The sequence below is a fragment of the Meleagris gallopavo genome, chromosome 1 (genome assembly GCF_905368555.1).
Source record: "Meleagris gallopavo chromosome 1, MGAL_WU_HG_1.1, whole genome shotgun sequence".
NCBI lineage: Eukaryota > Metazoa > Chordata > Aves > Galliformes > Phasianidae > Meleagris > Meleagris gallopavo.
In genome coordinates, this window is record NC_139404.1 from 101967882 (window position 1) to 102039970 (window position 72089).

Below are 72089 nucleotides of genomic sequence, written 5' to 3' on the forward strand. Positions count from 1 at the left end.
TGCCGGCTCTGTCAGTACTCGCAGGTATGTTTCATCAGGGTCTATGCACCTGTATATGTCTAGTCTGTGTAAGTATTCCTTGACCTGATCCTCTTCCACCAAGTGTACAACTTTCTTGCTTCAGACTTTCTTCTTGGCCTCTGAGACCTGGCACTTCTGAAGACCACTTTTGACAGTAAAAACTGAAGAGAAGGCGGCATTCAATACCTCATCTTTTCCCATGCCCTGTGTCACCAGATGCCCCATGTCATTTAACAACAGGCCTGTATTTTTTCCTCATCTTCCTTATGTTGTGCAAATATTCACAGAATCCCTTCTTATTGCCTTTGACATCCCTCACCAGATTCAATTCCACTTGAGCTTTACCTTTTCTAATCCCACTTCTTCATAGACAGACAGTGCCTCTGTATTCTCCCTAGGTTACCTGTGTTGATTCCACCTTCTGTTCACTCCCTTCTTATGTTTGATTTTTTTCCAGCAGCTCTTTGTTCATCCACACAGAAGGTCCTGGCATTTTTGTCCGACTTCCTTCTGTTGGGATGTAATAAATATGCACATTTCATTGTTCTACATATATGCTCAGTAAAATTTTAAGAAATAGCAAGTCAGTTATTTCAGCCTCATTTAAAGGGAGCAGCATGAAAAAAAAATGAATTTTTATTCTGCAAAAAGTAATGCAATTTGCATTTTCCTTCTAATATATATATTTTTTCTGTTTGAATATTTTGTAACTATTTAACTCAAAAACTCTTTGCAGTATCACATATTTCATTGGAATTGTACTTTGGATAAATTATAGTCCACCTGTTAGCAGTCTGTAATCCAAGGCCTTGTTTGATACAGCACAGCAGTATGATCTTGGCACATTTTTACTGCAAAAATTGTTGCTTGAGGTGTGATAACAAGTGAACTTAAAGTTGTGCAAGATAAGCAAAGTGAAAATCTAGATAGAAGGTAATTGCTGAGATCATGATAGTTAGCAGATTACAGATTCAAGAGCAAAAATGTTGGCAGGAGAAACTTCAAATGAAAAGAAAAAAAAAGCCAAGGATGGTAGAAAGAAACAGTTCTCTAGCTCTGTTGATCAGCCTTGCACTGCCAAGTCAGCAGTGTCATTCACTGAGGAACTAAGCATATTAGTACTCAACACTGTAGCTGAATAGCACATCCATCCACTCTGCATACTATGCAATCAGAAATGATGTAATAGTTTAAATTAAAAGAAAAACAAAACAAAAACAAAACAAAAACAAAACAAAAAAAAAAAAAAAAAAAGGAGAAGAAGAAGAAGCTTGAATGCAGCTGTTCCAAAGTTCCAAAGTTCCAGAGGTCTTCAAAATCTTCACATTTGTGACTTCCTAGAGACAGCTCCCTTGGCATGAGTTTTCTCTTTGATGCCATAGGTGGATTATAGGAGGTGAAACTTCTCAAACTTTCTGGGATTATTTAGTCTAGAGAAGAGAGGCTCAGTGGAGACCTTATCATTCTCTACAACCACCTGAAAGGAGGTTGTGGTGAGGTCGAGGTCAGCCTCTTCTCCCAGGTAATAGTCACAGGACAAGAAGGAATGGCCTCAAGTTGCACTGGAGAAGTTGGGTATTAGGAAGAATTTATTCTCAAAAAAAGTGGTGTGACAATGGAACAGACTGACCAGGGGGATGGTGGAGTCACCATCCTTGGAGCTGTTTAAGTAAAGGGTGGATGATATGTGATTTAGTGGGCAATATTGGTGATAGGTGGACGGTTGGACTCAATGATCTTAGATGTTTTTTCCAAAGTAAATGATTCCATAGTTCTATGATTCTGTGATTCAAAGAAAAGAAATGCATTCCATGGGGGAAAATAGCAGAATCATGTTCTCATCATGCAGTCTAGTGCAACGAGGAGATGCAGACAAATGCCAGACTGAATCATTTTCTATTTGAGGAGTCAGTTCAGTATGGGCAATTAGCTTTTTTTTTCTTTTTCTTTTTCTTTTTTTTCTTTTTCTTTTTCTTTTTCTTTTTCTTTTTCTTTTTTCTTTTTTTCTTTTTCTTTTTCTTTTTCTTTTTCTTTTTCTTTTTCTTTCTTTTTCTTTTCCTCTTTCTTTTTTTCTCTTTCTTTTTCTTTTTTTTTTTTTTCTTTTTCTTTCTTTTTCTTTTTCTCTTCTTTCTTTTTCTTTTTCTTTTAAATAAAATCTAGGAAATAGAAAGCAATAACATTGAAATTTTGACATATAAAACATGGAAATTACATATAAATTCATGGAAAATATCGGAGTATCTCTAAATTCAGTTTCATTTCTTTAGGTTAGGAATATAGATTGTTTTTTCAGTAAATTAGTAGTGCATGAATACACCTTACAAACAATTTAAAGTAATCTGAGAACAGGTGTGGTGTTATTTCACTAATGATATGAATAATAACAACAGGCAAATATTGGAGTTCTTGTAGCCACTGAAGCCTTCATTTAAGTAAAAAGAACAAATTCCATAGCATTAAAAAATATAAAAGCATATGTTTATATATATTTGCAAATTCAGATTATGTTATAAACATTTCTGTACTCCTATGATACTTGGTATTGGGCTAGCTTAACTGAGTGTAGGACCACAGAATATGTTTTTTATTTATTGTGTATCAGTTAGTAATGCCTAGTGATTTGGCCTACCGAATGAACCTTAGACTATTTTGAGTAGCGTTTTAGTTTTGCTAACCCCATATTTTTTTCATTTTATTTTATAGGTCTATGCAGCACGATGAGGAAAATACAAAGTACAAAACAATGTAAGAAACTAAAATTCTTCTAGAAATGAATCCATTTTTCTTCTCATATGACCTTATGACCACAATTTTCAGGAAGTGATGAGAAAGTTATTGAGCCATAATAATATTACAGCTGAGAGGAATTTAGTGTTACTCAATTAATTTTATTTGTTTTAACAAAGAACCATACTTGTTAACTCATTTTCAAAACAGCTTTGAATCCAGTTGCAAGAGTTTTAGTAACTACAACACTGCTCTATACAGCTGTTGTAAGAGGCTGAAGATATACCAGTCAGTTTATCTCCCTGATGCCAAGCCAGATTTTCATCTTCACAGACATGAGGCAGAAGCACATCAGTATCTGTCCCCATCACTTTTGGACAAGGTCTCCTATATTGCCAGTTTTTCCTTCTGTGGGAATCTATATCTTGTGGTTTCCTTCATGCAAAATGCCAGCCTGGCAAAATCCCAGTGCATACTGAACCCTAACCAACCCCACCAGCAGCATGTGGGTGGGCAACCACCGCACGGCTATGAGATGCCACCAGGTGGGATTTCTCCTTCACAAGGTCTTATGGTATAAATGTACAAAGCCACCTTGTACAAAGCACAGAAAAGTTGTTTTGTAAAGCTGAAACAAGTAGGCACAGCCAGTGAAAAAAAACACCTTATTGCTGAACCTGGCTTAATGTATTTTATGAGTCATTACCTCAGAATTACTTTATTGTTGTTCTGGGAAATGAGGAACTGGGGCTCATTTGTAAGGTGCTCAGAAGTGCAGGTGAAACACTGCCTTCAGTAGGTGGATTAATGAAAGTCCAAATCAGAAGATGGCTCACTAAAACATAACTTCCTAAACTAGTAGATTAGCCTTTATATTAGTAAAACAGTGCCCCAGGGAAACCAGAATGTTCTTTCACTTTCTGTGAATAAATTACATCATTCATATTAGAAGCTGATACTTGCTTAAACATTCTACTGAACATAACTTTCAGATTCTGTGTCATTAACAAAAGTTACTTGTTATTGCAGCAAAGAAACAATGTAGACTTGTTTGTAGGATTTTTGTTTGTTTTTCTTTTAACCCAGGACAAATCTTCAATATCAAACATTTCCTTGTTAAGTCTCTTTCATAATCCTAGGTGATAGGGTGAAGAGAACAGAAGAATAAAATGATCTCATTGCATATAGTACAATGTCACGTTATTGTTATCTACAAGCTCAAGTGATGCATATAACCACTCCACATACGTGACACTAAGTTTTGCTTACAGCAGAATGGAGGGAAAGTGAAAGGCTCTTTCCCCTATCTGCTGTTAAACTGAAGCAGCAGTAACCCTTAAAATTTCAAAGAGAAATCTCTTTTGGTTCCATTTACATAAGAGAAGAGGTGGTGGCTCTGTGTCATCCCATACATCAACTGTGACCTTCTCCTAAGTGACTAGGGAAGTATATTCTTCTCTGTGGCCAGCCTTGGAGCTGGGGACACAGTGCAGTTTCCATGTGGGGCAGTTTTGTGGAGGAAGAGTTGAATGAGTGCTGAGACATCACAATAAAACCTTTCTAGACTGCTATCTTACTGCCAAATAGAGATTGTTACAGGCTAAAACAACAAAAAAATTCCATGAAGACTCCAAAAGACACCTTCAGTACATCAAATCTTTTCTCTATCACATTCAAAGGTCCTCCTCCAAATAATTGAGATACCAGATTGTTACTTTAATGCTGGTAGAAAAGCCTCTGTTTCTTTGACCTACAAAATGGTTAAGCCTTTGCTATCAGAACATTCAGCCTAAGGCAGAGAACAATCATGGAAAATTTCAGCCCAACCCATAAGTGGGTTTTGGCAAAACCATAACCAGTTTATAACAGTGGCTTGTAATTAGAGCAGGCCGGAACATTCTCAACTAAATGAAATTTCATCGAAATGTGCTGTTTCATCCAAGCCAAGATATTTTTCTGAGACATATCTGTTTCCACAAAGTTTTTGTTGGGAAGGCTGAGAGAGAAAGCATGCTCACATACTATATGCTGAAGATTAGATCACTAGTTTGGGATGTGAGAGAGTTTAAGGCCTCACTCACAGTGGCCTGCTATAAAAATCTGTGCTCTGCATCAGGAAGAGTAGGTACAGAGTATCTCAAATACATAAGTATTGCCTTGGCTGACAACATACAAAAAGTGCCACCTCAAGATAAGCATATTTTGATTATGATGTTTAAGAGATTTCATGCCTCCAAGTGTCACACACAAGGGTATATTTTTAATTATTGTAAGTTGACTTAAAAGGGAGCTGCCACCTTTGAGATATCTTTTTATTCTCATGGGAAATGTTAGGGAAAATTTAAACTTTTTAAGATCCATTTAAACTGACTCCAAACAACGTTAGCAAATATTATTCCTTTCACCTTATCCGTTTAATTTTAACAGAATACTCTGTGGCAATCCTCTGAATAGATTCAGAAATAGTTTGTTAATGTACTCACAAAAGCTTTGTATCCAATTTTTTTAATGCAAAGTGTCAATATCAGGCCAAGGCCCAACCAAAGCACTCACAGACTTCATGTTCTGAAAGGGAAAGATGGAGGAGATTCTTTATGTCTTTAAAATGGCAGCAACTGGTGAAGCACAAGCAAATCATCTTTTCCCTGTATGTAAGTTCCTGAGACTGTAAGGAAAGAATATGTTGGAACAATACATGTAGAAAACCATAAAGAGACACAAATTCTAAGGGATGCAAAAGCCTGCAAACTCTTGTCAGTAAGCAGAGTTCTCTTAGAACAGAACTTGAATGAACAAACAAATGTCTCAAAAAAACTTACAATCTTAGTCCATTAAAAATGTATAAGAAAAGATTAATATTACCAGGTGATCCTTACATTTTTATTCTTTTTTTGTTTGTTTGTTTTTCCCACATTTCAGACATGTATGGGAATTAGGGAATAATAGGAGAAAAAATGTGTTTGCAGTTAAAATGTATTTCATACTGCGATAGGTCGTTCCATTAATTGCAACAAGGTTGGAGGCCTACAAGTCTTGTCCAAATACAGAAGAGATCATAATATTTTATTTCCAAAGGTGTAAGCATGATGTCATCGAACTGATGAGTTGAGCTGGTGTAAATTCTTGCTTTCATGGCACAATTGCAATGTCTTCAGCTTGTGCACTTTTTTTCCTAATACACTGCATTAGGTGCAAAAGTGCTTTTTGAGGATTATCTGAAGATTTCCTAATAGAAATGTTAGGCATATAGCATTTACTGTCCCCCTAAGTTACTGCTCATGTCAGCAGGAAAACATGTGATGCAAAAGATTGGGATCATACTTAGATATTTTCTTGTAATAATATATACATATTATTGCTGTAAAAATATTTTCTTTCTTAGAAGCACTGGGTTCTCTATTTTTTTTTATAATTCTTAGCAGATCATTCTCAAAAAAATTTTATTTCTGTTATTCATTCAATTTATTTAAAGACAGAAAACAAAAACATCTTAAAGCAACAAAAAGATATGAGAGTATTCAAAATCTATAACTGTTCTGAAACCATTGTGGCAATGTCTTCCCTGAACCACAAAGACTTCAAGGTGGCCAAGATCTGAAGTTTCTTGTTAAAGTTTTGTGAGGTAAAGTTGTTTGTAAGATACTTTTCCAGAAGTTGAGGGTTGTTGGCATATGTAAAGAGTACTGGAACAATCTTAACGAAAAATAAATTTTCTTTGCAATTGCAAGAAAAAAAAAAGAAAAAGCATGTCAGGTCTTGACCTCCTTTTCTCCAAACTGGACAGCCCAAGTGTCTTCACACTCTCCTCACAACACATGCCTTCCAGCCCTGTTGTCCTCCACTGGATGTATTCAAGTACCTTAGCAACTTTTTATATTGTGGAGCCCAGAACTGCACACACAGTCATCAAGATCAGGATTCACCAGCCCTAAATATAGGAGAAGATTCACTTTTTCGACCATCTGGGTGTGCTGTTTTTAATGCACCCCAAAATGTGACTTTTCCTCTTGGCTGCTACAGCACACTGTTTGCTTATGCTGAGCCTGATCACACCAGCACCACCCAATCCCTTTTCTACTGGGCTGCTCAGACACTCATCTCCCAGTCTGTGTCTTTGTCCAACATTGCTCCATCCCAGCTGAAGGACTTGGTATTTTCCTTCATTGAATTTCATGCTGGTGATTGCCCAATGCTCCAGTCTACCTAGGTCCCTCTGCAAGGCCTCTCATCCCTCCAGAGAGCCGATAGCAGCTCCCAGTTTAGTAATTGAACAAATTTATTAAGGATGGATTGCACAGTGTTGAATAGGACTAAACTAAGAATTGAGCCCTTAAGAAGACCAGATTATATTTTTCTTGTGGTTTTAAATTGATTGTGCTGTTTTTAATTGCTATCAAGAACTTGCTCTGGCAGAGTTTTCATTATTTCAACTGCTGTGGTTTCAGGATATACAAAAATGAATAAGGAGACAAAACAAACAAACAAGAAAAAACGCAAATGTGATAAACCATCACACTTCCTGATAATCATTTAAAAAAATATTGCTGAGACTACTACAAGAATGAGACTTAATATTTTATTACCAGACATAATTTTGGAAAAGTGTATAACGTCTTAAGAATCCCTCCATATTTTCAAAGGTTTGAAAAATAGTTGCAGCATAGAGACAAAACAACTTCCTGACATCCCAGTATTTCTTCCAACTCACCGTACTCCCCTCTACAAAACATGGGGAGGGCCTTGATTACGGATCTTCAGCCTGGCCTAGCAACTGACCAGTTCCATAGTGGCAGTGACTATGATCAATTAAATGATCAGTATTTTGCCACATTAACGGAACACATTAAAACACACTGTTGATTCAGAGTGAAGGGATGATCTGGCATGGCAGAACAAGCACAGCAAGTTTTTTTGTGTGAGATTTTCATAGACCTTATTTCCGCAGTTACAGTTATTTTCTGTTCACATGCTTGGACAAGGGACTGAATATATTTGGTTTCTCAGTGAAACTCTGGTCTAACTTAAAAGATACAAGGTGTATGACACGTCACCAGAGGAGAGGAGGCCAAAGTTTAAGGGAAGATGATGGAGTTACAGGGCTGACTCTAAGATGCAAGTATAGATGCTTATCCTTGTCCATCATCATGAAGTGCCAGTAATGAAGTAAAGCTTCCCTTTTTTAGCAGAGTGTTTATCTGACTGCAGCTGAACAAACACCTGTGAACTAAGTTAAAAACTACTTTTAAAAGAATGCTCCTAATGATGAACATAGTGTCTTACATCTCAAAAAAAAAAAAAAGCAGCATCAAAACAAACACTGAAGTGAAAGCAGTCAGTGAGGAAGGTACTGACTCAAACCTCAAAGCTTTGGAATCTATCTCACACAGATTAATATTTCAATTAAATGCAAAAAAAAAAAAAAATCTATCATGCCATAATAATTAAAAAAGATAAAACATCTTGCTGATATTAAAATGTCATCTAAATAATATTTTCCTGTGGTTAGAAGTTGAAAGACTTGTGTTAGAGACTGAGAATGGAAGAATGCTGTCTTGCTTTGCACTTCTGACATCAATGCAGGCAACCAAAGTGCAAAGGGCTATCTAGCTATCTAGGTTACAAAATTATAATAGAACAATATTTAAAAGAGAAAAGGCATTGGACTCAGAATGAAAGCAGACTTGCAGTAGTTGCAGACCACTGAAGTTCAGTGAGTTACTAACTAAGACAGAGAGCAGAGAAAAATAGAAGAACAAATGCACAAGGATACTTGTACATGGATAATGATTTCCATTTCTGGAATTCACTAAAAGGTATTTAAAATGTAACAATACAAACTATACAAACTGTTTACCACATCAGAAGTGTAGAAGCTTGTCAGTGTCACACATGCCATCAGTGAAAGGAAAATGAGCACTGCAATTTTTTTCTTAAGTTTTTATTACTGATAATCTTTTCTTGCCACAATCATGTAAAGAGAACTTTATTAAAGTATTGATCTTGTGTCTTCAGATAGAAAGTAGCAATGTCTATTTATGCATTTATTTGTACAATCATTTACAGCACTATTGTAACTAGTGCTCTCTTCAAGCTCATTTTGTCTGAGAAAGGAGGTGTGTGAGACAGAAGTAACCTATGGGTCAGATCCAGTCAGCTGAACCACATGTCCTAAAACAGTATGTTTCACAAAAACTTGCTGCTTGGATGTGTTTATTTACTTTCAGATATTCAGGACATTGTGCTGAAAAATTGCAATTTTTCTTGAATAACATTTATGGAAATTAAAGTCAGTGCTTGTCAATTGCAAATGTTATCTTTCTCTACCAATTAAATTTTTAATTAAAAATACCTAGGAATTACCAAGGTCATGTCTCAAAATGCAGCAGTTCTGTGTTAAAAATTGGAATTTGCAGTAAGCTAATAGGAATACTACCACCATATATAATACGGTAAATATTTGTACAATATTTAGGTTAGCTGCATTAAGTAGGTAGGTTTAAATGATGGGCCATTCTAATTGTTCTCATGGGGCACAAATTAAAATGTTTGAGGTGAAAAAAATAACATTCACATTCTAGAAAACAAATCAAACATTTATTAAGCAGGTTAATAATCTTTCACACTTCCTTCTTTCCCAAAAGCACTTTTTATTTTCTCATTTTAAAGGTGCATGCGTCATCACAAAATTAAAACAGAGTAAAGAGGAATTCAGTCTCCTGAAAGCTTTGGGAAACCACAAACTTTCCAGAAAGAAGAAAAAAGCTTTCAAATTTTAACATGCAGAACCAGATCAGTGTGGTTTGTTTTCCATTGCTAGCTGACACTTCTCAAAACCTGGGAACTATGGACTAAATGGAAGTCTGGAGTTGAGCTAATGACTTCCTTGGGTTTGGTGGTAATTGCACCAAATCAGACTGTACCTTAATGCAGCCACACAAGCCATGCAGGCATCCTCACTGCTAGCATTTTTACGTCTTTCAAGTACTTCCTTTTGCAATGTTGATAATGAATCTTAATATAGTTTTTGCTATTTAGTACGTGTATTAATTTTAATGTGAATAAAGGCAAGTATAAATGTGAATACTTACATAGCGACTAAAAGAAAAACAAAAGTACCAAAATTCTTGTAATTTAAATGATCCTCAGAGTTGTCAAATGCTTCTGGAAATAATGATCTATGGCCTTAAATTTTACCAGACATTATTTCTAACTTTCTAACAAAAAAGAGGTGAAAATTCTTTTCACATACTAAGCACGTGCATAAAAGAACACGTGATATTTATTAACAGAAGCATTTACTAAAGTCAATCCTGGTTTTCGAAAATAAGATGACATCATATGCAGGAAAGAGGTGTGTATGATAAGTTGTTATTTCACAGTTGCTTTGAAAACATTAAAAAAAAGGGGCTAAAACTATTTTACACACCAACTTTAATTAATCTAATTTCCAGAAGGAATTTGACCACCGCAAAGCAAGGCATAACCTTTGGGAAAACTCTAAGTATCACCCATTTCAAACTCTTTATGGCACAGTAATTTCTTTTATTTTTAATGCTTTATGAACTGTAGAAGTACCAAAGGATTTTACATTTTGCAAAGAAAATTTTGAAGACCTATCTGAATTCTAATTGTAAAGTGTCTATATTGATGAGCAAAATCAGCAAAATAATTCTTACTTCCTGATCTTCATCTTCCAGTCTATTCCAGCAAATGCTAAAAGGAGAAATTAATTATCAGTGGTCACAGACACACAGGTAACTTCATATTCCACTGCAAACTTACCTATAGCAAGATATTATACCACATTTTCCTGACAATATGCTGGTCAGTTCACTATCAGTCCATTTCTAACTCGGTCATTTAGCATTTTTGCATTTTACCAGTCTCACCCTTCTCCTAAATTGATAATAATCTACATTATCTGTATTGATTTTGCTGAATTTCCTAAGTAAAAGCTGGACTAAGTAGTTCCTTTGATATTCCAGAACGCTTTAAAAAGAATAAATGGAAATGCTTAAGCACAGCCACTGAGGGCTAGAGGATCCATGGGGAAATGGAGAAACGAGCAGAGAAAGTTAGAAGTAAATAAGCAACAAGATGAGTGCTATATGCAAGCTGGTTGATAGGTTATTAGCAGATCAGTCACTGTAGTGATGTAGAGAATGTTGAGTGAAAATTGGTTGTGGATAAGAGGAAAGGTTCATCTAGATGAGAGCAAGACATTATGTGTTAAAAAAAAAAAAAAAAAAAAAACACAAAAAAACACACATACAAAAAAAGCACACTGTAGAGTAGCCAGAGTGTTCACCTTTTGTATGCAGGAAGTAAGAACAAAATGTAAACACACATCTTTTTTTATTTTGATTTGTTTATTGATTTTGGTGGGTTTTTTTGTTTGCTTTTTTGTTTTGTTTTTGTTTTTGTTTTTTTGCTGTTGTTTAATGATCAGAAATCTTTGTGAGATTAGAAACAGAATGGACCAGAACAACTTTCTTACCATTGAGATGTCTTTCTTTCTTTCTCGCACTCATTATTTCTCTTATTTGTAAGTAATTTACCAATGAGTATGCTTCTCTCATGTAAGTCTGTGCTCACATCCACTGTTTGGTCTCCAAAAACATTTAGCAAGTGTCAATGAATGTCAATGTGTGCCATTTTCTCCTCATGGAGGAATTCAGTGACACATCCTTACTTCATACTTGTCAGACGCCATCGTGTCAGACCGCCCCTTTGCTGCCATCTGTCACATAGCAACAAAATGTAACAGAATTTTGGTGGGAAGGTTCAACTTCTGCTGCCGTACACCACCATCCTCCTCTGATGTCGTGGGCCAACATAATGAAATAAGAGGCGTTACTTCCAGAGCAGCCCTTGTAATTTCTTCCTTTTCACTGCAAAGTGACAGTTCCACTTTTTCCCTCAGTTTCCCTTTGCACAGTCAATCTTAGAAGCCATCCTGTGTTCATACATGTATGATTACATTGCCTTTATTTTCCTTTGTCCTTCTCACACCTCTCCCTAGTTTGCAAGAGTCACTGGCTTGTAAAGTCAGCCTCACATTGCAGAGAAAATAGGCAGCCTCTCTCCAGCAAAATAGCCCACGGTTTTCTAGGCTTAAACTACAAATTGCTCTTTTATTTTAACACAGCATTTCTTACCAAGAAAATATTCTCAAATAAAAGACAAATAAAAATACATAATACATTTTTCTGTATATTAGTCTTACCTATAGCAGGCCTATTACTCTACTTAAACATGATTTCCTAGGCCACTATAATGTCATAATTACATTGTCTGTGCTGTCAGTTAAACTGTCTGCACCTGCAAAGACTCTGCATACAACCCCTGAGGAATTAAAAACTAGATATAATCACATCAGAAAGCTCTTTTTTTTTCTTTTTTTCCTTTGTTGTCAGTGCTAGTTCCTAAAATTAATCAATACATTTACTTTATTCTCCTAGTGACTTTTGGTAGATTAATTCATTCTACCATCTAATATCTACCATCTGGATTTGATTCTCTAAAACAATTCTTCATTTTTCAGTGGTGCGCAGCCAATGAAAAAAGCTGCCAGTGTATTTATTTCTTTATTTTACATTCTTGAAATACAGAACTATTTTAGTTCTCTTGTGATAGTGTTACACTGAATAAAAAATTTCCACTGGATTACTGCAGAGGTAAGATGCAAGAATGCAAAATATGGCAGAAAATAAGAAGGTATCCTCCAAACTTTTGTAATTTAAACCTGAGTTAGTAACTCATTAAACTGGTAATTGTTTAGAGGAGCGTTTTTGGGAAACTGTCATGCATAGACAAATCCAAAAATAAAATAAAGAAAATATATTTCACAAAAACACTGAGGAGCTGCAATTCCATAGGTCTCATAGGTTAAATCAAAATTAAGTAGTATATTATTGATGAAAAAGCATAAACTAAGAAGTGTTACAATTTTAATGCCTTTCTGGAATAGTTCAGATTTCCTTCTGAGTAAAATAATGTAATTCTATTTTTTTAAATGAATTTAAAACCTTGATTACTCAGTATAATGATTCATTTCCAGTCAGAACATAGTTGAATTAGTAATATATTATTAGATCACAGTTAAAATATTTTGCTGTTAACAGTTCTTTTCATCCAAATACCTCAAAAGTACTTGCAAATATAAAATAAACACCACATTTACAGAGTTAGATATGAACATCTTTCCAAACACTGAATATATCAGAGCAGTGCTCAGAGGCTGAGTTGTGGGGGAAAAAAAAAAAAAAATTAAAAAAAACATAGATAAAAACCAGACCGCAGTTTAAAACGGAGAGTCTATTGAAAAGATTTTAAAAGATGTTACTTAGTGTCATGAGAAAAGTCTTGTTCTACTTACTAATGCTGAGGGTGAACTTTACATTAAAATTATCATAGAATCATTGAATCATAGAATCGTTAGAGTTGGAAGGGACCTTTTAAGGTACATCCCTAGTCCAGCTTCCCTACAATGAACAGGGACAAGCGCAGCTACATCAGGTTGCCTAGGGCCTGATCCGGCCACACCTGAAAGTCCCCAAGGATAGGGCATCAACCACATCACTGGACAACATTTTCCAGTGCCTCACCACTCTCACTGTAAAAGATTTTTTTCTTACATCCAAACGACATCTACCCTATTTAAGCTTGAAGCCATTTCTCCTTCTTCTATCACACGGACCCTGCTAAAGATTCTGTCACCTTCCTTCCTGTAGTTCTCCGTTAGATATTGAAATGCCACTCTCAAGTCACCTCAGAGCTTTCTCTTCTCCAGGCTGAACAGTCCCTGCTCTCTCAGCCTGTCCTCATAGGAGAGGTGTTCCATCCCTCGGATCATTTCTGTGGCCTTTCTCTGGACGCACTCCAACAGCTTCATGTCTCTCTTGTACTGAGGACTCCACATCTGGACGCAGTACTCCAGGTGAGGCCAGTGCAGAACAGAGGGGCAGGACCACCTCCCTTGACCTGCTGGCCATGCTTCTTTTGATTCAGGCCAGGATATGGTTCACTTTCTGGGTAGTGAGGGCACACTGCTGGCTCATGTCCAGCTTCTCACCCACCAGTACCTCCAGGCCTTTTTTGGCAGGGCTGTGCTCAATCCTTTCATCCCCCAGCTTGTATTGGAAGTCAGCGTTTACTTTGATCCAGGTGCAAGATCTTGACCTCATGACCTTCACTCGGGCCCATAGCTCAAGCCTGTCTAGGTCTCTCTGGGTGGCATCTCATCCTTTTGGTCTGTCAACTGCATCCCACAGCTTGATGTAATCAGCAAACTCACTGAGGGTGCAATCGACCCCACTGTCAGTGTCACTGATAAAGATATTAGAGTACTGATCCCAGCACTGACCTCTGCAGGACACCACTCATCACTGATCCAGACACTGAGCCACTGACCACCCCTCTCTGGACTTGATCCCACAGCCAGTTCTTCATCCATTGAAGAGTCCACCCATCAAATCCATATTTTTCCAAGGTGGAGAGAAGGATGCTGTGGAGTATCACGTCAGAGGCCTTACTGAAGTCCACATAGATGACATAAGTGACTCTTCCCTGGTCTACTGATGCAGCAATATCATCATAAAGACCACTAGGTTGGTCAAGCAGGATTTGCTCTTGGGGAAGCTGTGCTGATTCTCCCGTATCCCTAGAAAGACAGCAGACTTCTCTAAGAAGAGGATCTGCTTGGCATATCGGGCATTCAGTTGCCTGTAGGGAGGAATCACCTACAATACTCGTCTCTTCTTTGATGATGGAGCCTTGATATTGGGGGAATTACAGTCTGCTATCTTTATTCTGTGTTACATGGAGCTATAAAGATCACAGTCTGAGTTTCCTGCTGGTAAAAAGAGCACAGCTGGATTTTCTTCATTGTTTTTTTTCATCCATATACTCTGCAAAAGACATCTAAAAAATGCTGACAGGCAACTTACATTTTTATCATACAGGAAAATCTATTTTTAAAAGACTTTGATATCAAATCAGTATAAAAACTCAAAGTATCTTTTGATCGCTTGTTTGTTTGTTTTTGACATAGCAAAACATGCTCAGCTCTGTTTCTAAAAATGCCAACTACTTGGAGTTTGTTTAGTGAAGAATGGCAATTATTTGTGAGTATGTTAAAAAAAAAAATCTAAATCTATGTCCCACACTTCCATTTTCCTTTTTGAATTTTCATGTTAGGTTCCCTGAATAGACCATACTTGGTCTTATTTAAGAGAGCAGTCAACTGTACCAGCCCACTCCGTTAAACACAAATATATGCCTAGAGAAACATCCAAATTGTTTCCAAAACTATTAACCAAGTATGTATTTTAGCTCCAATATCAGACATTAAGTGATTAAGAACTACATTCCCTGGAAAACTGTATAATGCAAACACTAATGAAAGATTTTGGGAAGATGATGGCTATACTGGAATGAAATTTTTTGCCTCTGATAAATAAAACTGATTATGGAATTAATGGTAACAGCCACAAGATAGTTAAATATATGTCTTTCTCAATAAAGAAATGACTGTATAGATCTGAGCTTAAAATGTGTATTAGCTGTACAAGAACCAGTATTGTTTCCATTAACATGGAAGATTTATTTTTATTTCAGCAAGAGCTTACCAATGAGCAATGAATGAATCTAAGAAGTCTACAAAATATTTCATATGTTATGCTTAACAGATGTATTGTGCTTTTGAGAAAGACTTTTCCTATAGACCGCTCTTAACTGTAATATTCTTTATAATTCTGCTATATTTTTCTTTCTTCTAATTGTATCCATATCTTGTATATCAAACTAAAACAGCAAACAACTCCTGAAAATACTGTTTTGAATAGTTTGCACTCCCAGAGCTACTGTAATTTATATTAAAATATGTAGCAAAAATCATTTTTCAGTAACTACAGCTGCAATGTGTTAGGCACAGATTTACATCACTATAAATTTTCCCAATCAGTTTGGCAAAGTCTTATCTCAAAGGTGTATAACTATTCCATTTATAATTTTCATTTTTTTTTTTAATTTCTAGTTTTGGTGTATTTAGTGATTTTTTAAATTAATCCATAATCACTCTTCATGAAAACTTTGAAAGTGAAAGACAAAATAAGAATTTATTCCTGTATTTTATGCAGCTGTGCATGCTTGCTATGATGTATAGAGGGGCTTGGAGAGAGATTATTAATTTTTTACTTTTCTATCCTACTGGTTCTTTTTCAGTTTTTATATACTTCTGCATATATTTGGTCTTAAAATCTTATCCAGCCCTGGTGGTATTTAACATCTTCTATGGCTCAAAAAGAAAAATGGGTATAAAATCATGGCTAAGGTCTCTACCCCCTTGAATCCTTACTGTGATTATTGCCAACTTCTTTTTGCAATCCAGCTTTATAGCTTTTTGCTCCTAGTTGATAGATACATATGTTGTTCCTTCATCTTTGTCAATGGAGTGTCAGTCTGTGAAATTTGCAGTTGTATACCTTCAGCTGAAGCATCTAAGAGAAACATTAATCGAGACTGCAGAGCAATGAGGCTGTGCGTGGAGAAGCAAATGTCACTGTGTTGACATTTTGAGCGTGGGGCCGTTCCCACTTTCCCCAGAGCAGCTGGACATAAGGAGTTATTTTCTGGGACATTGCCTTCTTATGATGCTGCTTCAGAGGAAGCAGAAATCATACAGTGGGCAAGCCGAAATGCATCTCCCTGTAAACAAGCACAAGTGTGAATAACCATTTCACTATGTGCTTTTGAAACACAGATTTATCTGGATTGGGACTGCATCTTATCAAATATCCACAGAACATTAACACAATAGGCCTCCAGTCTTGATTGAGGTCTCTAAGAAGAAAAAAATACAGACAAATTGTTGATTAATGATCTTTCCTTTGCATAATTTTAACTGCCTATGAGAATAAGCAAAAACACCAAAAATATTTCTTTATTTTTTTGTTTGTTCTTTGCACTCATGTGCTTAAATAATTCAAAACATAAGCGCTTACTCTTATTTCTTACTGCAAATGACATCTGTTACTTATGAACTCACTGAGTTGCATGCATGATATTTGCTACGCCTAGATGATTTCCTTTGAAATGCGCTAACTAAAGATGAGCTCTTATTTAGAAATTTGACAGAAGTTTTGGTCAGTAACAGAGTTAAACCGAAAGATCCATATTGGGCAAGATTTGAACTCAGAGTTTGGACAAATATTTCAGACTGAGGTTTCTGACTGGAAACATTTATCTAAACAGAGCACAAGGAATATGAAGATACTGTTCTGGAGCCAGTTCATCCAAGAATAAGGTAAACCTGCTTTCACTCCATATTTTTTCAGAGAATTCTTTGTGTTAGTCCTGTTACCATGTTTGCCAAGCCAAAGATGTAAAAAGAAAACAAAACACAGTTCTCTCCCTTTCCCCTAGAAACATATGTTCTTATCCAATAACATAGAAGTTGTACATTATTTGTTCAGGGCACAGGTTATGATTGTTATCATAAGCAGAGTTCCAAAAGGGTCTATCAATAATGCAGAACTAAAAGTTTCTTGTTCTCATGTAGTATTGCTGGTGGTCTGCTGTTGTCAGTTTAAGAACTTGGACCTACAATTCAAAGCCACCCTACAGGCAGTGACAGCCAGGTCTTGCTCTGTCACGAAAACCCCAGAGATCTTCAGCAGCACCTGCTGTGGCTGCATTCACCTTCCTGCCCACGCTAGAGGGGCCATGGGACATCCCCAAGGTGATGGTGTCAGGTAGGGAGCAGAAACAGCTGACATGATGCTGCGAGAAGCCAAGGAATTCAGGGAAAAACACATCCCACCTGCAGCAAGAAGCCAGCATGGCACAGACAATGCATGCAAAAGCACATGGCCTTTAAGGCCACACAGGAACTGACTTAAAATAAGGCTTCCTCTCAGTTACTGAAGATTGTTCCCCCCAGCAACTGATCTATTCCTGTGAAGACCTTGTTACTCTCATATGACAACACAACTGCAGATTGGTTTTAGTCAAAAGAGATTTAGATGATCGCTAAGTGAGGTGTTTATTTGTGTAGGCAAGTATTTCACATGAAGTCTAAAATAGACAAAAAGCCTTTTCTATGACCTGAAATGGAAGTATGTACATCTGAAGCAATGTCGTTCTTTTTCTTTTCCCTTTATAACTCCAAGGCAATGTCTGGAAGCAGAGAAAGGACCCAGCAGTAGATGCGCATTGCCGTGGAGCTGATTACTGTGAAGACTCGTTTCACTGAATGCTAATTTGTTCCTCCCTCCTCCACTTTTTCCACCATTATCAAATGTAAGAATGTTTGTGTTTTATATTACACTGCCAAGTTACTGTCTACGTTTCTTTGATATCCACATATGGTTTGTTTGTTTGTTTTTTCAATTAAAGAGCTCTCAATAGAATATTTGAAGATAACTTGGTTAATCTATTTATCACAATATGACACTAGCATAAAGATATTGATGCTTACACATCTCTGACTGCCATACCTAGCTGTCTTCTGGCCAGACACATAATTCAGAGTGCCAGCAAGTGTTTCTGCACTACTCCATCTACATTTCATGACTGCCTTACTGACTCCTTTCTGTGAGGAACATGACAAGTCAATTTATCAGAAAACTAAAAAAGCACTCATTATATGTTCTATCAATAAACCTAACTAACCTTTCACTCTGATTTCTCCCTTTTCCTCTTTCCATTTCCTCTTCAGAGTTCAGTGCAGGACTGCTGAATTTAGGTTTAAGAAAAGAAAAAAGGAAAAGCTACATTTTGCTCATTCAACCTTTTTTTTTTTTTTTTTTTTTTTTTTCATATCCATGAAGGAGATGTATGAAGGAAAGATGTATTTAGTCTGATTTTTGATTAGTTAAGGACAGAGCCCTAGAGCACATAAGCTCAGCAGTGGCCCAGTCAGAGATGGTGAAATGAACTGATTTTCATCAGGCTTAGTTAAGGCTAGCAGTGATGAAGTCGCAGAGAGAAGCCTGGGGCTGTCAGGTCTAGAAGAGATGTTAAGAGACATACAAGAAGTGATCTGTGACAGCTAGCACAGATTCACAAAGGGCAGATCATGCCTGACCAATCTGGTGGCATTCTATGTTGAAGTGACGGCACTGACAAACAAGGGGCAATTGGACTTGACAGGTAAATTATATGGTACCTTTGACATGGTCCTGAACCACATAATTATCTCTAAATTAAAAATATATGGATTTGGAGGGTAGATTGCTAGGTGGATAAAGAATTGGCTGGATGATCATAGCCAGAGTGTTGTGGTCAGTGGCTCTATGTCCAGGTGGAAGCCTGTCATAAGTAGTGTCCCTCAGGAGTCCGTCTTGGGACTGATGCTCTTCAACATCTTTTTCAATGACATAGACAGTGGGATTGAGGGTACACTCACCAATATAAGTGGTGCAGCTGACGCAACAAAAGGGAGGAACCAGGAAATGCTTGAAGAGTGGGAACATGAGAATCTAACGAGGTTTAACAAGGTCAGGTTGGATAGGGGTCTAGGCAGACTGAGCTGGTGGGGGGGCAGCCCTGCCCATGGTCGCAGGTTGGAGGTCAGTGAGCTTTGAGGTCCTTTCCAACCCAAGCCATTCTGTGATTCTATGGTTCTATAATTCATTAACCTAGAACTGGAAGTAAACTGTATTTTGCTGTATTACTATCATATCTCTCTCTACAAGGTATGACAAATTATGTATTATGAACCTTTTTAATTAACTATTTCCAAGAGATTCTGATAAGCAATGAAACATATGAAAATTAATCTTATAAGAAAAACACAGTATAAAGTTCATAACAATGTAATGTTAACAGGAAATCTTAAGGCCAACTCTTCACAGGATAACTGCTTTACAACAAACCACAAGAAATGTTGTTACTATTGACACAATCAAATGTGAAAATCTGGATGGAGAGACGGACCAAAGGCTGATGTTGTAGCTATCTCCAAAGCAAATTCAGATTTCCTGATCCCAAATGGACTAACCCTTTCAGTAACCCATTCTTGCACAGCAAGAAAAGTGATACATTTCCAAGAGTAAATGTTGAATTGCAAAGGGCAAAAGAATCTTCATGAATGAGATATTTTAGGGTAACTGGAATCAAGTGGACCAGGAAGCTTGAATTCTGTAGAAGTTTTTGTTCCTTACTTTTGTTTTTTTCACATCTGAGGGAAAGGACAGAGAGAGTAGAAACAAAATAGCATGCTCACTCCAATCAAGTTTCTATCCAACAGGAGCACTGCAGAGAAGAGTGGGAGTTTCTTAAGGGGCAGTATCTGCACAAAGGGTTCAGACAGTGTTTAAATTTAATACAATATGTCCTACTAGATTGTGTTTGGTATAATGAAAAGGAATTCACACGTAATATTTTGACTTTTTATAGCAAACAAAACTAAAAATTGTGTTTCTGAATAACATCTTGTCCAGACTTGAGTATCTGCTGCAGAGTAGTATGCTCCGTTCAGTTCCATGCAATTTTCATTGGAAGAGATGATGTTCCCTGAGGGCAAGAGGCAGGGTAAAACAGCAGTACTAGAGACTTTTTCTTTCTAAGTCACCAGAAGAACGTATATTAGAATGTTTGGATGCAGGACAGAAGTCCTAAAATTCAGATGCTAGAAGGTACCACAGTTTGAATGTAATGCTAATGTTCCTTGTTTATAAAATTTGTACTCTTGTTGGGACTGAGTTTAAAAATAGCAATCACATTGAAGAGTAATAACGCAACTGTTACCTTGAAAAAAAAAAACAACAACAAAAAAAACAAAGTAGAGGAAATCAATTTACTGGTGTGATGAGATACATTTTCTTAGAAATTTCTATTATATTTTAGATCCTGTTGCTTTTTGTTTCTATGAAACTTAGCACAAACAATAGTAACTGTTCACAACTATAAATGATGTGCAGAAATTGAATTAAAGTCTTTGGGTACTTGCAAGATTGCCTTTCTACTTTTTAGGTGAAAATCAACTCGTAATATTTGAAAATTAAGTGTCTCATAAGCCAAGGATCTTTAGATGATAATAACCAATGCTCTGCAGAAACAATTTTTTCCAGGCAAGATATGTTGCTTGTCATCCACAGTGCCTTTTTTACAGCACAACATAAATTAGTATTTTTAAAGTAATATTACAGGTTGTCACTGAACACCATTCTTTTCCTTTTTTTGTGTTTTTGTGGCCACTTTAAATGAGGCAAATATATACATAAAGAGCTGAAATCCATTCTGTGAACCCCTAATACAAATGAACTAAATTAAGGAGCTGAACTCAACCAAAAGAAGAACAACGAAGATAACATTGTCTCATAATAAGACAGAATGAGACAAGATTGCATTTTACTATTATGTTAAAAAAAAAAAAAAATTCAATGTGATTACACAAATGTATGGTTTAAGTTTTCCACATACGAAAAACTGACATTGCTATTTAATATTTTAGTGTTAATGCCAACTCTAATTAAACTGCATTCTCCACTAAAGCTGTGCTAAGGATTTTTTAATTAGAATTTACCAAAGCAGAACACTGTAGCATTTCTTAAAAACAAGAACTTTCTTATCTGGTCAGTTTGTTACTCATATTTTTGCAATAATTTTCAATGGTATTTTGCCAAGTAAGTCAGTTTCATTATATATCTAATCACAGATTTGATTATATGTTTAAACTTACTTGGTCAATCTTCATTTTCTTTTACTTCTAAAACAAATGGATATCCACCGGTCACTGTACTGATCAGAGACAAAGACCTTAGACATATGTCCTGTTATCCAAAAAGGACATCTGTCTTTTCCACAAGCAGGCAATATACAGATTTTTAGCTACTGCTTGTTAACACTAACATTGCAGATCCATATTTTTCTTGTTGTTGTTGTTATTTGTTTTGTTTCTTTGTTTGTTCATTTTTGTTTCTGTTTTTCAGGGAAGAAAGGACAAAAATATATCTTACAGAAAATCTCCATAGCTTCACAGAACTATTCAGCCCAATGCTAAACAGGTATCAGCAGACTTCTCTTTCTTAATTCTACAGTCTCTTTTCTATAACTGATAGTTTTAATTAACACACTACTCTGAGTCGATTCAGACTGGCATCAGTTTTCAGGCATGCATGAGAATAAAGTCTAACTACATGGAAAAATGTATAGAGAGAGCAGCAGATAAATGTAAGTTTGTTTATTGGAAGATGTCTGTGTTTGTTAAAATCATCAAGTTTATTACCAAATGCTGAATTTTATTAGGATATTTTAAAAATATCTGTGAGATATGACCACAAATCATATTTGACAAAATTATTCAGTAAGCAATGGATGTACGCATAAATGGTATTAAATGCATATAAATAAATAATATATAAATAAATATATAAATGGAAATACAGCATAAAAAAATGAGAAATAGATTCAAAATAACCATTTGAAATACTGACCTTTCGAAAAACTCTTGAACATCAACAGCAGTTAAAATGGTAGTTTGTGTGACTGTCACAGTATCTAAGCCTTATCAGGGAAACACAAGACAAGACCTCATCTTTTGCACTGATAAAATTATTTCCTGCTCTCAGGCTCTTAACACAAATAGTGAATTCCAGTATAGTTTCTGCCAATCTGGTTGTAAGCTGAATCTCATCTATTTCAAATGGAAAGCCTACAGTCTGAGAGGATGGCATAGATTCAGGCATTCTTACTACGTGATTTGGTTCTTTGCAGAGGAAAAAATTCTTACTAGATAAGCCATGTTGCTTTCTTTGCCTGTTTCAAAAGGACTTTTACTCCCTCAAGTATATTCCCTGCGTTAACATGATTGTCCTTTCTAAAATACACATTCTTGGAAACTAGTAACCTCTCAGCACTCTCTTCTTGATGAAAGCTTAAGATGTTCATATTATCTATGTGAAAGTGGCAGTTTGAGCGTGAAATAATAGGAAAAAGTACTTCAAGGAATACCTCTTGTTTTACTGTATGGGAACTGCTGAATCACAGCCTGAACCTCTGATTGACCTCTGAGGCAAGCAATGAGTTAGCCACGGGAGCACAGGTGAAGGCAATTCACCTGTGCTGCTGGAAGGGGTGGAGCCTGGCTCCACCTCTCCCAGACCCATTTAAATGCTGACTGCCACTGAGGGAGAATCTCTTCCTATAGATCACTTCTTATGGAGAATCTTGCAAGCCTATAACGTTGGTAACCATTTTCTATTTATTATTTTCCTGTTGCAATAATCTTACTTAGTCTAACTTTCCTGTATGTTTTGTAATTATAACATCTGTATATTAATTGATTACGTATCTACATAGCCTTAGAAAAATCAGTGAAAGAGATGGTAAGACTATTGGTTAGAAAACTGAAACATAATGCAAGAGTACATGCCGATCCCTTTGAAATTTAAGTCTTCTTGAGATTTATTCAAAATCTTTCATTAATTCTGAATAAATCCTTCAGTTCTTCATACAGTTCTAATGATGAATCTTTCCTTAAGATACTCTTTAGTTCTTTTCCTTTCAAAGGCTACTTTAATAGAAAACTTGTCCAGCAACACATAAGGCTTGGAGTTTTCCTTAGGATTTATGTCTCCTTACCGTTGTCTGGACAGCCTAGCCATTTACATTACCACTGTAGATTCTGCAAGTATTTAAACTAAGAAGTATCCTCTCTTACAGTTTTTCTAAGTGCTTAATCATGCTCTCTTCTTTTTTTTTTCCTCCCCAGTAATATTAAAATGCAGTTTGCAAGCCCTTCTATTGGTCAGATGGTGCGAGTCACCAATACCTTGAAACTAATAAACACATGCTGCAGGAGAAGAGAGAGAAATTTTTACCATTAGCTTTTAGAGAGTCTTGCTCGTGATGGGCCATAAGTTTCTTCCTGGCTTTGAACTTTATTGAACAGCCTGTGAGAGTCTCAGTTCATAAATCAGTAGCAGTGATATTGCAATACCACTGCTTCTTCATAGCGTCTGGGTGCAGAGCCCTTCAGACTCTCTCCACCCACTCAGCATATTGGTAACCAAGATTTGGCCCTGAAAATAGTAGTGGCTGGTTTTTGAACGCATGTTTCCACGTCTAGCAGGGGACATTGTTTTTCAGCTAGATGTGAGAAGAACAGAGTGTGATCCTGGTGTTGTCATTCAGCCTTAAAATGTATCTCAAGCACTAAAAAACATGGAAGCAGAAGCTTCCCATTCATCATTCGTTACTCAGACTGAATCCTAGCTGGCTGCCTCAAAGCCCCATGATAGACAGAGATTCCTATGGAAATGGAAACTTCTGATGACATAGAAAAGTTGTCTGGCACCGGTGTGTGGATGTGATAGGCAACTGTGCCTTCACTGCAGTGCTTTGAAAATGCTTTTGCCTTGCAATTATGACAATACTGGCAAAACCACTTTGAAATGTCACTGTTTCACTAACTCTGGGAGCTACTGAGTATTACTTGCAATATGTTTTCTATGGAATAGAAAACTTTCAGACATCTGGAAGGCTGCAGTTTTCCAGCTCACACTTTCCATTGGGCTAACCTAGCCCAGGGAAATCTGTCTCAAGGGTTGATCTGCAAATAAAATAAAGGCTTTTCTACATCTTTATAACTCCTAAAACTATTCTTCTGCACAACAGCACAGTGTTTGTGGAGTTTTTATGACAGGAAGGAAGCGTGTGGCACTGCCACATCAAAATATTCTGTTATTAAGGTACCATGCCAGACAAAGATCACAAAAAGAAACAAATCCACAGAGATGTCATTAATCTATGGCTCAACTCAGCTACAACCACTATAAACCGTGATACAATTTTTCCAGATCAGTATTTTCTGCAGGCACATTTCATGTAAAATCCTGTTTGTACAAAAGAACCACTTCAGCTTGCCCTTTTAATTAGCTAAAGTTACTTTAGAAGATCAAAGACACATAAATGATTGGTAAGGGGCAATTATAGCAGTTGCAGAGAAAATGAGGATTATTAGTTTCCACTAACCCTTTGACAGCCTGGATTGATTGTCTAACCACAGTTTTCTCAAAACCTTTGGAAAGAATACAAGTTTCCTGGGGTAGAACATCAGAAGCGGTTACACAAAACTCAGGGCAATGGACACGAGGCCCAATTGAAAACTGAATTGAGTGCTATTACGAGGCTCTATGTATACATGGCTGTTAGCTCTCCTCAAATTTCAGCTATTTCTGCAGTAAAATATGATTGCGAGGTTTTCATTTCAAGTAATTTTCATGTCAAGTAATTAAGCATTTGACAAAGAATTATCTGAAGAACATTTCTGAGAAGAGCACTTCAGTGTGGTTGGCATTATAGAACATTAAAGAATACAGCATTTATCAAGAAACAGTGGCCTAATGCAACAACTTCTGATAATCGTGTATGTAGGATAATCCATGACATGCCACGAATGTCATTAAAACATCTAAAACATAATGACTTGAGAAACTCCTTGACACCTCTGTTTACTGAACTACACTGTTCAGAGATAAATGTGCATATGTTACTTAAAACTGAACACAACTCTTACCATTTATTTTAAAAAAAGAAAAAATCCTATTTCAGTTCTTAGTACGTTTTTCAGACTTTAATTTAGAAAACTAGAGTTATGAAGCTCTCTTATTTGTGCTTAAATAAAATTAAGAGAAAGGATTTATTGCAAATAGCAGACATTTTATGCAGAGTCAGAGTTATCCTTGCTATTCTTTCAAGAATGTAACAGTTTTAAATGTAACTGTGGATGTCATTAATTATGTTTTTCAAATTCAGCTTCCCTAGTCAGTCTTTTAAGACAATTTTTATGATACAATTAACAATGTCAGAATTATTTTAATCTTAGGGAAAGCTGCAGCCACATGATAAGAAAAAAAAGAAATCGCATTTCTGGAAAAGAACAAAGGAACTTCACATATGCACATTTCCTTTATTTTTTTTCTGGAAACAGTGATGGCTGATAGCAAATTTTCAGGTTTTTTGCAGTGTCAAAAAGTTATTTATTTTTTGTTGTGTGCTCTAGATTATGTCACTTTAATACTTTCCCTATCTGTGAAAGAGTGAGCCTCTTTAATTTGTAACCTTTTGTGTTACTTATCACTTGACAGCAAACTCACAGGAGTGTCTGTTCCTGATTTCCTCTGCCATATCTCCTCTTCATTTGCTGCTATGAATGATTCCAGGAGAAGACAGAGTAAATCTGCCCCATTCTAAAAGAGAGAAAAAAACCAACAAGTGTTGATATAAGAAAATTAAAAAAAAAAAAAAAATACACTGTGGCTATTCAGATACAATTAAGAAGAAATTTGAAAGGCAATGTAAAGAGCTGTTTGGTTTTCTCCCTCACTCCTTTGGTAGAACTCTTGAGTGCCAGAATATAAATTCACACAGTTTCATGTTTACTCTTATTTTGCTTGTAAGGGTAAAGCATGGCCAAAATTCCATTTGCTAGTCACTCTCTAGATTTTAGAGTTACCATGCATATGCTGTGCATACTTCTGGATTCTCTGAGTGCAGAACACAGCATGGTATTTGTATAGGAAATAAATTGCACAGGAAAATAACTCAGTACAAACCTGGGGAGAAAATATTGCGTAGGAAAGTTAGTCTGATCAGGCAGTGTGTTGTTCAGCGCTTTCCTCTACTGGAGCATGTTTAAGGGGCTGAAAAACAGCCTTTGTCCCTTGAGGCACAGTAAAGTGATGGTGATACACTTAAGCAGTGAACTAATGACACAACTTCTGTTTGCTAATGTATCTGAAATGGCTGAATTAGCCATGTCATGAGGATAGATGATGTGTTATATATATGTTGCATAACATATCATACACAGTGGTATCATGCCAATCCCCATAGTCAGAGATGTGTCAGAACTGACCTTGAGCATAATCCCAGTGTTTTCGGGAACTGTTGAGCTGGAAATGCCACAAAAACCTCCAGTAAGCAAGATGCTGTTGCTGGACATAAGGACATGATACCTGTGCCTACATATAATCCAACACTGATAAAATACTCAGCAGCAGTATTGTCTGGACATTTCTGTCTTGACAGCCCATTAAATCCAAGCTATAAATCCAAAGGATGACCTGAGCACGGGAAACTATTCATACTGCTGAAACACAAAAACAAGCATCGGCAAATAAAACACACTTACAGATACTTTGTTGTAAGAGTTGATAAGAAGAAAATGGTTCCCTTCTCTGGCAATTCTAAGGGGAATTCCAGGAAAGGTAGGTGGTCTAAAGAGGTGATGGTGAAGCAGGGAAGCAGCTGGCCCAGAAAGGTTATCACATGTATACAGGTATACCATAGATTCAGAGCCCAACGAAGATGAGGGGTCAGATCACAGGAGAAAGTTGGTGTGGATCACTTCAGCTTCCTACCCTTTGCTGTCTCGTGCATACAGGCACATCCACTCTTAGTGTTAATGGGCAGTATTCCCTGGAATAAATATACATGCTAATATCCACTGACCCCCCAGAAAACCTTTCCATCTTATGAGGAGACAAAGAAAACCTACTCAGAAAATGTCAAAATTGTCCAAACTCTTGCTATCCAAAACAAGGAACTGGATACTGGCCATATGTGTCCTGAGTGATGTCTCAGGTTTGCCCACACTCTGAGGAGATGCTATTTACCTCTATCAGCAAAGCAGTGAACCATCCCACCTCCTGACTCCTCTGAAGAAACAAAAGCAGCACAGGACCATAAGTCCCTTCAGCTGATAAACAGGGTGTGGCTGAACAAGACTTATCACTTGCTTAGCGTTAAGTTGTAAAGCACACTTTCTCTTACATTCCTCTGGCACATCCTACCACTGGTAGGAAGACCCCCACAGACACGCAGCATTGCTCAAACCAGGCAGCGTTCCCCAGGTACACATGTAACACTTGGTTGCACAAATGGGAGTTTGGCAGAGATATTCATAAATATCTCATAGCAAGTTCCAAACTGCCAAGTCACTCTACTCTATTCATCTGTTTTTCAGAGTTGGTATCTTTCATAATATTAGATAAGGAAATATCAATGCTTTGTTGAGATGTGACTAGAGGAAGGTGTGGATGAGTATACCTTGGATTAACTTGTTCACTTGATGCTCTGTGCTATGCTCTGAGCTCATCAGGAATAAGCCCTATGCAATCGATCATCATGCTTGACATAATCACACAGCTATTGGTGATCAAGCCAATTTGTTTAAAGGTAGCTTACATGTTTCTTTATGATTACAGTCACACCTCTTCAAATTTAACCTCTGCACTCTGCAAAAAAAAAAAACAAATAACACTAGGGCTTTCATCAGTTCTTGCACGGAAACATCTGGCAAAGTGCTGTTATTTTTCAAAACATTCTCCTCTTACCTTTATCTGTGTTCATTTAATCTACTATTGTTATTTATTCATTCATTCATTTATTTACATTTCTAATAATTCTAATGTCAGTTTGTCAGACATGATAGTTCTGTCATTAGCCAAAGATGCAACATAGCCTGTCCAAAAAGCAGGAGATTTCATGACTATATGCAAAGCCGTCAGTCTAGCTTGGTACAGTCAGAAAGAGGATGTTTAATTAACCAAAATGATTGTGGGAGTGCACATTTTCATAATGTTTATAAGGTACAAGGTATTACAAGTCATTTTCCGTCCTCTAATACTTGGCGTATACTTTGTCTAACTTCACACTTTTAGAAGCATAAAGAAAGCTATAGGTTTTAGGAGACAGCTAGACATTTTTATCTGGTACACTCATATTTGCCTGCTCAGTGGGCAAAAGTGCTCAAGACTGTTAGTTCTTACCCAAGGAGAAGACTTTGTTTCTTTCTATTAATTACTTTTATAAAGCCATGGTCAGTGATCTCGTTCTCGGTATTATATGTAGGATGAGTAGATGGAGTGCAGGAAGAGGAACTGCTTCCAAGGTTTGTCCCTCCAGAATATAGCATGGCCTCAGCACTGAGAAGAAATGCATTTGGATTAAGTTATTTTAATTTTAACATTAAATGTTCAGGATGTGAGTCCAGGAAAGTGAAGAATAAGGAAGCTGTCCCTGACCACAAATTCCAGCATGAAGGAGAGATATGAGCATGGAAATCTGGTCACCTCATACTTTGTAGGGTTGACAGAGTGGAGCGCATCTGTTACAAACCTGCTCTTTTCTCTCCACTGACTCTCTGTGGAATTCGAGAAGGCTGCATGTCAGAAGTATGCATTTGAGTCATCTCAAGCAGACAGTGCAAACAGGATTTCCCATGTTTGACGTCTCCATCCAGGAGACAGGTGTGTGATGGGCCCATTTAGAGAAGTAATCTGATATTCTCACGGGATATCCAGTCAGAGAAGTCAGGGAGGACTGGCTCCCTTTCCAAATAGTCCTAAGCTATTAGTGAAAGCTCAAGCTAAAACTAGTTCTTCCTATGTATAGTGTAAATCAGCAGGGGAAGTCTGAAACTAACTACAACACACAATTTATGCTCTCAAAATCTTTCATCTTTCTAGTTCCCTGAGGTAATGAAGTAATTGCAGATAATTATTTCAGAGATTATTATCTAATTCATACAGTGAATCTACATGACAGATATTATGCATTTAGCCAACAAGTACAGCTATTTTTAATTCCTATCTAGCCTTCGTTCAATCTTTCAAAATAAAATAGCTCACTACTGATTCCACAACTTTATGTGCTTCTGGCAGCATACCAGGGAACCTTATGCAGATAAAATGCCTATGCTTGGCTAACTTTATGATCATGTTTCAGTAAATTTGATCTCCAAATTAACTATAAAGCTTAATGTATATGTTCACACTGAGGCTTTAGAATTAAGAAAACAAAGATGAAATTCTATGCAGAAATAATGTTATACTTACCTATGACTTTTCTATTTCTATTCTAGTCATTCTGACCATTTTGGACACTCTTTCATAATCTGTCTTCTTACTTTTTCCTAAAGGATAAAACCAACAAAAGCATTTGTTCTGTAAAAGACATTTTGATCTAGAATTGAAACTGCTTTAAAAAATTATGTTGCAACTTTCTTTTTAAGTCCAAGTCCCAGATGAATGTTTTGCCATGCAGAAAACTTTTAAGGCTACGTGCTTACTAAATATAAAGAATAATTGAATCTATTTTAACAACTTTCTAATTATTTATCTGATTTCTATTTTGGATGACAGAGAATTTTTTTACTTAGACATCTTAAAATGTGCTTAGCTTTTCTTTTTCCAAATACAATTGTTTCATTGCAAAATAATTCCTCCCTTTAAAGGGTATACAAGCTGTCTTTAAGATTCCCATGGTATCTCAGCTGTAAAACTGTGTAAGAATAAAAATAATCACACTTGGTAAGGAAAAGTAAATATTACAGACCTATGAATACAGAGCTACATATATTATTTCTTTATACATTAAATTTTAAATTTATTATCTCTATTGGCAGCTCCCAGAAATGTAAGTAATATAAACAATGCAATTAAACCATTTACTTTTACAGAGTTTTCAAACTGATTTATGTTCAACAGTGAATGTTCTTTCTAAGACTAAGAGATCTCCCAGAGTCCCAGTAGTAAAATAATAAATAATGCATGAGGTTCAGTCAAGATATAATATTGAACATGAAAGTGCATTTCCTCCAGAATTATACCCTTGCTAACACTTAATATAAGAGAGACAGAACTCTGCGTATCCTTGCATTCTCATCTACCTTCAGCTACCCAATTTCTAGGTTATGCTACATTTTGACATTCAGCTTTTGCTATTTTCATGGCTGTTTATAGTAGAACACAATATTTTCACCACAATTGTGTAACTGAGATATGAAATCCACTAAATGTACTACTGCTTTTCCCTGTTTTTACCCATAAACTAACACAAGCATACAAATACGTGAAAATGAATAAATGCAATTTTGTTATTTCTTTTATACTTCCTGCTTATATTTAACAGTTGACTTTACTGCAAGAAAAGGCTTGGAGTGCTCCCAGACCTTTATGAACTGAAAAACCTTTATTAGTAAAAATAATACGCATTTGTAAAGCATGCATCTGACAGAAATGCCTGTTCTCCTCGTTTACAATATGTCAGATAATTTGAACTGACATTCACTTTCAAATACCACTATTTTTCATTTCTTGGACTGCTTATTCATTTTTTCTCCCAATTGTTCCATGAAGAGAATGTTATTTGGACCAAGAACAGTCTGTCTTATCTGGTTATTGGTCTTGATCTCAGACTCACTAAATTCAGATAGCAACACTCCCATTGACTTCAGCTATTTCTGAATAGGCCTGCTCAGGTCACTGACCCTGGTAGGTTCTTACACACAAATATATAGAATCATAGACTCACTCAGGTTGGAAAAGACTTTAAAGATCATCGAGTCCAACCACGACATAACCATACTACCCTAACTCTAACAACCCTCTGCTAAATCATGTCCCTGAGCACCACATGCAAATGGTTTTTAAACACATTCAGGGGTGGTGACTCAACCACCTCCCTGGGGAGCCTATTCCAGTGCTTAACCACCCTTTCTGTAAAGAAGTTTTTCCTGATATCCAACCTAAACTTACCCTGGCACAACTTAAGGCCATTTCCCCTCATCCAATCATCTGTCACCAGTGAGAAGAAATCAACCTTGCTCTTGCTGTAAGCACCTTTCAGATATTGGAAGAGAGCAATAAGGTCTTCCCCCAGCCTTCTTTTCCCCAGGCTAAACAGCCTCAGTTCCTTCATTCTCTCCTCATAGGACATATTCTCCAAGCCCTTCACAAGCCTTGTTGCCTTCTTTGAACCTGCTCCAGCACCTCAATGTCCTTTCTGTACTAAGGTGCCCAAAACTGAACACAGTACTCATATGTAACATGGAAATTCCTTGTGGGGGCTGGTGCCTTCCTGGGCTTGTGTGAAGATATGGCAGTCTGCATGGTGAGCTAGTCATGTTCAGTGCAGAGCTGAGATTTTCTTTGTTCCCTATCTTCTTCTTTCATATCTTAAGAAGTAAGGTAGAAGAAGATAGAAGAAATTCCATATGTCTCTGTAAAGTAACTCATTTCTAACACCTTTATAGGGTAACCAAAAAGATAAAACTCATATCACTTCCTAGTCATGTTATATGCTTTGTTATTGAGTTTTGCATCCTGTTGTTTTGTTGTTTTTTTTTTTTCTCATTTGAATGTTATTTTTTCTCATAGATGAATGTTATTAGTGCTTTAATTTAAATGTAAGAGATCTCTGAAGCAAATTGAAGGCAGACTGAAATTATTGTCTTTTGCAGCTACGTCACATATTTGGAAATACTATTAGAAACACTTATTAATATTCACACATCTTATTAACTAATAAATTAAGCATTAAGTAAATAAGAGCATTAAGATATAGACAGGATAAGTCACATCAACCTCTGCTTTCTTTGTAGCACAAGAAGAATAGCACCAGAATAGACAGCACTTACAGGACTTAGCTATTGAAAGTAGAGCATGCTGCTTTGCTGTTACACATTATTGAATATCAAACAAAGCTTCAGTCTGTGTCTATTAAAAATTCAATACAATGTGCTCAGATGTTGTGGTTCACTAGAATTTCCTTAGTTTTCTGGCTTTATACTCTACTGAACTCTTAGTTCCGATGCATATAAACATGCAAATTCACCCTTCTTCCCAAACTCATTTATTTACCACAGTCAGCAAAATCCAAATAAGTGACTTACTGGTATCTTGCCAGCTCCTTGAGGGCTGCATCTTGCATGTACAAATGCAAACCCTGTCATCTGAAGCAAGGGACTACAGCCCAAAAAGCTGCAAGTTTCAGCAAGCAGAGCTCCATCTTGGACTATGCAAGGTAGATATTTATTTTACGGTAAGTACTTCATTCGGTACTGCAATAGCCTCCCATTCTGTAAGAGAACAGTACTTGTTTCTCCACTGATTTATCTTACTATTCTTCTGTAGAGTTATTTCCTAGTCAATGTAAGTACATGCCAAGGGATGTGAAGGGAGTGGCAGATCCCTTGATGACAACTTTTGCTATTTTCACATCCAATGCTCAGTAAGCTATTGCAAGATCACTGCTCACTTCACATAAAGGCCATTTCAGATCATGCTGTTTGTGTCACTGATTTCAGCAATCAGATAGAATGGAGATGCTCACTAAGGACTTCCCAGAGCCCAGGGCAGTCTTCTCAGAGTAAGGCAGCCAGTCTAAAGTATGGGCTCTGATCAATTCCCCCAGTTGTGGAGATAATGGCATCCACTTGAGCAGAGGATGTCAACGCTTCAAGGGAAAACCGCTCCCTTTCTCCCTTCACCACTGAGGAAGCTGAGACAGGATGCCTGACTTTCATACATCAGTGACTGGGCCCAGAAAGTCTACTGGATCTTCTGCTACCTTTCAGCGGCCACCACCAGGTGTTATGTGCTTGACAGCCAAATCTCCATGCTTAGCGTAGGCAAGCACATGAGTTGACCTACACTGGTCAAACACACTGAGCTAGTGTCTTGCTCCAATTTATAGGAGGGAAAAGAGGTTCTTTTAATATATGTATACCCGATGATGAGATTAAGACACAACGGGTCAAATGTTAGCCCAACAAGTTTATTACAAATCCTAGTTGCTTAGGGGTATGGGGAAGGGGAGATGGGTGATAGAAAAGAGATAGGAAATAAAAAGCAAGGAGTCTTTATAGAAAGCAAGAGAGAGAAAGTCTCCACCATGGGTCCAGCACGGTTTGTAGCAGGTCCATTGTTCTCAGGAACTCATCTGGTCACCAGAGGGGATGGGAGGAAGCCAGGAAGCTTTGCAGCAAGAAGGCCCTGGCGGGGGGTTCTTCCAAAGAGGTTTTCCCCTCAGAGAATTCTCCGTTAAAGGTTTCTTTGGGAGTTCTTCTCCAAAGTCCTTAGTTAATGAGGGCCTTTTATCCCCCATTTCTCTGTTTTTTCTTCTTTTCTCTCTTTTTGTGAGAGAAAAGTGTGACACATCTGGCCCAACAGATAAGCCAGTAGGGAGTGGTGCCTTCATTGCCATGCATGAGCATTTTCAGCTTTTGCGGTGGTCAGCTCCTTCAAGCCACACCCCTGAAAAAAGAATGCTTGTCCCGCTTCTGCTTATCTTTACAATCATGAGCAGAGGTACTGTGGCACGATGACACCCACCACTCACCCCCCTAGATAATCTGCAGATGTCACTTAGAGTCTTATTACCAGAAAGGTCTCATGAAGCAAGCTTTGAAACAAAAACAGTTTTGTCTTTCACAGCCAGTTACATAAGCAGAAAAATCAGGGAAAACTTGATAAAGAAAGAGACAATCTGCATGAGGAAGGAAGATCACACAGGCTCAGACATGGCTGCTGTGGGCTCAGCCCTGTGTCACTTCTTGGGTTGCTACCACATGGACGCATTGAACAGAGATCAGCCACCAAAAAGTATAGCTGGGGTTCACATAGCACAGGCAATGGGTACAGCTACCAATGCTTATCAGGGGAAGAAAGATGAAAAACTTGACTACTTCCAGGAATGGAAGTCAGAGGCTGTCACTTGCAGGGGCTTGTCTGGAGTGCTGTACGAGCTGAACACAAACAACTGGGTTGGAAGGGTAGATGGAGTAAGATGGATGGGAACAAGTGATCTGTGGGACCACTGGCAATACTGTCAAATAGCAACACCAGGCCAAAGAATTAGATGAGAGCAATATGAATCAACTATTCTTGGCCCACTGAACACCAAAAATACCCTGGATTTGAATCATACCAGTGGGACAAACATCATTAATTAGAAAAGACAAAACACCTGCTTTTTATGATAAAAGCCTTTAGTCTAGTCCTCAGGGGAGGAAGTTCTGACTGAAATCTTCTGGTACATGAAGATAATATGATTTTGTCAGGATAACAGTGAATCTGCTTTAGGGGAGCCAGGGTCCCTAGCAGCTCTGGAGAGCTATCCCTCTGTACTGTTTCAGTGACAAATACACAGCCTGTTGAGCTCTCACATCAGTATCTCCCTATCAGAATTCCCCTACTTGTGCTAGTACACCAACAGGGAGGCTCTTGGATCACACAACATTCAACAACACAGATACAGTTGGAGCACTTAGGATATTTCTGCAACACACTGTCCTCAGTCATCCTGTGCTAGAAAAGTGTAAAAAGAAACATCTCAGCTCAATAACAACATTAAAATGATCTGGAACAAGGTTGCAGCTCTTTTGTGTTCTAGACTGTATTTTGAGGAAGGAGCATAGGCTGTGCAGAAGGCACCAGTAATGCATTTATTTAAACATGGATTAAAATTACTTGCAGGTGTCATTTATCAAACCATCAGTTTAGATTAAGAAACACAGACTTCTCTCTCATGCATATATGGCATAAGTCATTACCCTTAAAGTACCCAAGAACTTGACTATGCTACTGTTCCACATAGCTGCAGGAATTTGTTGCTTCCTCATAAAACTATAGGATAACTCAATGGCAACTATATGAATAAGTAAAATGCATTTACTTTTTAGAGTGAAGTTTTAGTTATCTGTTTTTCTTGTTAGTTTTCTTCTAATATACATTCTGGCCAGCACTCATAACTACTTCCAAATCACATTTTTTCAAATACTTAAATTTTACTGCATTAACTTGACTTTGCCTACAGTTGAATGGGTTATTGACACATGACTTTTTAAAAATATTTTCTTTGTTTTCAAAAGAGAAATCATTCAGAAGAAAATTTTCATTTGCTTTTTAACTTTTGTTATTTTGCCAGTTGTATATTTTTACAGCTTGAAGTGTGCTTCACAGTATGTTTTTGGACTCATTGCCTGATATAGTGTATGTTACTGTTCTCTTGGAAAAAAACAATTCATTTAAGGTTTTATAACCACATTGATGTTTTTTTTTTTGTCTGAGCAGCATAGATGCATGCATGTGGGGTTATGGGGTCATGCTGGGAATTCACTGACAAGAAATATAAACAACTTCTTTCGCCACCAATTGCAGAAAGTCTTCATTCTATTTTATATTTGTTTCCTATTTTATGTTATCAGTGCACAAGCTCTTAAATGAATACATTCTGCAGCTCATAATTTACTCACTGGAATTTGCAAGTAGCAGTGAATTGGCATGAAAAATTTAAAATAACATCCACATATGCTCTGCGTCTCTTCATTTGCATTCAACAGCATTTATACATATGGTATTTGTAAGAGAGATATTTTACCTAATGTTTTGTTTTAATTAACTTCTTGATTTTTTTTTTTTCCTATGGTTTATAGAATGTTACTCTCTGGAAAGCATGCATGAAGAAGTAGTAATGAAACTACATAAGAATCCCTAAAAGAAAGAAATCTGGATTAAGTATCCTTTAATGAACAAATATTTCCTGTATTTCATCTTTTCCTACACTGCTGTTCATAGATGTTCTTAGGCCAAGATTTTAACACTGAGAATCTTCACATTATTCTGAAATAATTTTTATGCTTCCAGGCGAGTATGTTTTGAGTCCTTGCTTTCTGTTACCTTATAGTTTTTGAAGTCAATTCACTTATGTTATCCAAGCAAAGATTAAAAGGCCTTCAACTTGAAACAAGTTTTTTTCCTTGAGCTTTGTAAATTCGGTAGGCAAGATTATATTTTTCTGTCTCCCATACAAGACAGTGCTTCCTGGCACTATTTCAAAAACCCACACACAAAATCAAAACAGTATAAAGCAAGAGTTCTGGTTACATTTTCAGCCATTAACTATATAAGTTACTATAAACAGCATACATTAGGTTGAGTTTGCTTGACTTTTATTTATAAAGAACTTGGGTCTATTTTTCACCCTCTCTCTCTTATACAAAACAAAAAGCAGAACAATTATATGAGGGAAGTAGTCCAAATAGTCTGAAAATATATACTGTGAAGAAGGCTCTTGGACTTTCTGAAACATTCTAAGTCTTCCCCGGCAAAACAATCTTTTCATCAAAACAGAAAGGTCTGTAAACCTTGATGGTTTCCTGGAGTTTTAGCACAGAAGTTCATTTTGTCCCCTCTAAATCTGTGCTCATCATGCTCACAATTATATTCCTTTTCTACCTGATTCTACGTCTAAGGGCAATGCCTTTAAAACTTCTGAAACCTATAAACTGTATCCTATACGTGTTAAAAAATATTCAGTTATGAAGAGAGAATTTTCAGAAAGGCTAAAATGCTTAGGAAATATTTGTCTGTAACTTCTTTTTATTATCAATGGACAGAGCAGTATTTTTCAAAGCACTCTTGAATCATAGAATCATAGAATGGCTTGGATTGGAAGGGATCTTAAGGATCATCAAGCTCCAACACCCCTGTTGCAGGCAGAGCCACCAACCTCCACATTTAATACTAGATCAAGCTGCCCAGAGCCCCATTCAGTCTGGCCTTGAACACCTCCAGGGATGAACGGGGCATCCACAGCCTCTCTGGGCAGCCAGAAGTGTTCCAGCACTTCACCACTCTCATGGTAAAGAAATTCCCTGATATCCAACCTAAATCTTCCTTCTTTCAATTTAAAACCATTTCCCCTTCTTCTGCCATTATCTATCCTTAGAAAGAGTTGATTCCTCTCTTGTTTATAGGCTCCCTTTAGGTTCTGAAAAGCTGCACTGAAGTCACCCTGCAGCCTTCTCTTCTCCAGGCTGAACAAGCCCAGCTCCCTCAGCCTGTTTTTGTAGGGGAGCTGCTCCAGCCCTCTGATCATCTTTGTGGCCCTCCTCTGGATCCTCTCTAACTGCTTCCTGTCTTTCTTGAATCACCTCTTCTTTCAAATTCTTTTCTCTTCCCACTGACTATAGCCTTCCTCTTGCTCCTTTCTACCAAAATGCTGAAAAATACTCTTTTCTTTCCGTTTTTGAATAGAAACAAACTCTGAAACTTCTAAGTGCCTCGCAAGTGGAATTGTTGTTTCAGGATATTCCTAGGAATTCCGTTGTTTATATCTATCTTATCCAGTGGTTCCAGATGCTTTGACATTGGGCTACAAACCTAAGGAAAACATGTTTTCACTGTGGTTCTTTTGGTTCTTCTGATTCTCTCCTCGTTCCCCCATTTGCATTCAGATAAGAAAAGGTGAAGATAAGTCAGATTTCAGAGAAGAGGAGTCTCCTGTAATTTTTATCCAATAAATAATATAATTTTGTCCCTACCTACCTGAAAGTGAAAGTTCTAATTCTTAAGTGGAGGGGATGATGCGCAAACAAAATAAGTTGGTGGAAAAAAGTGGCTCACTCTGTGTCTTTATAGTAGGAAGATAAGTTCTTCTGCAAGATTATAAGCACAACCATGTGAACCAATTGAGAGGAACTATACTGCCCTTGCAGACACAGAAGCCCTTGCCCTTACAGGTCAAAATGATGCACAATCAGTGTCCAAAAATCAAAAGGCATGGGATTAGACCAGATTCAAAGGGAGTTCTCATTCCATGTGTAAAAACTACAGCATGATATCATGATATACTTTATTGCAACTCCCTAACATTTTAATATAACTTCCTATCATAAAGCCAGGTTAATAATGGAGATTTGAGGATATGGAGGATGACATCCTCTATTTTTCAAGTTCCACGTAGGCATATTTAAACACACTTCTATCTTTTACCTAATATGATAACTTTTTTCCAAGATTTTTCCCAAAAGCAACTTAGGTAATACGGTATGTATGAAACAGCTCCACTCCCTTACTACTCAAAAATTCAAAGAACAGATTAAAAGCCTTACGTTTCACTTTTAGTTGAATAATTCAGAAGGTTTTGGAAACTCCCAGGGATGTTGTAAGAGTTATGGTGGTATGGTTAGGTTGTGGTTGGACTCGATGATCTTTAAGGTCTTCTCCAATCTGAGCAATTCTATGATTCTATGATTCCATGTGATGACATACAACTGGATTACTAGCAGTGGCTCAAGGAACTCCCAGAAGTATATGGCCTACTGATTTCAAGGGTGAAGTAAGAAGGCCCTAAAGCATTAACATCTGCATTGCTAAGTTTACTACTATCTTAGTAAATCCTGAGTTCTTGAAGCGCATAGTGCATGTATTTCATATCTCTCTGTAGAAATATATACATAGATAAACACAATATACACAAATCTGTATTCAGATATACATACGCACACAAGAAAATGTATATATATATACATATATCTGTAAAATATTTTAATCTAAAGATTTTTTCTAGTCCCAAATAACATTATTGATAAAGAACAATATAACTCATATTATCACTGTATACTGGTCCATGTTTTAAAACTATTCTATCAGCAATTTGACCCAGGAACAACCAGTGGTTTCATTTTACACAGATTTTCTTTTGAATTTAGAGTGCTCTTTGGGATACAAATCATGTCATCCTCTATGTTTTATTTCTGTATAAACATTTCTGAGCACAAGGACTTAAGGATTTTTTTGGATGGCATGATTTTGCAGCTGATGTTAGCGTGCACCCAAGAAACAAGACCAATGGTGATATGAAGACTGAATCCAACCAGGACATTATCTCACTCTGTGTGACTAGTGCTGCAGTTTCAAAAGACCAATATGCCAAGTAACAATGTATACAGCTCTTTCTTCCTTTGCCTATAAACAAAATATATCATCTTCTTCCACATGGGATAGGCAAAGAGCAAGCATATAGTCAATAAATATATTCTACTTCACAAGTAATAAATCATTAACTATTGTATTTCGTTAGCTTGTAACCACCTGTCCATTCCCTAATGTTACTGATTTCTGGATTACTGTATGGGCAGTAATTTCAATATAAATAATTGCTGATAGTGTACACGCCCTTTTTGTTTTTCAGCCAGACAGAGATAAATTTAAAACAAAATCACTCTCTACAGATTTATATGTCTAGAGCATATACATCAGAAAACAATGTATAATAAAATGCAGAGATTCCAGATGCCTCTCTTTGTCAGTTCAAAGTATATTGTGTGTTTTCTAAAATGCTGCGTACAGATAAATTAGCATACTTAATTATGATAATAGATTGCTTAGTGAGTGGTACCATTTTTTTAAAAAGTCTAATAGGACTTTTCCTAGAATATTCATGCATCAAGACTCTTGAGTAATGTCCCAGGCAATTGCATCATACACTACAGAAAAGTTTGAAAAGACACTTCTTTGGGTGTGTTCTCATTTACAATACATCCTATGCCAAAATGTTTCAGTTTTTCTTATTTTGATAGTTGCTCTGGAAGGAAGTTGGAAGTTGCTGAAATGACATGGAAGGTGGGTGCATATGATCATAGCTTAGCACTTGTGCTGGTGCAGTTTTTTAGTGCATTAAAGACAGAAAGGCAATGAAACCAACATGGATTTTTCCATAATCCTTTTCTGAAGTAAAATGAAAAAAACTGAAGAAGTTTTCTTGCTTTCAATATATAAAAAGTCAAAATTTGGAGTTCACAAAATCACAGAATGGCCAGGGTTGGAAGGGACCTCAAGGATCATCAAGCTCCACCCCCCCCCTGTTGCAGGCAGAGCCACCTCCCCATTTAATACTCAAACAGGTTGCCCAGGGATCCATCCAGTCTGGCCCTGAACACCTCCAGGGATGAACGGGGCATCCACATCCTCTCTGGGCAGCCTGTTCCAGCACCTCACCACTCTCTCCGTAAAGAATTTCCCCCTGGTATCCAACCTAAATCTCCCGTCCCTCAACTCAAAACCATTTCCCCTTGTCCTGCAGTTATCATCCCTTTAGAAGAGTTTATTCCCCTGCTCTTTGTAGGCTCCCTTTAGTTATTGAAAGGCTGCAATGAGGTCACCCCTCAGCCTTCTTTTCTCCAGGCTGAACAAACCCAGCTCCCTCAGCCTGTCTTCGTAGGGGAGGTGCTCCAGTCCTCTGATCGTCTTCGTGGTCCTCCTCTGGACCCTCTCCAACAGCTCCCTGTCTTTCTTGTACTGGAGTTCCACACTTGGACACAGTGTTCCAGATGGGGTCTCATAAGAGCAGAGTAGAGGGGGACAATCACCTCCCTGTCCATGCTGGCCACCCCTCTTTTGATGGAGCCCAGGATATCATTTGCTTTCCAAGCAGCAAGAGCACACTGCTGGCTCATGTTAAGCTTTTCATCTATCAAGAACCCCAGGTCCTTCTCCGTAGGGCTGCTCTCAAGGACTGCTCCATCCAGTCTGTATGAATGCCTGGGATTCCTCCAGCCCAAGTGCAAAACCTTGCACTTTGCTGTGTTGAATCTCATCAGGTTCACCCGGGCCCACCTTTCTAGCCTATCGAGGTCCCTCTGAATGGCATCCCTTCCTTCCACCATGTCAACCGCACCACTCAGCTTGGTGTCGTCAGCAAACTTGCTGAGGGTGCACTCGATTCCGTCTTTGATGTCATTGATAAAGATGTTAAAGAGCACCGCTCCCAAGACAGACCCCTGGGGGATGCCGCATGGTTGACTCATGGATGATACAAAGCACTCATATATTTTTCTCATTCAGACTTAATTCCAGTTTTAATCACTCAGTGATTAAAACATAATGCATTGCACTAACATCTGGTGACAGTGACAGGAAATAAAATGAGAAGAAAACGAAAAAGCACATGAAACTTAAAGAGTTCACAGAAAACCTACTGAATAACATTATTTTTAAAATTGAATTTTGCTTCATGTTGAAAGAAATTAAGAAGTACTGTCTAGCTGTAAACAACTGCGATTCCAAAATAACAAAGATGTCCTGAAATTTGGTATGTGTTTGTACCAGAGGGTCGTATTTACAGAGATCTACCATTTCAACATTCTTACGGCCTTGTTGTGAAATTCCTACCACACTTGACACATAAGTGTCAAATTTACTTTATTCACTTCAGCAACAACATATGTCCTTCTTTCCAGTAACCATCCAGACCACCACCACAAGCCTCTGCATATAGTAAACATTCCATTCAGGGGATTAGGCTTTGTTGATTATGGTATTATTCATGCAAATCACAATCTGTTCCCTCAGAGGCTGGTACAGAACCTTTCAATATTAGACATACTGACAGTTTCCATGGGGAGCAGGTGGTCTCCTAGCAGTGAATGTCCTTCCTGGCTAAACCCACACTGGGTTACAAATTGTTCTTTTTCCTTTAGAACACTGTCAGAATATGGGAAAACAACAGATTGTTGTATTTTGGCAGCAAACTAGAAAACATCAACATGCTCTTCTCTTAAGTGGCATTCAAAGGAGGCTAAAAGGATCAAAACCTGAAACTTCAACATGTCAGTGATATGTTTAATCAACAAAAGTATTGATTTAGAGCATTGACAAATACTCAAGGGAGTTTAAAAGCAAACATTGTCAAGAGAGTTCAATAATCAATCAATAATGCAATGGGAACCACAAAAAAAAAAAGTCATAGCATCACAGTTCTTGCAGAGACTTTATTAAATGTATCTGTAGAAATTTTACAATTTTACTATTATATGCAGTGTAACAACATCCTGAGTATCTCTTTACATGGACTGTCAAAGGAATTAGTTTGTCTAATATTAACAATAATTAAATGAATGAGTAACAAATTTTAAAAACTATTCAATTCTCTAAAATTGTTCTCCTTTGGAATGGGATTCTGACAAAACAAATAATTAATTCTATTCCCAAATTTGTAAGTTGTCAATGTTTAAATAACAACAGTCAGAAGGAGTAAGGATAGTCTCCATTAATGTCCTGTGAGTATTTTAATCACAGAATTATATTGTGCTTCCTCATCTATCAGTCCTTAATTGAAAGTAAGATATTTTCACAACTGTTAAAGTAGGACTGTATTTTTCCTTGGTTATCAGAGCAGTGATCTGTATTGCTGAAGTGGATCAATTCAACAGATTATATAGCCTGAGCCACCTACCCAAAGAATGAAGCTACACAGCTAATTGGGTTTGTAGGTATGTAATAACGGTTATGCACACTATGTATTTTTCATGATTAAATACATACATTACATGAATGTAAGACCAAAAATCAACTATTTTCTGTTAAACTATGAGAGGTAAACATTTAGTGTTGTTCCAACAGCAGGACTGTGGATTAAAATTTCAGCTTATCTCCAGCCTATTAGTGTAAGCCTCATATATTATTAACTTGTCTTCTTTTTTTCTACTCAAAGAAATTGAAAAAATATCAATCTTGACTGACAAAGTCACATAATTTTGTTCTACAAATCGTTCTGTATATTTTATTGTTTGTTTTTTTTTTCTATTTCATTTTTTTTAAAATCACTATTTAGTGCTGTTGACAAATTAGTGATATTTTACGGTTTGGTGTTCACAAAGGATATACTGAGAAAAGTCATTTTTCTACTTTGCATATTTCTTCTGCATTAACAATCAAACTTTTACTGCTGGTTGGGTTTATCTCAAGCTATTTTTAAAATATTTTTCCTCCTACTTATGAAAAAATGATGCTATTGTTGGCCAGAACATTTGCTGGTAAGATACATGCTCACATCATCATAAAACATATGACTGGTAGATTATGTGCTAGTGAAAGAAGATATGGTGTTTAAGTATAAAATTTAACTGTTGAGTGTTGCAAGAAATAATCAGATTATAATAGTATTTAAAATTCAAGGACTTTGAGATAATTGATTAGGCTTTTACAGTCACATTGACATGAGTATCAAGATTCCCATTTTAATATTATGTTTAACGCCATGCTTTGTCATTTTGAAATCACAGAGAGAAATGATGATTGGGAAATGCTTGTTCATAAATAGTTAACTGCATTTTTGTAGCTAATCAGCATCATTTCAGTAACAAGGTATACTTCTAAACTGGAACACCAGTGCTCTCTCTGTCAACTCCAAAGAACCAAAAACTAGTGAAAGCAGAATACCAGCCAACAAAGGGCAAAGCAAATGAATCCAAAAACAGTGTTTTTTCTTTTCTAAGATTCATAAAAAGACATGAGAAAAAGAAAAAAAAAAAAAAAGAAAAGGAAAAAAGTCTTACAAAGTTACATTAAAAATACTTTAAATCTTCCTTTAAAAGGTGAGTTAAGGTACCTGTAAACAGTTAACAAAGCAATATCTCCTCTGGTAGATGGAAGGCTGCAAAAGAGCTCGACATACCCGCTGACAACAGATGGGCCCTCTTTTAGCCTTTGGGATTATTATCTTCTTCTCCTACAACATTTTGAAGCTCTGACACCTGGTAGTTCACAAACAGACATGCCATCAGCTACAGAGAACAGAGTTGTGCTGTGTGCAACACCAGCAGAGGCAGCAGAGCTGGTAGGGTGCCAGTCCATGCCCACCACCATCGCACCACCCGACTGGGCTGATATCCACTGTGCCAGGATAACTCCTCTATCCCTACACAGACACTACTAGACCAGGAATTCTGATTTTGCACACTAACAGATACAGCTTTGGCATTAACAACTACATTCACGAGCACTGTGTTTTTAATACTCCCAGAGAACCCCATACACAAACAGACACACTTTATAGTTAAGCTGTTGGCCATTTTCAGAAGTACTGTACATGACAAGAAGCACAAAGTTTGCTATGCTGACAAGCACAATTTGTCATTTGTTAAAGTCTGTCCATGTAAAGTTGCCAGAAGCTTAACAAAACGTTATGTATTCATTTGAACTCTATGTTCCTCCAGCCTTTGTTGGACAAAAAACATGGCTAATACTACGTGTTCCAGCTGCAGGAATTTTTATTCTCATAATATATGAGAAGAACAATTAAAGGGTTATCTATACAAAGCACAGAGAATTAACAAAGAGGATTACAGGTTCTCTATGCTTAATAAAACTGGACAGAACTGATAATTTATGTAAGCTTTGTTGTGCTTTTTTGTGCGCAAGTTGAAAGGTAAGACTGGTTGAAATCATAAGCTACTTCTCACCTTTTTGGCAAAGTTATTTCCAACAGGAGTAGGCATTTCTGCACATCCTGGTTCCCTTCATATCTTCCATTTGGTGGGCCCCAGGCAGCAGCAGCCCTTTAGAATATCCATAATATTAACTCATAATATTAGCTGTTAGTTTGTAAGACTACCAGTGCAAAAACAAACTACTTAATCATCTGTTTAAGTCCCACTTATTAAAAAAGGAAAAGAATACTTCGAAGCATACATAAGTGCTTTCTGAAGTAAAGGCCATAGATCAAGAGCTGTAGCCTCAGAGAACTGGAGAGGTTTTTTTTCTTCCATTATAGGAAACAGAAGGAAAAGGAATTCAAGGCACTATAAACTAAATAAATTAATATAAACTGCTTTCAGCTTCCCTTCTCCACTTTTATCCCACACCCCAGTTTTGAAGTTTGTTATTAGCATCCCACTAGTGGACAGGGGATATCAGAAAGATTTGGCAAGCGACACAATTTGCGTGATTTGTGCCACTGAACAATACAGGTGTCTGCAGAAGCATATTTAGGACAGTGTAAAATGTTCAGTAGTTATTTAGTTGTGTTTTTTTTTCATTTTTATATTATGTATTTTGTTTGTATGCATTGACATCTGTATAACATCTTTATCTTTATTGCCTCTACACTTTATTGCCCTGGTACATTATTATGTTTAATACATTGACTTCTTGGAGAGTTCTGGGGGTTCATGGTCAATGCAGTCATTCCTCCCTGCCTAAAGTACTCTCTTCAGCTGCTATAAATCCTGGAGTTGGCAAAGTGGCTAGCGAATAAGCTCCTCTGTAATAAGAAAGATGACAAATGGAAGGAGAGAGCTACTGGGAGATACATCTTCTAAATATGCCCTAAAAGAGCTGTGATACCTCCAGGTGATTTTTGTACTTCCCAAGCTAATGGATAACCAACTGACTGGAAAGAACTGGGCGTAATGAGCGGAACAAACTAGCACAGCTCCATTTCCAATTCTCCTTTACTTTTTGCCTGCTGGCAGTAGGAGTGCTCTTGTCAGCCCATGCAGACCTGAAAGCTGTGCTATGGAAGTACACCACTCTCCCTCTGCACCCGTCCTGCTGCTCCTCACAGGAGCAACACATCTACAAGGAGATGTTCTAAAGCCAGGACACAGATTCTCTGTTTCTGGTGCCTCGTTTATCATCCCACTGCATGAGCACTATACCAATCACATCCACACAATCCTCTAGTGTGGGTTTCACATTATAAATTGTTTCAAGGGCAAGTGACCTTAAGTGTTGCTCAGATTCTCTGCAACCTTTATATTCACAGTGTGTTATGATGGCAGCTGCCAGTTGTGAGTTTAACTGCCCTTGATCAAGAATTAATCAATTTAGTATCATATTTTCCTCTCATCAGTATGCCTTGCTATGATCTAGCACACTGAGGATATTGTGGGCAGGTGGGATGCAGTGTCCATGCCTGAAAATCCCATAGGAAGCAGAGGGACACAAAAGACCACCAGTACTGTGGAGTCTGTGTGTCCAATCCCTTTCATCAGTTCCATGGGAATGGGAAATCAAGAGACAGGCTCAATATTCAGGATGAATATCAAGATGACTTGGTGAGAGCTCATCTGTGTGGGTAATTCCTACTGTCTGAGTTCTGCTGGGTCATCTAAATGCAAAACAGCTGAGAACAACAGCAGCAAAAAGACAAGGTAAATTCTCTGCAGCTCAGCCATGACAGGAAGGAACAAGAAAAAATCCTCTTGGACAACATCTTAAAGTTAATCCTTTGCAGCCTGATTCAGACTGTTCTAATCTGAGAGCTTTTGCTCAAAAGACACCAGGTAGCAATACAAGACAGATTCAACAATACAGAGATGCAAAACAGAAAGAAAATAAGTTCTCTAGAGCCTAAGAAAAAAAAAAATCCTATTTTAATTGCATATCAGCGGAGCTCCTAAGATAGGAAAAGGCTTTAGTGAACTTTGAGCATCTAACTCCTTCCAGCATTATGGAAACAAAGTTGTCATTCATCCTACAGTCCCTATCTCAGCCAAATATATCCAGCACTGGAAAAAATCTGTAGAAAGATACAAAATGAAAGCAATTAAATTTCCAGATCTCACAATTATCACAATATTTTCTCAAATATTTCCCTCTGATAAGCCAAAGAGATTCCGTTCAAACAGGAACTGTTTCAAAAAAAGGCAGAGAAGCCAGCACTACTAATTCAAACCAAAGCAGGGGGAAATTTAGCATTAAAAGTTTTCAGTGAACTGTAATACTTTCTATACGGAGAAGTATATCCCAAGTAATGGTTTGAACTTAATGAGCACTGCAGCATTCAGCTCCATGCAAACCCTTAGCGGGTGTTCAACACTGTAAAACATGTCAAGGACAGGTGAGTATCACCACTGAAACAATCTTACTGGAGCACCAGGCTCCTCAGGTCTCAGGGCAATGATGTGTGCTGTCACACAGTTCTCAGCAACTCCTGCTTCTCACAATCATTGGGAAAACACTTACTGACTCAGATATTTCTGAATAGTATTGTAATGCAATATTTAAAGAATGAAACACCTACAAACCAGAGCCCCAGAAGGATTCTCAAACGGATGAAAGATTTACAATAAATGCACATTTTTCTAAGCAAGAGAAATCCAGCTTCTTTCCCCTGGGCTAGAGACTTGTATCTGCGTGTGTCTGAAAGACAGAAGACTCACGCCATGGTCTTTGAAGAGGATAAGTTGCTGTTGACGTGATCCTCTGGAGGAAACCTCACCAGTTTCATCACTGGGCTGAGGAGCAACACTTGTATGTGCTGGCTACGCAGCAGAGACTTGGGGCCATTTGTCACTGTCACCTTCAGCCATGCCTGCTGATTCACTGTCTTCCTCAGCCAGGAATCCCAATTGCCTAACAGCCTCGCACACCAGCATGGCTTTGCACTGCCATACCAGTCACACAGGCCTGCAGTGAGGCCCACACTTCAGCTGCTCACAAGCCACATCAAGTCGCAGGCTAACCCACTTCTATCATATTATACCTGTAACAATGCAAAAATTTAAACATTTTCTTGGAATGTGATTCCTTCTGGAAATGGATTTTAAAACCCCAGCAAGTAGAGTGCAGAGAGCACCACAAGAACCTCATATTAGACATGTACTACATTATATTCTTCCTATTACTGGGCACACAGTTTAAACCTGTTAAGACATTGCCAAAATATTTTGAACCATACAAAACAGTTCATATTTTTACAACAGTGTTGTTTTTTTTTTTCTGATCACTTTAATATAGTACATTTCAAATATGCCCTGGCCAGAATACTATTTGATAAATGAGAAAAGAAAATACATCATGAAATTTTTATATTTCTTTCTCAGGGCTACAGTTCTCTCCTGTAGCTCTGCTTCCTAATTCCTTGTATCTTCTTCCTCATATGCTTTTCAGAGTACAATGCCAGAAATAAGTTTTAGAAATATGAATAAATGGCAAATTAGAAGCTGCTAAAATGAAATATTTTTTTCTAAAGACAATCTGTGAAACAAAGTACAAGAAGATAGTATAAAAACTAAGAAATTATTGCATACAAATTATGACACTAAGTATGAAATATAGTCATGGCACTAAGTAGGAAATAGTACAAAAGATTAAATAAACTATTGTGTTACAGAAAATGAATTATGCTCCAACTCATGACAAGAAACAGCAAATGTGCCCGACAGGCTGCTAATAAGCTGGGCAGAACAGGCAGGAGGATTTAAGGTTACTTTACAAGTGGCGATGTCTTAAAAAGTTGGGCTGGTTTCTGTTGCTGCTGCCTCTGATTAGGTGAGGGATGGTGGGAACAGGTTCTACTCAAAGAGAGATCTCATCACTCTCTACTCCCTGAAGGGAGGCTGCGGCGAGGGAGGAGTCAGCCTCTTCTCCCAGACAACACTGATAGGAAGAAAGAGAATGGACTTACGTTTCACTAAGGGAGGTTCAGGTCAGATACTAGGAAAAATGTCCTCTCAGAAAGAGCGATGAGGCAGTGACACAGGCTGCCCAGGGAGGTGGTGGAGTGACTGTCCCTAGAGGTGTTCAAGAGCCGTGTGGATGTGGCACTGAGGGATGTAGGCACTGGGCGTGGTGGGGGTGGGTTGAAGTTGGACTAGGTGATCTTAGTGGTCTTTTCCAAACCTTAATCTTTTTTGTGATTCTATGACTTTATGAAAGGCAGGTACATCCTTCCAGAAGCTAGATCCCTGGCTCCAGCTTCCTGCTGGAGGGAGCAGGAGCTACAAGCCTGAGACTGCAGAGCTTTCCCTCCAAATCCCTCCCCTTTGTGTAACTAGAGCTGCCCAGAATTAGCAGTTCTTGTGCAGGCAGTTCCACTCTAGCCTGCACTGCTGAAAAGACTGAAGCCAGTCTTTTCCATTTCTAGGTACAGGCAGGTTATTATGTGTCTGTCAGCATGCTGCTCTGACATTCCAGGATTTTCTAGTTTTATCTTCTGCCCTGAAATGTTCACAGGTAAAATCTTAGGAATTTGTGCATATGGCCACCATTTAGCAGAAGCCTGGGAAATCTGATTGAATGTGTGTATGCTGAATATGTTACTGACACAGACTCACTGAGATATTCACAATAATCCTTTTCTGAAACACACAGATTTCAGATCCATGACCTTAACCCTCTTCCCACCCATATACTGGGAAAAAGACTGTAACTCAGCATTGGTGCAATATTTCTGCTGTGCTCCTCAGGGCAGGTGGCATTATCCCTGCTACTCTGCTCTGGTGAGACCTCATCTGGAGTGCTACATCCACATCTGGAGTCCTCAACAGAGGAGAGATCTGAACCTGTTGGAGCACATCCAGAGGAGGGCGACAAAAATGATCAAAGAGGTGGAACACCTCCCCTATGAGGACAGGCTGAGAGAGCTGGGGCTGTTCAGACTGGAGAAGAGAAAGCTCTGGGAGACCTGAGAGTGGCCTTGCAGTAGCTAAGTGGAGACTTTAAGAAAGAAGGAACAGACTCTTTAGCAGAGCCTACTGTGATAGAACAAGGGAAAAATTGTCCTGTCAAACTAAAACAGGGAAGGTTTAGATTGAATGAAAAGAACGGTAACAGGAATGAGGAGGCTTCAAAGCCCTTTGTGTGATGATGTAGACAAGAAAAAAGGAGCGAATGGGAGAATATGCTTTGTTTGGACCCTCTGGCATATTGTTGTTATATGGTTTTGTCCAAAATAGGTTTAATTTTCTCCACAGATGCTCATATGATGCTGTGTTCTAGATTTTTGTTAAAAATAATGTTTGTAACATGCTGACATTTTAGTTGTTGAGCTGTGCTTCCACAGCATCAAGGACTTTTCTGCTTCTGATGCTGCCCTGTCAGTGAGAAGGCTGGAAGGGAGTGCACAAAAAGCTGGGAGGGAACAGAAGCAACGTAGTTGACCCCAAATATAACCTATACCATATCATGTCATGCTCAGCAGTACAAACTGGTGTAAAGGAGGAAAGAGAGGACGTTCAGAGTGATGGCATTTGTCTTCCCAAGAAACTGTTACACATGATGAGCCTTGCTTTCCTGGAAATGCCTGAACATCTGCCTGCCAGGGGGAAGTAGCAAATTAATTCCTTGTTTTGCTTTGCTTGTGCATGCGACTTTTGCTTTAGCTAGTAAATTACCTTTATCTCAGCCTACAAGTTCCTGCAATTTTACCTTTCCATTTTTCCCTCTGTCCCACATGGGGAAGGTGAGTAAGCAGCTGTGAGGTGCTGAGCTGCCTATTGGAGTTACATCACAACAGGCTGCAAGCTGTTGTGATACATGTCATACTAATCCAGACTGAGAAGAGGTGCATGCACTACATAGGTCTGAGGAACCTGACTGAAGACTTCTCAACCCCTGTATGCCATCCACTTCAGCATTAGCAGCACTATCATGAACCCGCTCGTTTCCTGTTCCTTCTATTATTTTTTTCCCATCTTTTGTGAATATTCATACCTTACATAACCAATTTATAAAATAAGTTCCAGCCATCTACATCTGTTTTCTTCTCACCAGTGGTCCGGAGACATTTGGAAAAAAAAAAAATATCTGTGGAAATAGTACTAAAATATCATAAGAATTTGGATTGTACTAACACCAAACAACTGAACAAATAACAGAAGGATAACTCATTATTCTAATCAATAGGACCTATTTACTGTTTCTCCGAACTGTAGCAGCTAAAGAAAGCTAAACAAGAATGAGCAGGGATAACACGCTGTGCAATGAAGAATTAACCACTTCAGCTTGTTCCAGTCAGTCAGAATTTTAAACTATGCTTTATGCTTCATTACACTGCCAATTTTCTCATCAAGGGTTGGTCAGCATCCCAGAATATACTTGCAGAATTCTACAAAATCAAAATAAGAGAAGACTATAATGTATTTAATCTCTGCTTCTGTCCTAAAAATAAATTCACCTTTATAAACAGATTTCAAAACACATGAAAGGCACTCCACCCTGTGCATTACCAAATATACTTAAATAAGTGAGGAAAATAAGTACATAGCATGACATCTGGCTTTACATGATTTTATTCTGTATACTTTTGTTTCTTAACTGATTTTTTACCAGTCCTAACTGATTGATTTCATTAGCATCAGCATTTTTGTTAGCACAGCATTTTGTATGTCAGTTGATAACAGAAAGCAGGGAAAGCAGGTATGTGTGGCATGTAACGCAGGATAATGGCTACCATTATTTCAGGGATTGCTCAGAGCAGTGGAACATAAGCTGAAACCACAGCTTTGCCAGCTTAGCACTGAGGCTAGGTTAGGCTTCTCTGTGGGCGTCCTGAGGGAGGTGTCAATCACACCTAGCGTTAGCACTCCAGATGTTGGGCAGTTGTCCAGGCTCTCTTACAGCAGGAGAAAGGGAGCAGCATCTTCAGTGGGTGACTCATTTCCCACAGCAGATATTTGTTTTCCAATGGGATGAATTACCATTTTCATGTATTTCTTTCATTATGATTGTGACTACAGTGGAGGCTAAGGTGAACTGCAGTATAGTAGCAGTGGCCATGCAGGTTCTAGGACTCAAACACAACAAAGTCTGAAGCTGGAGGGAAAGCTTTTTATTAGACCATTTGTCAAAAGACAAAGAGGGTGGTGAGATGAATCTTCTTGAGTGTACTTGGCAGCAAAAGAGAAGAGAATAACCACACTAGCAGGTGCTATGGATCGTATTCATACACATACACACATACCAGTTTTGAGGCAAACAACCTCAAGGACTGCTCTGAAAGTACAGCCTCCTATTTTATTATATTGGCCCACGACATCAGAGGCAGATGTTGGTGGTATGGAGGTAGAGGTTGGACCTTCCCACCAATAGTATATTACATTTTTTTGCCATGTGACTTCAGATGCTGTGTTGGCATCTGACATGGAAGTGTGTATGAAGGAAAGATGTGTCATTAAATTCCTCCATGTGAAAAAAAATGGCACTCAATGACATTCATCAACATCTGCTGAACATTTATTAGCAGGTCTACACTTATATGTCAAGATTTGCAGATTTTGCATCATTTACTGGTTACTTCATTCCTGTGTGTAGAGTTCTACACATGTATGTAATGCACTCCAACTTCACCAACATTTCATGAAAATTTTGTGAGACAGTTACTCTGAATGGCCTTATTAACCTCACTACAATACATTAACATACATCTTGAATTATTTATTGCCTCTTGTCTTGCAGGGACAGCACAGTATGTGCACATGACAATGCTCTGATAGGGCACACTTTTCAAGGTATGCATTCTGTACATGCACTTAGTAAAAAAAGCAGATCTAAAGACTTGATTTTTGAAATCAAGGCAAAAAGTAAGGACAAAAAAAGGATAAATAGAAACCTTTTTCTGTATGAAATCTCAAATGTGGTTTCTGAAAAAAAGTTGAACTAGCAGTTAGACTCTACAGAAATATTTCAGATATTATGAGTGCCTTGAGCAATCAGTATTTTTACTGTAACTTAATACTTTTTTCATTGCTTACATAATAAGTGAAGGTTTGCACTAACAACTTCAGGGTCAAGAATCTGACATGGAAAATCACAAACAGTAACGATATATGTCAGTGAGCATTGAGTCATTGTCCTCTAGAATAGGATGACTTTCTAGAAGAAAAGATTGTAACATCAGCCAAGATCACATCTAAACTATGGGTTGACAAAAGGTCCAGAAAAACATCCTATTGAAAGTAGAAAGCATTCACTACTCAAATTCATTGACTTGCTCACATAGACATCATATGCTCTCGTCACAGAAATTATTCAATCACAGGATAATATATCTAAAATCCTTCTGAAAACTAGGCTAGACAATGATGATGAATATCACTCTCTATGTCCTCATTTTCCTATACCTGTTGGCAAAAAATATTTACTGATGCTGAAATAAAAATTATATACACAACTTAACATGACTAGAGACACAACTTTCTTGCAGCTAAGTTTTATCAGTAAACTGTTTATTATCTGTGCCTCTGTTTGTAAGTGCGAGTTTGAGGGAGGGAGAAGTAAGTGGAGGAAAAAAAACAAAACAAATATTATTTCACTACTTTTCCATTTGTTTATAAAAACACACTTTTTTTTCATTAAATATTTCCAGAATATTCTTTGTTGGTTTCATCTGATGTTTGAGAAGAATGCAGTTACCTTGCTCTCAGACTGTCTGCCTGGATGCTGCCAACTGAAAGGGCCATTTTTCAAAACATGTCAATTGATTTTACAGGGAAAAACATCTGTGACACTTCATAGTTTAACAAATATTTTCTTATAAATAAAACAAAACAAAACAAAAAAGAACATGGGGGGGGAGGGGGGAGGAGAAAGATCTTTTATTGATATGGTCTTTTACTTCATAGAAAATGATTTGAAAGCAGTAATTCATCTGATAAACTGGTCATACCTGACACCAGTACTTTGTGGGTAGTTGGAGATGAAGACCATGAATATACTTGAATTATGAAAGCATATGATTAGCTGTATGCAATGGCAATATTAGCCAATTTCTTTGTCTTCATTATATTGATATACAATATCGTTATGTAATATCTTACAAAAATCATTTTAGGGTTGTTTTGCATCTTTGACTGAGAGATTAGTGCAATGATGACTGCTGCTGACTCATGGATAGATTCCATTTCAGATGTGCCATTAACATCTGAGTTTTTAATATCATTAAAGAAAACCACTTTGGCTTTTCTTATTTCTCTCCTCGTTATCTAATCAAAGGTAACCTTTTTTTTTTTTTTAAGAACCTTTTGTTCTTCTTCCAGCTCTCATATTTTCTAAAGTTGACCACCTGCTGACACATTTGCTTTGATTTAGTAGCTTAAATGTACTCCATCTGCTTATCATAAAAATAAAAAAGAATAATAAAGCTTAAAAATCTATGCAAGTTGACTAGAAATTGCATAAGAAAATGTATTCCCAAGACTTTTCCTCTCCCTGCTTACATTTTCCTTGGTTCACATAAAGAGATATCAAGGGAATTTTATTATTATTTATATAAGAAAGTAAAACATTTTTGTCAAACTATTGTGGTCATTAGAAAAAAAAATCTTCAGTGAAGTAAATGTTATATATATATATGTGAATTACACTTCATATATATAAATAATAATTTGTGATAGCAAACATCTAACAAGGAGTTTCATTTATATCCACGTTTTTATATTTCTATATGCTAAAAAATATCTTTTTTTTTTCTAAGGATTAGGGAAGTTGAGTCTTGGGAAAAGTACCCTTTGATTCTGCTCAAGCACTGACTGATAAGTAACTCTGTGAGAAATAAGACAGGGAGTATGTAAGAAGCCTACTGTTCTTAGATAGGTAAATTAAGATCACAGCATTAAGCTTTCAGCTACATGTAAGTGTCACACTCACAGTATTAGTTTGTGCTTTTAGAACTGCCCTTAAAGCTGTACTATATATTAAAGCTGTACTATATATTCTCGATTTTATGGTCTGATTCTTCTAAGGCTTTTCTCACAAGTAGCAAAGCCATTCTATTCCTTTATTCGTTCTATTGGTTGCTTCTCTGACCTCGCATATTTTGGCTCGTCCTTGTGTTCACTGACATGTCCAAAGAATTTCTAAGGTTTATTGGACAAGAACTGTGTAAGTTCAAAGAATTTTTAGTTCTAACACTGTCCTACAACAAAGTCCTCACACCTATTATCTGATTAGAACATGTTGTAAAAGAAAAGAAATCAGAGCAAACGCATTCATAGAATATTGCAATCAATAGGTAAAGTTTGTTGCTATGCCAAACAAATGAAAAGAACAAATAAATCAAATTATACAATAATTTTCCTTAATCCATGAAAATCTACTCATCCGTCATTTCAAACCTCACCTTTTTTTTTCCTAATAATAATAAATAATAAATTTGCTTTTATACATGTGTTATTTTATGACTGAATTCTTTTTTTTTTACAAGATGATTTCAATCTTCACCTTTTTTCTGTTTCTCTTCCAATAAAAAGAAAGAATATTTTCAAAAGAAACATAATTACTAATAGAAATATGTTCCCATGCTTTTTAGAAATAGTCACCTTTCCTTTCCACCATGATTTTATTTTTCTTTCCTTTTTTCAAAGCGCTTCAATACATAAGATGCTTGCTCTGTTAGTATGCTTAGAATGACATTAAGTTATGATTTACAGTTAAGAAAGAGATGAAAACTAAATTGGACTAGCTGATGAGGGCTTTTCTTACAGTGCTAATGGGCTACTATCTCCATCACATGCATTATATCTATCTAAGACAAACTCTAAATACCAACTTAGTAACTGGAACAGGATTTTTGTCTGTCTGAACTTCAACATTAGTAGCTATATTAGACATCACCCAGCTACACTAAAATAAAAATCCAGTCTCCCCTCTTTCTGAGGAATAACAGGTCCATTAAGATCACAAATGCCAATTAGCAAGAAAATTCCCTGATGACAGAAGATTCAAAGCAGATCAGTAATAGAGACACACTTACAAGGACACTCACAAAGCTACTAGAATACATATAACTTATTTATAATTTCAGTATTATATTCCAACACCATTAGAATGGCTTCAAAGAAAAGTCTCTGATGATAAAAAATACTGTGGAAAGAATGAAAAACTTGATGAAGTAGAAGCAAAGCCAAGTGCCATTAGTGCACTGGGGGTTATGTCTCTATTATCTTGTGAGATTCAAGGCTTCATTGTACCGTCTTAACATATGCAAGCAAACTCTTAGAAGAGTGAAAAACCTCACACCTCCAGGACAAATGTTCAACTGAATGCCACAGGTCTATTAATAGAGCTCTTAAAACCTAGGGAGGGTCTCTGTACTATCTAAGGCACTGCTGTCAGAGTTGACAAGGTCAGCTAAAATTCCCGTGTGAATACAGTGACTGAAATCGCACCGGCCAAATTCCTCTGGACACATCTAAGGTATCCTGGCATGAGAAAGAGATAAAAGAGCCACAAAACCCATCTTATCTCCTTCAAACCTGAAAACACCCTTTGAAAGTTTTTTTTTACCTTGTTGTGCTCCCTTTCATTTGACCATTAGCCAAATCACTCAATAATCTCAACAGCTCCTATTAGGAGTGAGTGGATTTACGTCACTGCTTTCCCAGGAGGAAACCAGATCCCAGCAGGTTGCTAACTTGCTTTCTAGAGCTGATGATCGAGTCACGTAAACAAAAAACTTATAAATCTTATTCTGATTTCTCCCTTCCCTCATTTGAACTCTTGACTAAATTTACAGTGTTTTCTTTGAGCAATAATGAACATCTGTGACAGTGGAGAGGCCAAAATAAACCCAGTCAAGGAAATTCTATGTAGTTACACTAATCAAGTTTTACTCACGAGTTTAGGTTTCCTTTTAAAAGGAGTACAAAATGTCTTCCTGCCTAGTTTTATGTGATATTATATATATTACTGAAAGTAATGTGTGTAATACCAATAGGTTTCCATATTCTTAAGATGATCTTTCACTCATATTCTTCTGGAATGAAAAGCAGCTGTGCAGCTTTCAAGTCATAACAAGGGGATCAATGTTTGTTGCATGAAATGTTTTCTTTTACCATCATGATGAAAACCAGCCGGTGCCGGTAGGTAACCTGCTATAAACAATTCAGTTATCAACCATTATCTAGGGCAAGTGTTGACCTGGCCTTAGATGAAATCCTTCTTGTTCCCTTTGTTGTACCTCTTTCCTCCTGTGTTTAGTTATGATGTGCAAATCGTACATTAAAAGAAAAATCCCAGGTAATTAATTCCAACTGCAACAGTTGACAAAAAGTCATGTTGCAGTGATGTTCTGATCAATTATCTGACTATACTACTTCTGCAACATAATGTGGATTTAAGAAGTGATCAGTAGTTTGTACACCCATTTCATTCCTTTAGAAGTACACGTATGCCCTTCCTTCGATAATACTTTTAAAAATCTCAGTACTAGTTTGCTGTGACAACTACATTACACTTTTAATACGGCTACAAAATCATAATTCTCATCTGCTGCATTGAAGTTTCTAAGCAAAAGTGACCCAGGCACTTTTGTAGCATTTTAGATGAAATCACTGCAGCGTTGAAATAACCCACTTGTTGCTAAACCACTTATTGCTATTCCTGCAATCCTGACCTAGCAAAAGATGTCCATGTCCCTGGATATGGGGGAGGGCAGAACAAGGTGGTCTTTAAGGGTCTCTTCTAAACAAACTGTTGTATGATTCCATGATATTTTTTCATGACAAATCTGTTACCACTGTTTCCATCAAGATTCAGAAATTTTAAAACCTGACTGGAGCAAAAAAATCTAATTTGTGTTACTCCAGAAGTAATGTTGTCTCTAAGAACTAATGATTTAGTGTTATAAACTATGATTACCTCTATACAATCAGATTGGGAACACAGACAGGTATGATGTGTATTTCAATGGCAACAAATTGAACAGACTACTGGTATCTAATGATCAGTTTTAGAGATTTCGCTGAACTAAGCAAAGATCTCAGGAATGCAGGACTATCCCTCCCTTGAGAACTTCTTTACCCTTCTGTAGTGGAGAGGCTTGCTGACAAAAAGCTGCCAACATAAATGGCAGCCATCAGTTATAGACACTAATTCATGTAAGCATTACTCCAGTTGGTTCCAGCAGCCGTAGAAGTCAGCAGCCATACCATCCAAATCATCACAAACACATTAGCTTTTTTTTTTTTATAATGCCAGTCTCCTTCCTTCACCATGATGTTCTCTTAACATTCTAGAAATCCCACTCAAGGTTTGTGTGATAAGCATAACCTCTCTATGTATATCAGCACCACCTTTCTATCTCATCACCACAGAGTTCTTTCCTGCTGCTTTGCTCTTAGTCTTTGCCATTATTTTGCATGCAAGTGGGGTATGTTGACAAATGTGATACGAACAAGAGATTCCACATGCTTTTCCTCCTTACATAAAAAGAGCTCTTATTTTTACCCTGAGAGTCAAAGTATTCACATTTAGAATCCTAGTTTCTCTGATGTGTGTTTTTAGACTTGGTAATGAAAGACAGAGCTAAGCAGAAAAGGTCATTCATAATAAAAGTCTGGGGTATTGTCTAGCAAGTGTCAACTGGCAAAAAGCAAGAAATAGCTGATTTCTAAGGATCTCAGAGGAAAAGACAGGAAAGCGTTTGTTTGTTTAACTGCTGAATGCTATAGAAATGTTGCTTCAAGTTGCTCTGAAATTGATGGGGGTGTTGGAAAAAATGATTGTTTTCTAGAGTGTATGTGCTAGTTTGTACTAACATTAAGAGATCGCACACAAGCTTAGGAAAAGAAACATTATATTCAGATATAGGGAGAGACAGCTTCTGTATCTTTGTGATTATGACTTATGACAAACAATATACATTGACAAGACAGAAATTAGCAGACATGCAATTGTGGAAAAGAAACTAGAAGTGTTTCAAACTATCCAACTTCAGTTAAATGGCCACAAAATTACCCAGGGTGCTTTGGTCTATTAAAAAAAAAAAAAAAAAATTACTCCCAAAGAGTGTTTGTTCTTGGCTTTTCTTTTTTAAAGATTATTTTCTCCTTAAAAGTTATTTTTCCCTGTTTAGGATGCGCTGAAAAAGCTCCCAAGTTCCCCTAGCATAAAGTCAACACTGACTGCTCATTGAAGTTAATACAAAAAGTGATTAAACAGGGGAGAAACAAAGCTGAAGACTCCAATTCTGTTTCATACTGGTTGGTTTTCAAATAAACAAATTAAAAGATACCATTCTACCCTGTGCTCACAGGAAGATGTGTGGATTATGTAAAACATAAAATCCGTATGTTCCAGTATTCAAGCCAACTTGCCCCCAAGTGAAGGATACAACCTCTTTCTTTGAAGGAAAATTACATAGGAGAAAATGGAGATTTTTTTTTTTACCTTTAAAGACTCTTAAGATTAATGTTGAGATTAATAAAAAGTATCCTTCCCATCTGAATAGTGCTACTAATCCCTGTAAAGCTGGCAAATGCTGAAAGAGTAGGTAGAGAGAAGAGCTCCATCAACATTTACAACAAATACTAATCAAAATGTATGCCTTTTTTTTCTGTCTTTTCTATCATATACTGTCTACAACCACTTTTTCACCTGCTATGAAAATGCTTCAACTTGTATTCTGAGTCAAAGTCCTTCAGAATGGGCATAAATAAATACTTTTTTATACTCCAGTGAAATTCAGAATAACAGTGAATATTGACTTTTGGGGAACTGGAATGGATGGCACAGTGTAACTTCATTTTGACAGCAGAACACTGAACAAACAGGAACACTAAGGCTAAAAGTAAATTTTGTGTAACATGGGAGGTAAATGCCGTATCCATTGCAATAAAACTTGTCTAAATAAATTTTAGGCGTCTGCAATTAAATATAAGAAATAAATGTAACTCTCATTTTACATTTTACCTTTGATATATGAAATGATCAAATTGGAGTTTAGTAATAAGAGTTTAATAAAATCATGAACTCTTCTATAGATAGGCATTTCATTTTTGACATTCATAAGTTATTACTGATTTGCTACAGGAGTCTAATGTGATTTCCAACAATCAACATAAAAGAATACTTTTTTATCACGAAAACACATAAACATTTCCTCTGAGTAGTTGCGTGGTTCTCAGAAAGCACTCTGTATGTCTCTATCAGTGAAAAATATTCTTAGATTCGTGGATTAAAAAGAAAAAAAAAAAACATAAAAAAACAACCTGCTTTAGCATATTGCAGTTGAAAATAGCTATTAATCAGACATGGACTGAAGAAAAAAAAATTCCAGAAAAAAAATTTTCCTTTTAGCTTGTTTCATGGAACTGTCAAAATACAGAAGAATACTAAAACTGTAGGACAATTAAATTGATTTGTAAAATTTGAATGAAAAACTTTCCCTGAATAATTCTTTGGTTTTACAGACTTTTGAATAAGATTCACATTGAAATCTGAGCTTAAAAAAAATAATAATCTAAAATATTCACGCTCTATTTCTATATTATTTTTGAAATTCAGAGTGGCAAATTAATAATGAATTAGATAAAAAAGAAAACAACCAAAAAAAAAGACCACCCTTCAGCCTCTAATATTAAAATCTCTTCAGATTAATCATTAAATATCAGGATTGGAAAAAAGGTTACGAAAAAAATTGCAATTTGGAAACATTTTGTCCATTGTTAACTGCTCCATAATTCCTATAATGATATTTTCCCTGAAAATCTGACTGCCCAGAATTCATAAAAATATTTGAACTCCCTTTTGCTCCTGAGTTTAAAGTTAGCTTAAAGTGAGAAGGGGAGATAACCTGGATACTTGTCTCTCACTTTGAGCACTTTCCTCAAAATTCTATCTCATTGTTTACGTTTCAGATAAATCTTAATTTTTATCATCTTCTCTTTGACTTGATCTTTGTGGATCCCTTCCAAATTGAGACATTCTATTATATTTCAATTTAACTTTCTAGTTCTTACTCCACAGCAACTATAGCTTTAATATCTCTCCTGTTTTTTTTTTTTAAGCTACAGGTGCAAATTTTGCATGACTATGTTATTTGCAGAGACTACTGTAATTTAAAACCTGTCTTGAGTTGTTACAGCATTCTAACCATCATCATAGACTTACAAAATCTCATCCTTTCTCTACGTAAACAGTAAAGCTAGTAGAAGAATGTTTGGTCTTAGCCCCCTCCCCCTACATGTTTTATCAGATTTGTCACAACTGTGCCAAAAATCTAGAGTTCAGTCAAATTGGTCCTTATCTTCAATGCAATTTAAACATTAAGTATTCTGAACAATGCAAACTCATTTCTGCCTGCAGCTTTTTCTGCTCATTTAAACAGAGAAATGAAGTGAAATGAAATGAAATGAAATGAAATGAAATGAAATAGGGAAGGGAAAGGAAGGGGAAAAAAAGAAAAAAAGAGAAGAGACGGGAAGGGAAGGGAAGGGAAGGGAAGGGAAGGGAAGGGAAGGGAAGGGAAGGGAAGGAAGGAAGGGAAGGGAAGGGAAGGGAAGGGAAGGGAAGGGAAGGAAGGGAAGGGAAGGGAAGGGAAGGGAAGGGAAGGGAAGGGAAGGGAAGGGAAGGGAAGGGAAAGGAAGGGAAGGGGAGGGGAGGGGAGGGGAGGGGAGGGGAGGGGGGGGGAGGGGAGGGGAGGGGAGGGGAGGGGAGGGAAAGGGAGGGAAGGGGAGGGGAGGGGAGGGGAGGGGAGGGGGGGAGGGGAGGGGAGGGACACTATTGTGAAATTTTCATAATTCTAGCTTTGCCCAAGGGTGCTATACATAGATTTATGGTTTTGAGTACCTACATAGTTTATTGAACTTATTCGTATACAGTCAAGCAAGAAAGAGTCTGGTATGGTGTTTTGTATGATAGTTTTCTAAGCTTCTATGTTTATCTGAGATTTTGATCTGCTCAGTGAAAGTGATAATTTTAAATGGTGCAAAGCAATCTCTTATGTATTTCCCTACTATGAAAAAAACAATGTGTAACATTAGAAGAAGATATAAAAAAAACCTGAAAATTTCAGATTTAGATAGACATCACTTTTTTGTACTGAAGTTTAAAACTTCAGACCAGAAGACTTGTAAAGACAGTAAAGTAAATGTCACTGAAAATAAGTTAACACTGTTAGTATTTCATTGCATGGAAACTTTATGTGGAAGAGAAGGAGAAAGGAGTGAAGAGGAACAATTGTGTTCTAAAACCAAACCCAATAAAAGCAGAAAAGGTTTCTACATGATATTTGCTCTAGAGTCTAACAACAAGGGATAGAGGGAAGCATAAAAATGCCGTGAGCATTTGACATGTGGCTACCTTGAAAGCAACGTTTTCAAAGCTCCTTGAAGTGAAAACAGAAGTTGAGCCTTTTCTGCACTGGCGATAATAACTGTTAACAGAATGACTTCAGGATGTGTTCACTCCAGTACCTCTCTGAGAAAATGGGCAAATTTTCTAGAATATCCATAAGGTTCTCATAGTGTTCCACCATGACCTGCAGGCTGCAAATGCTAATATTTCATAGTGGAACAGGAGTTAATGAAATTTCAGGGGGCAGAGAACAAAATAGGTTTTAAGTGGTAATGTGCCAAATACCCCCTGGAGCATATTGCTGAGGTTCATGGAATTTTGTGGTTTTCCTTGCAGTTTGCTTTAAAATAAGAATAAATTAAAACCATGCCTCCTCTGAAAAAATTTGGCATTACAAGATATGTAATGGAAGTTATATTATGTACTTTAAACTCTCTATGGAGAGTACACTTTTAATTTTTGATAACTGTGCTCAATATTCATTAGCATGCCATTGGGTTTTTTTTATTGGGTACAACTCTTCTCAAATAGCATGAGTGTAGATTTTTATTAGAAAAATAGAAAGAAGTGGTTGAATAATGGCATTTCAAATATGCTGAGGACATTGCATGATTATACACTCTCACTGAAGACAGGAATGGTCTTATGGCTACATGGATTTTTTCCATGAAGTTCCTGTTGTGAAAAAAACATTGATGCTCTGGGATCTACTTCCCATTGGTAAAGTAGAAATGATACTTCCTTCTCCTGCCTTTGCTCTTTTGACTATTCATGTGTTTCCAAGGAATATAGCTGAATAAAATAATATTAGGGTTCATAGGTAGCCACTGCTGTTTAGACATAAAGAGATATTCCTGTGCCAAATTGGCAAAGAGAGAGAAAGAAGAATAAAATATCAGGATTTTCATGGGAACAAGCACAAATGAGATCTGTCAACTTGAATCTCAAAAGTCTTCAGGTCAAATCTTTAGCTTTGCTGAACTATGTCCAGTTTATCATAAGCTGTCTGTAAATATTACATAGTTAGTGGATGAATGTAAGTGGTATGTTTAGCATCAATCCAGGAATGAAATGTCCACTCCTGAAAGAAAGACCTGTGGATTCAGAGCCAAAGAAAGTCCCAAAAAAAGAATGTGAGTTGGGGATGAATGACAGAATAATTTCTAAAAGTTTGTTTTTCATTTCTGCATACTGTTGAGCTTCTTGCTGCTGAATAAAAAGAAAAAGATGAAGTGATGAAATATTATGGGAAAATCCATTATTTCAGTATTTCTGGCCTGACCAGAACCCAATAAGAACAGGATAGTCAAAATTTCTTCTTTCCAGATATATGACTCTGCAAATTCACATTATGAGATGTGTGTAAGCATCAGGGTCCAAGTTCTGAGAAGTGCTAAGCACATACAAATCCCCTTCAAGCTAATGGGAGTTACAGGTGTACCCAGAAATGGTTACAGTGAAGATATCAACATAATTAAGGGTTGCAGGCTCAAAACCTTGTCCAAAGCACAGAATCTCTGAACTCTGCAACAATTTTGTTGCTAAGTCAAACTCCAACTTCTCCTCAACTTTTCTATCCTTCATTAAGAACTTCTGTTTTCTAACTACAAAACTGGCAATTCATAGAGCAAATTATCCGTTCTCATGTTTCAGTATTCTGGAAAGTGCTTCAGACTCAGCACTGAGCTTTGCCACAGCTCCTAGCAAAGTCTATGGAAAGACTGCCACTGACTTCAACAAGGGTTAGATTAAGTGATGTAAGCTGACAGATTTTCATGGCATAGATTCTCAGTTGTTGAAAATTCACATCCTTTTCTTAACAACAGCACCATCTGACTACCTGGCCCTCTGATGCACCTTTATTTTTCGTTTTAACTGCTCCACATCCTCAAGGCTAGCAGAATTTGCCAACTAGGACCATCATTTTCAGAATGGACATTTTGCCTCAATACATTACACATTAAGAACAATTTATTGAGTATTAATCATAAATGATTTTCAGAAAAAACACTTTTGTCTTGAAGTGATGTTTTTGTGGACATTAAAAAGCTGTGTTCTTTCCTCTTTCCACTTCTTTGCACTTGAAAGGTATACAGGATTGTGAGACTTGAAATACTGGAACAGTTTTGTTTCCCATAACTCAGTGGAAGTATTTCACTGATATATATATGGGCCTTTTAATTTTTGAATATATTGAGTGAATTTTCCAAATTTTCCATAATGCTATACACAATGGTACAATAGAACTGGAAATTACATTTTCAGAAACAATAGTTGCCACACTTTATGATGTGTAACAGATCTTTCTCTTAAAGAATTGTTAATGTATTCACTGTTCATAATATTTTGGTTTTTTCATTGTGACAGAACTTTCAAAAATTTGAATCAGCTTGTCCAAGCATCCTTAACTGAAGGATGTGGGTATGAATGTTCTATTTAATAGTTTTTACTGCTTGACTGATGAGTCTTGGTGAAAAATTTGACCTAGAAGGATAATATTTTTCATAATTTCTTTGTATTTACTAATTTATAACTCTAACACAGAAAGTAGAGTAATACTGCATGAAATATTTTGGCATTGTTTTCAGCATAACACAAATCATTAGAATTCATTCAAAGCCATTAAATACTAATGTTCAATATTGACTAAAAGGTAGCAAAAACATAATGTTCAAATACTCTAACCACGGTGAAATGACTTTCAGTTTGCATTTCCATTACTAAACCAGGTTTTCAATGCAAATGCCTTGATACTTCTCTGGATTCTGTAAAAAATTGTGTACAATGAAATAACTTAATGGAAAATATTTTCATTATTTATAGGTATATTGCTTGTAGTTGTGACAGGTTCAGAACAGTAAAAATTCTCACACTTTGTATTAACTATTTGCCCAGAAAACATCTTAGAATACTAATCTGAGTTGAGCATGACTGATTTATGCTTAAGCCATGATATGGTTCTAAGGCAGCAATTATTAAGAGGATTGTGATCACACAATATTTGGAAACACAACATTATGGAAAATATAAAATGCAAGCCAGATGTGGCCTGTCACAACTCATAATGAGGACTGCGTCTCGGCAATGGCTCTTCCCTTCCAAGTGGCTGAGTGTGTAGCCATTGTTCACAACAACCAAATTTTTGGTATGTGACTGGTACTATCTGGGCTGAAACCAAGGAACAAGAAGGGTGCACTGCAGTGTTGACTCAAGTGATGGCAAATAATTATATTTATATATAATATAAATATATTATATTATTTTCATCCGCTGGCTAAATACAGTCCTGTGAACAGAGAAAAATAAAAAGCCATGCCTTCTGTTTTGATACAAAAACTTGAGAATAGGCTTAAAGATTGCCAAAAAAAAAAGATCAATTTATGTTTGCAACTCCATATTCAGTCAGCATAAATAGATTATCTGCAAATTTTAAAATGGAATGTATAGAGTTGCAATGGTGAGACACTGGAACAGGTTGCCTAAGAGGTTGTGGATGCTCCATCCCTGGAGGCATTCAAGGCCAGACTGGATGTGGCTCTAGGCAGCCTGGTCTGGTGGTTGGTGACTCTGTACTATCAGGGGGATTGAAACTAGATAATCATTGCGGGCCCTTTCAACCCAGGCCATTCTATGATTCTATGATATGATGCTATGATCATATTTCTTTACCAGACTTTTGAAGACCTGTCTTAGCAGAGAGAAATATTCCTTCTCTCACAATCACACCTTATACATGTCATTGTTTTATGGCAGTAGGTACATTTGTGAACAACTGTCAAGAATGAATCACAGGAAGAGAAAAATTTCATAAAGAATCTTTGACGAACACCTGGAGAGCAATCACTTCTACTGAACCAGACTGATGCATTAATTTCACAGAAACAAGTTAAAGTGTTCCACTAGTTTTATGTTTTCATTACTCTCTTTTTAAAAATGTTTTAATAAAAATATTAAAAAATAAAATGTTTTGTTAAAAAATAAAATGTTTTGTTACTTATATATTAATTATAGTATATATTTTTTGAGGTTTGCTTGGAAAGTAATGCCTGCTATTTTATGATGCTGGCCCGTGACATCAGAGGTAGATGATGGTGGTATGACAGTAGAGGCCTTCCCACCAATATCGCATTGCATTTTGTCACCATGTGGCAGATGGCAGTAGAGGGGCAGTCTGACACAATAGCATCTGACATGGAAGTGCATATGAAACAAAGGTGTGTCACTGACTTCCTTCATGAAAAAAAAACTTGCACCCATTGACATTCACTAACTCTTTCTGAACATTTATGGAGATGTGAGCATAGTGGTGTGTTTCAGCAGTTGTGAGAGCACTGGTGCAGGTTTGGGTGAACATGGCATGCAGCCTCTTGCTCATCGCTGGTGACAACAGATAGCTAAAGATAGTGACTGTGTTGAAAAGTAATGTTATGTAGCTGAGAATTTTCTGTATCAGAGTTACTTTGCTTGTTGTATCTGTCGTAGGTTCCATGGGAATAAATAGGAAGCATTATCTTCAAAGTGACCTGCATATATGCTGCCCAAAACAATTCCCCTTCACTGAATGCAGCCCAGGCAAGCCAAAAGGTTGGACACCCATGCCTTAGAAAATCTTGGAAATATAATAAGAGCAATTGAGCAATTGCATTCTATGGCTATAATCCCATTAATCCCAGCAAAGTTTAAAATAGACTTTAGAATTAAAACACATACTATCCATTCAGATAACAAAATTTATGTCAAGATATGCATGGTAAGATCAGAAAAATTTTCATGTTAACATGCAGTTACAGTGTGTAAGTAGAGAATATTTAGAAAGCCCAGAGGTAACATCAGGCCCTTAAAAACAATGGTATTAAAATAAAACAAAGAAAACCATGGCAAGACAAATTTACCCCTTTTGTAGAGAAAGGAAGTATGCATACATGAATGTTATATAAAAATTATGTAACTTTTCTTTGATCTATTAACAAGAAAACTAAACAAGTTGGTGGATATTCTCCAAAGAACTTGTCATTATTTAATTTTATTTTGGATGACTGAATTCCTTCCCAAAGAGAACAAAGATTGATCCTCTGGGAGAACAGACCTGAAAGCCAGAAATAATTACTCTCTGCATATCCTATTCTTAGATGATGACCAAGGTTAAGAAAACTAAAGACAAAGACTATTTCCCTCATATGACTTCATATGAATAACTGTGGCTTAAGCAGGTAAATACTACCCTTATTTTTGTAAATTTTAATTAACTTTTCTACAGTGGGACTGCTGTGCTTCATTCATCATTTAAAAATCCAAGTTTTAAGATAAGACGTCAGGCAAGGATAAATTGCTACTTTGTGTTCTACCCATCATTAGTCAGCAATGAGTAATGCAATAGGATGGGAGCATACTATAATGGCCCCAACATAGCTTCACAGAGGTGAAGCAGAGGTCATGCTACCCCTCCCACCTCCCAGGTGCCTCCTCATACATCATCTTCGTCTTCTTCATCTCTCTTCTATTAGTGTCCACTGCCTAATAGCCATACTGAAGATACCTTCTCTGCTTCTGAGGTGACTCTCCCCTTGAAAGAGCCATCAAACTTTGTGCCAAAGCCACTATCTTTGCAATCTTCAGATTCCACTTGCCTGGAGGAACAGGTCACAGGTCTCCAACCCCCCCAGCTGTCATTCACTACATTGGTCAAGAAGCACGGTGAAGCCAAACCTTGCATCCTGTTTTATAGATGATAGCTATTATTGGTTGACTTAATACTTTTAAGTTAATCTTCCTCAGGTTAGAAGTACTAATCCTCTAGTTTTGTTCATACATTAGAACCTTGGACTTTGCATAAAACACTGTTTCAGTCTCATATATATAGGACAAAGCTTTCAGTACAGGCCATCTGCCTTATTCGGTCAGAATACAGGCTGTAGGGACTACAGGTTCCTCTAAGCACAGATCTGAACAATTACAATGATGATAAAAGTAGTAGCAGTGCCAGCAGCAACGGTGACATTAAGAGTACAAGTAGCAAGACACATGTTCTCACAGGAGTGTGAAGCAACAGCTGCTGGTTTGTAACTGGCTGTTGGATAGCTGTGCAGTTAGCATGGTATGCATCAGCAGTTCACTGCTCTCAAACGTTTGGGGGTTTTTTGGTGGGATTTCCCTTATATCTGTAATTGGAGTCTTGAAGTTGGCAGTCAGTGGCTCTCCCAGTGAGCTCTATGCCATTTCCCTTCCATTTAGAATTTTTCCAGCTCTCTACAGATGAGCAACGTGCACCTGAAACTGGCAGCAGGTGTCAGCTTGATTGCCACTTAATATAGGACACAGACATATGGCCCTGAAATTCTTATGTATTGAAACAAATAGACTCAAGACTCCTCCCTGATAGTAATAAAAGGTGATCTTAGAAGCATGGCTACTTATCCCTCCATATCTTTTTCAGCCTTTTTATTCTATGAGTTAGTTAAAAATAAAAATTACTTCTAGTACAGCACATTATGCTTGAACTAATCACTACTATTTCCTGATAGACTGATTGGAAGGATTGCTATTGTCTTCAGACTGCTTTTAAGTCATACACAAAGAACGCAGAAAATGCAAGCATGCCCTACCCCAATGGAATATATTCAGTAAACCCAAGTGAATCAAATTATTTGGAAGGCAAATAGGGAAATGAGCATGAATGAAGATAACTAAAAAAAGAGAAAGATGTACTATATAAATAAAATAGCAGGGAGATCGTGATCAGATTCAAATAAAATGTGCCACATTTTACAGATCAGAAGGGTCAAATGACTAATGGTGCAGTCTGATTCTAAATGCATTTACATCTTGGATTTACAATTAGTACTTCTTGTACTGATGGAGAACCTTGCTGTAAGCTAACTATTAGAATACTCTAAAAAATGGATTGATATTATCACTAGTGAATTTTGAATGATATCATTTTTCACCATCCATGGTTTTAAATAACCAGAACAGGTATAACTACCTGCCAATTTAGTATCATAGTCAAGTCAATGATACTAAAGTTTGTAGCTTATTTCCAACTTTTCTTCTTTGGATAAAGTTGAAAATAAAATAAAATCTTTCCACTTGACTTCTAGGCCAATCACCAATTAAGCTATTACAATTCACACCATGTACAGTGTCCTGAAAATGTAATTTTTGCACAAACAGAAAAGCTAGGTATGGTCTTCTAAATACAGCTAAAAATAAATGGTGATTGAAAGAGTCATATCCTTTTTGTTACTGTTATTTCTGTTTTTCATCTACACAGATTATCCTACTGCTGCATTTTATGTGGAAAAGTTCTAACAAGTCATTTAGGTGTCACTGGCTTTATAACATTTTCCATTTGGCAATGAGCAATGTTCCAAAAAAAATTTTTTTTTGGTGGATGGATTCTATCACTTTACAACCTACAATGACAAACAGTATGCTTAAAAGGCCACTACATATATGCATCTAATTATCATCCAGGATTGTGAGATTAGGGAATGCAATAATGAATAAGGAAAAGACAGAATTAAGTTTGACAGAAAAATTAACACACCAAAGATTTGATTTTGAAAGCGCAGTACTAAGTGTCTTAAAGTTGCTGCTAATTTTAAGAACAATGGATATTTAATTTCATTTGGAAAGTACATGCTTAAAAACATGACAAAACCTTTGTTAACATAATATGTTATACACAGAAAAAGTAAATCTTTGAATAATCAGAGATATAAACGTATAGAAAGGATAACTGCATATACAGGGTCTTCTTTCATGATTTCTTATCTGCTGTATACTACATTCTTTACAAAAATGTTCAATCATTTTGCTTCAATTAAAATTTGAGATTAAAGGAATTTCTCCTGCTTAAAAAAATATCCTCTATTAAGTCAAAAACTACTCTTGTTTTTGACTCAAAAAGACACTGGAGTTCTAAATCTACTGTAAGTCATAGTTATAAGAAATATTTCAGAAAATGACTATATAAAAAACTATAATGACACTACCATTAAAAAAGAATCCAAATTTCATGGAAGATTTTGAAGTCTTTCAAATATTCAGCCTTTGTTCAGTATATTAGTTCAATGTTCTACATTTGCTTTTGTGAATTTACAATGCAACTATAACACAAAACCAAATCCTTACACTACTATGTTTTCAATTTTTTTTTCAACCTCCATATATTGGTTTTCAACTATAATTATGATATTCTAAAGGGATGGTTTAATACAAGTTTGCTGGTTTCTACTTCAGTATATTATATTTTCAAGTCTGTGATGCCATAGAAAGCCCATGCCAAGAAACTGTATACTATTTGCACAAATGTTTATCCTGTTACTTGATTATTACTTTACAGTGAAATATTAGAAAACTAGATATTAAAATTTGTATGAAATTCCATCTACAAAGAATAGTCTAACAAATTAAGGCCCAAATCCTGATGGTTAATACACAGAGACAGCAAAAAGACAGGATTGCTCTGTTTATGCCCACACAAAGTCCTATTGAATTTCAACAATTCTCCCTGCATGATTTCACATGCTCAGCACTGTCTGTAGGATTAGGGTTTGGCTAGGCTACTTTGGAGTGACAAATGAGTGTCAGGCCTACCATTTTGCAATGAAGTCTATAGAGACATAGTTCACCAATTTTAACAGTTTCATCTGTTATTCTTTGTAGGATCTTGAGTTTAGCCTGAATTTTAACAAAAGATATCCTAACCACTGCACTTTGCTCTAGGAACACTTACCACCCAGAAGTCTCAGGAGATGAGTGTGAAGAATGTTTTCATGCTTTTATCTTTCTTGCAGGTAACATCTAAAAGCACACAAGGTGCACATTATTTTACTTAAACAGAGAGAGTGGACACCTTACTACCCAGATGGTTACTTTCACTTTTGATCTGATTTTTTTTTTTTTAATTCAAACTAGAACTAATTAATTTTTCTAGAATTATATTAATAGAATATTAGAGAATAATAGAAAGAACGTGTCATCTATTCTATTTGGTCCAGGACATACAGATCAAAAGGTTGAGGAAAAGAAGAAAAGAAAAAAGCCAATCTCAGTATAAAGTCTATTTAAGCCAAAAAATCAATCTGATTAAATCCTGGGAAACTATAAAACAGATTATCTAAAAATCATATTCAAATTAATTCAATCAATCTTAGTAGAATTTATTTTATGTTCATCCTGAAACACTGATAATTAGCTAGCAACTTAAGGCATAAGAGGAATTAAGGGAAATATACAGTTTTTCTATTGATGGCTTTCTCATAATCCACTCAAAATATGAAAAGTATGAGTGCTGTGGTCATCTCAAAATAATCTGCAGCATTTTAATATGGCTAAATCTGCGCTGTATACTCTTACTTCTAAACATAGCACATTGTTTTGCTGTTAAAAATAGGCTTCTTTATTAATCACGTACTCAGTGCAATGGCGACACAATGTCTGTTCTTGGACACATAATGTGCCATATCTTCTAGCAACCAGCAGATTTTGGAAGAAAATAAACCTGAGGTAACTATTTACAATGACTTGTGGCAAGCTGTTCATAAGTCTTGTTTACTTCCACATCAGGGAGAATGTTCCGTCTGCTTCAGGTACAAAGGGATTCCTCAGATATGATAAAACTTCAATACTGAAATAATGTGTTACTTGTAATACAATGTACAATTGGAAAACAGTGCCAAAACCTCAGCTGCTATAAGTCTTTGTAATAAGTGGAATTATGCCAATTTACAAACATTAGAGACACAGTTCTAGTGGTATAAAATGCTACATGGTATGATAAAGTATACAACATTTTGATGAACTCTTTGTTGATTTATGTATAATAGCCAGCAATATTTCTACCTAATTGTCTCTAGAAATATTGAAACAGCATGTTCCTCAAGGTGCTATTTTTGAGGCTGGCCCATCCTTTAGCAAGAAAAAAATCAAACGGGGGCAAATCGCATTCTACAGTCAACAGAATTTAAATAATAGCCAAAATCAGATTTTGTACCTTTTTATTTGTGTGAAATAATGCCTTCAAAATATTATCAATGCTAAACAAAAAATTTAAAAGAGTAATGAATTCTTTTAACTAGCAAAAAATGATCCCCCTTCATTTTTTGCATAGACATAAAAAGCATTTTAAAAAAAAAATTTGTCTGTAAACATATATTTTGGCAATAAAATAAGATGGTGAAC